This window comes from Capra hircus, chromosome 7, assembly GCF_001704415.2.
Source record: "Capra hircus breed San Clemente chromosome 7, ASM170441v1, whole genome shotgun sequence".
NCBI lineage: Eukaryota > Metazoa > Chordata > Mammalia > Artiodactyla > Bovidae > Capra > Capra hircus.
Window position 1 is genome coordinate 99,572,232 of NC_030814.1, and position 72,089 is coordinate 99,644,320.

A 72,089-nucleotide genomic window follows, 5' to 3' on the forward strand; every position below is an offset into this window, starting at 1 on the left:
AATCAACTCCAATATTCTTACCTGGGAAATCCCACCGACAGACGAGCCTGGCTGGCTATAGTCCATGACATCGCAAAGAGTCAGACACAACTGAGCAACTAAACACACACACATTCTCACTTTTGGCATTTGAGGCAGGAAAGGTACAGTGTGCTATCCTGCTGTATACTGGGGATTAATAGCATCTTTTAGGCATTGTCAAATATCCCCAGGGACAAAATCATCTCTGATTGAGAATCACTGCCCAGAGTTTGAGAACTGAAAGTATCTTGACCAATTCCAACCAAGATTCCATCCCTTACTTCGTTTATACCTTTAAGCAGAACATTAAATCCCTCAGTACCATTTCTGCAGTGTTGAATGGAGTTTTTATACATTCTAACTCATAGAACACACAGTTGTCAAGATGAAACTTGACAGTCCCTGTAATGTTCTAAACTAGTGTTACAGAACAACATCTAAATATATCTTTGATAATTTTAATGTTTTATAATGAGGGGTAAATGACAGATCTTACTATCAGTAGGAAATCCTTATTGCCTTTATAAAACTTTCTTGAAACCAAAGATTTTAATATTCAAGTTTTACATTAAAGAAGTGGAGTTAGCCCCCATTTTGAAGAGAGAAAAATTAATTCTCAGATATTTCAGGGGTTGTATTGCAACCACTAATCAAAGCAATCAAGACCCTAAGGACCTAGTCAAGACATATGCCAATATGAGAAAATTTGAACTCAGGGATGTAATGAGGTTCTGGGAGGCTTAGCCTTTTGGAAGCAGAAGAGTTAAATGAGAAGGAGTGATAAAAATTGAAATCACCTAACTTATAATGCAGTCTCTTAGGAACAGAGAATCAGCAGGAAAAAATTCCATTCTGTCCAGACCAATATCTCCCAGGAAAATCATGTATATAGAGGTTGGAGTGGCAAGAAGAAACATGCTTAATGAGCTGACACAGGAAGCTATAAATATCTCTTCTGCTGCAGTTTCTCAGCCTATGCCACTGTGGTTGGATAGTACATGGTCTTTGCTTATACGGTCCTAAATCTGGCTGAGAGACCAATGCTGTTGTCTTGTTTAGGGACAAACTTTGGTCTCCATCACCAATTATTTAGGGGGTGGGGGATTTTTATCTTCACAGGGAAAACTTCCATGCAGAGTTTCCAAGCAGGTGAGTCTGAGAGCGCCACAGATACTTCGGGAGAGGATCAGAGAGGAGGGAAGCCAGGAATGTGTACCTGAGGTCACCTGAGGACCAATCTAGCATAGCCCAGAGGTCAGAGATCATTATGGCTGTTTGCTGGCTTTGCAAGTAAACATTGTGCTTGGAAACATGAGTGTCACTTTTAACAATTAAATCATGCTAGTGGAAGCCCAATAGAAGAAGGAATGGAAGGCCTAAACTGCTACCAGTAAAAGTAGAACATGAGCCCAGGAATCTTATTGATTAACAGGACCACTCCTGTCAGACAATTAGGTAAGGACATTTCTCTTTATTGTAAGACAGGATATATTAGATTCTGTTTTCACATGGAGGAGAAAGATCTAAACTGAAGACTGTTTGCAAATATACCCTTGCAATATATGTGAATGAAACCTACATATTACAGTATCTTTTTTCACGGTGGGTATTCACATAAGAAAAAAAAAAAAACAACGTAGTTACATAGGTGAAAAGATGTATGTCAAGAGGTTTACTTTTCAATTATTTTATTACCAGTGAGGCTGAATATATGTGTGGATTTGTTAGGCATTGAGTGTTTCTCTACTGAAAAATATCTCTGTAACTTTTATTTTACATAGTGGTGTCAGGGTACTATTATTCCTTTTTAAAATTTAATTCTTTGAAAGAAAGAATAGCTTTTTAGTTTCTTTTTAAATATAAATTTATTTATTTTAATTGGATGTTAATTACTTTACAATATTATATTAGTTTTGCCATACATCAACATGAATTTTTTTAAACAAAAAACTGAACATCATTTAGTTCTTTTATATATGTATAGATATATCTGTGGGGATTGTATAAGCATTCATACATTTTTTCAGTCAAATCTGTCAGTCAAATCTGTCAAATATAGCATCCTCTTCATCACTTTTAAGAAAGAATTTGGGTAATTTGACACTGTGGCTCAGTTGGTAATGAATCTGCCTGCAATGCAGGAGACCAGAGTTCCATCCCTAGGAAGGGAAAATCCCCTGGAGAAGGATATGGCAATCCACTCAGTATTCTTGCCTGGAGAATTCCATGGACAGAGTAGCCTGGTGGGCTACTGTCTGTTCATGGGGTCTCAAAGAATCAGACACAACTGAGAGACTTTCACTTTCTTTCACTTCCTTTTTCTGACACATAATAACATATGAGTTACATGCATTCAGCATGTTGATTCAGTATTTGTTTATATCACTAAATGATCACCACAGTACATCTAGTTAACATCTGCCACCACACATAGTTCCAGTTTATTTCTTGTGATGAGAAATTATCATATCTGCTGTCTCTTAGCAACTTGCAGGTATGCTATAAATTATTATGAAAATATGTGGAGTTTGTTAATTTAAAACTGCTTCCCAGCCAAGGGTAATTATGTCCTCCAGGGGACACTTAGCAATGTGAGTAGACATTTTTTACTATCACACTGATGAATGGTAGATGATGGGCAAAGATGCTTCTAAACATCCTACAGTATACAGGGCAGAGCCCACCACAGAGAATGGTCTGCCAGAGAATGTCCAGTAGTGCAAAGGTGGAGGAACTCTGAGTTAAAGAATATTCGTGCTTCCACAATCAAGAGCTGTCACAGGTAGTTTCCAAAATGTTCTCCACATCACATTTTTGCTAGTAAAATTACAGAACTCCCCTTATGTCTGTGATATCTGTTTAGAAGTTTCAACCTCAATCTACAATAAGTGTTTTCACCAGGCTAAGGGTAGTGAATGAGACTTCCTGGTGATTTTTAAACTATCAGTCACTTTCAGTAAAGATTCATATATTTGATCAGCATGTCAATTTTTATTATCATACATCTATATATTTTATACCTATTTCTCAACAGTTAGCTGCATTTTCAATGATGCTGACAAATTATTGGTTCTGCAATTCACTTTTGGTTGGGTGTTTTAACCATAAAAATGTTAAGTTTCATAGAGTTAAATCTTTCTCCTTACTTCTGATTTTGTCACCTTAATTATGATAGTCTTCCCACCTATTGATTTTATGTGTAGTTTTTTATATGTTCATCTAAAGTAGACTATTTTGGGGATCTTTGGTCCCCCCCTCCTTTTTTTTGCAGATTAATTACTTTACAATATTGTGTTGGTTATGCCATACATCAACATGAATCTGCCATAGGAATACACGTGTTTCCCTTTTTAAAACGGTATTTGTGCACTAAATTTTTATTCTAAGAAATTAAATGGAAACTTTCATTTAAAAAATAAATGAATAAAAGATGTGCTATATAAGGAACCACTTCATTTTCTTCCAGGTAGTCAGCAATTTATGCCAAGTTTTATTCAACAATCTGGACTTTTCCAACCAAATTGAAATATAGTGCTCCTATAGGATAGTGTTCATATCTAAGGGGACCTAATTCCTAATCATTCAACAAATAGTAGCAAAGCATCTGCTATGTGCCAAAATTTCTGGGTAAATTATATGTTATATTCTCCTGAGTCAAAGTCTTTTCTTAATTATTACTTAATGTTATAATTGTCCAATGACTGTTATTATATATCATGTTTCAGTTTTGATGTTCCACTCAGTTTTATTTAATACAATTATGCAAAATCACCCTTTATTTTCACTGTTTTTTGCTATTCTTTTTATTCCATAATTTCTAACTTTCTTAAGTGCATTTTAAAATAAATGTACATATATTCACATATCTTTGGAAAAAATGAGTGAACAATGCAATTGAAGTCTCTATTAATATTGCATTATAGTGACAGAGTTGCAGTACAGTAGACTAAAATGGCTTCCCTGGTGGCTCAGACAGTAAAAAATTTACCTGCAATGCAGGAGACCTGGCTTTGATTCCTGGGTTAGGAAGATCCCTTGGAGGATGGCATGGCAACCCACTCTGGTATTCTTGTCTGAAGAGTCCCAATGGACAGAGGAGTCTGGTGAGTTACAGTCCATGGGGTTGCAAAGAGTCAGATACAACTCAGCAACTAAGCGCAGCACAGCACAGCACAACACAGCACAGACTACAATATAGTGTCCTCAGGTTTAAATTATGCAAATACATTTATCCAGAATAACAATGGATTTTCATTTATAAGGCTTTATAAGTATGGTATGGAAAGATCTTTGCATGTTGGACAAAGACCAGAACAAGAATTAAATTGTGCCCACTGGATTTATTAAAGAAAAAATTAGGCACAAGAATAATAAATAAAATATCTCCCATAAGAAAATAGACAGGTCTTTCTTCATTCAGTATCAGATCACAGAAATATAATTTGTAAAATAATATGAAAAACACTCAGGACAAACAAATCTTCTATTGGTTAATATAACACACCAGAAAATTTCCATTTTCCATGTTTCCATTTTGATTTCTTAGTTTACTCCCTTTGGTTATTTGGGGTATTAAATCTGTATGTTTTTTCACATTACATATGTATTACTGTTTCTGTCATTGGCAAAAAATATTTTTCTTTATAAATTTACCTGGGCATTAAGGATATGTAGCTGAATTTGCAATGTTCCCAAACAAAGAAAATTTTTATTAGTCACATTTTCTCAGGGACACTGGAGCTCATTAGATCTTTTCCCTTCATTTTATCCATCTGTCTCTAATACTTTTTATATTTCTTTAAGTACTGGGTGGTGGTTGTCATTGCTCAGTTAACAACTTGTCTCTGATTCTTTGTGACTCCATCATGCCAGGCGTCCTTGTCCCTCAACATCTCTTGGAGTTTGCCCCAATTCATGTCCATTGAATCAGTGATGCCATCCAACCATTTCATCCTCTTTTGCCCCCTTTTCCTTATGCTCTCAATCTTTCCGAGTATCAGGGTCTTTTCCAATGAGTTGGCTATTTGCATCAGGCCCAAACAGAAAGGAACCTCAAGTTTATTGCTTCCTTGGAAATTTATGAAGTGGAATTTCTAGGTACCTTTTAAAAATTCTTTAGAAGAAACTTAATCTGATCCGACCAGCTTGAGTTGTCACCACTGATGACCTAAGGAAGGTGGTTCTGGATGAGAAAATCATGACAGTAACACAGTCCAGGAAGCTACGGTGTGTCTGTGCCTTGCGGAGTGAGAGCAGTTCTTAAAGCAGAAGCACCCGGTCATATATTAAAGTGACATAATAAGGTGAGAGGCCAGAACTCAGTGAACAGGTGGTACTAAGAAGAAGATCTCCTTCAATTCACACGGTGCCTTTGCAACTAAATTTCTGAAGTGCTGGGAACAACATGGAAGGAGGGATTCTCAGCTGTAGCAGGGAGACCATGTATTTCCTTAGCTTCCCTGACGCCATCTCTAATCACTCTGCCTCTTGCTATTCCTTTGCCTTACTGGCTTCCTTGTTGGCATTTGAACACGTGGAACCAGCATCTTCCTCCGATCCTTTGTAGTGGCAGCTCCCTCTTCCAGGAACACACTTCTCCTGGTATCACACTAGATGCTTTGCTGTCTTTCTTGATGTCTCTTCAAACAACCCTTTGTTTGCAGACCTTGCCTGAACACTCAGTGCAAAATAACTCCTATTACTACTCTCTCCTTTATATCTGGTTTTATTTTCTTCATAACATCTGTCACCTTCTGACATATTTTTTAAAATATAAATTTCTTTATTTTAATATCATCTATCTCCATTCTTGGAATGTGGAGACTTGTTTTTCTGCATCCTTCTTTGTGCTTGGGACATGTTGGCTCTCAATACATGTTTCTCAAAGGCATGAAAGAGTTTCTCATTAAAACTGTAAAGTGAAAGTGTTAGTAGCTCAGTCGTGTCTGATTCTTTGTGATCCCATGAACTGTAGCCTGCCAGGATCCTCTGTCCATGGAATTCTCCAGGCAAGAATACTGGAGTCGGTAGGCATCCCCTTTGCCAGGGGATCTTCCTGACCCAGGGATCGAAACCCTTGTAAATTTACTGAGAATGGGACAATAAAAATTCTAGTCAGACTTGAAATGAGGTATATCGTCAAGAAAAATTCATATATATGCAACATATTAACATTAATTTCTTGCCTGCAAAATGGAAATTATAGTATTTCAGCTATTTCAGGTATGCCCATTTAAGTGAAAACTAATCATGTTGCTCTTTTTTTCTCCCAATAGTCACATTTGCCATATGGAACTGGAGAACAATACACAAATTTCAAAATTTCTTCTTCTGGAATTTTCAGAGGAATCGGAACTGCAGCCCCTCATATTTGCGATTTTCCTCTCCATGTACCTGATCACTCTGTTTGGAAATCTGCTTATCATCCTGCTTGTCAGCTCAGACTCCCACCTCCACACCCCCATGTACTTCTTCCTCTCCAACCTGTCCTTTGTAGATGTCTGTTTCACCTCCACCACCATCCCAAAGATGCTGTGGAACATCCAGACACATAGCAAAGTTATCACCTATGAAGCTTGTGTCACACAGATGTATTTTTACATATTCTTTGCAGGATTAGATGACATTCTCCTGGCTGTGATGGCCTATGATCGGTACATGGCCATTTGCCAACCCCTGCAGTACATGGTCATCATGAGCCCCCAGCTCTGTGGACTGCTGGTGCTTCTGTCCTGGATAATGAATATCATGTATTCCTTGTTACACAGTTTGATGGTGTTGCGATTGTCCTTCTGTTCAGACTTGGAAATCCACCACTTTTTCTGTGAACTCAACCAGGTGATACAACTTTCTTGTTCTGACACTTTTCTCAATAACATAGTGATCTATTTTTCAACTGCTCTCTTTGGTGGTGGTCCTTTTGCTGGCATAATCTACTCTTACTTTAAAATAGTTTCCTCCATAAATGGAATCTCATCAGCTCAGGGGAAGTATAAAGCATTTTCCACCTGTGCATCTCACCTCTCAGTTGTCTCCTTATTTTATTGTACAGTCTTAGGAGTGTACCTTAGCCCTGCTGTTACACACAGCTCACACACAAGTGCAACAGCCTCAGTGATGTACACTGTGGTCATGCCCATGCTGAATCCCTTCATCTACAGTCTGAGGAACAAAGACATAAAGAAGTCTCTGAAGAGATTCTATTTGGGGATGCCAGGTATAAAATTGTCAGTTACATGAAGGAAATGAATGTTTTCTCAATCACATGACTCAAAAACTTGGAAGCAGATATTGCAATGCTTTGATCTTTGTAGAATAAAAATTACTTCTATTTATTTCCTCAGATTTCCCTTTTATTTTGAATCAGCTTCTCTATGCAAATTTTAGTAACTGTCTTTAAGTTTTTTCATCAGCTTGATATTCAGACAGTATATACTGTTTCCTACTTCAAAATTATCCTAACTTTAGAGTAGAAATGTTTGGAAATCCCATTCTTCTGGTGGTTCATCACAGATGTATTAAGAATAATTGCTTCTCAAAATAGTGATACCCTAGGGGGGTGGGATGAAGGGGTGGGAGGGATACATATAGTTACGTCTGATTCCTGTTGTTGTAAGGCAGCACAACATTGTAAAGCAATTATCCTCCTATTAAAAAAATTAATTTTAAAAACTCATATGACAGATATTTTCATTTGTCTTCCTGAAAGAATCATGAACACTCTGCTGAATAACCAAAATATCACAGAAGAAATCAAAAAAGAAATTAAAATATGCATAGAAAAGAATGAAAATGAAAACACAATAGCCCCAAACCTGTGGGACACTGTAAAATAGTGCTAAGGGGAAGGTTCATAGCAATACAGGCATACCTCAAGAAACAAGAAAAAAGTCAAATAAATAACCTAACTCTACACCTAAAGCAACTAGAAAAGGAAGAAATGAAGAAACCCAGGGTTAGTAGAAGGAAAGAAATCTTAAAAATTAGGGCAGAAATAAATGCAAAAGAAACAAAAGAGACCATAGCAAAAATCAACAAAGCCAAAAGCTGGTTCTTTGAGAGGATAAATAAAATTAACAAACCATTAGCCAGACTCATCAAGAAACAAAGGAGGACATATCAAATCAATAAAATTAGAAATGAAAATGGGGAAATCACAACAGACAACACAGAAATACAAAGGATCATAAGAGACTACTATCAGCAATTATATGCCAACAAAATGGACAACGTGGAAGAAATGGACAAATTCTTAGAAAAGTACAACTTTCCAAAATGGAATCAGGAAGAAATAGAAAATCTTAACAGACCCATCACAAGCACGGAAATTGAAGCTGTAATCAGAAATCTTCCAGCAAACAAAAGCCCAGGTCCAGATGGCTTCACAGCTGAATTCTACCAAAAATTTAGAGAAGAGCTAACACCTATCCTCCTCAAACTCTTCCAGAAAATTGCAGAGAAAGTTAAACTTCCAAACTCATTCTATGAGACCACCATCACCCTAATACCAAAACCTGACAAAGATGCTACAAAAAAAGAAAACTACAGGCCAATATCACTGATGAACATAGATGCAAAAATCCTCAACAAAATTCTAGCAATCAGAATACAACAACACATTAAAAAGATCATACACCATGACCAAGTGGGCCTTATCCCAAGGGATGCAAGAATTCTTCAATATCCACAAATCAATCAATATAATACACCACGTTAACAAATTGAAAAATAAAAGCCATATGATTATCTCAATAGATGCAAAAAAAGCCTTTGACAAAATTCAATATACATTTATGATTAAAAACCCTCCAGAAAGCAGGAATAGAAGGAACATACCTCAACATAATAAAAGCTATATATGACAAACCCACAACAAACATTATCCTCAATGGTGAAAAATTGAAAGCATTTTCCCTAAAGTCAGGAACAAGATAAAGGTGCCCACTCTCACCACTAATAGTCAACATAGTTTTGGAAGTTTTGGCTACAGCAATCAGAGCAGAAAAAGAAATGAAAGGAATCCAAATTGGAAAAGAAGAAATAAAACTCTCACTGTTTGCAGATGACATGATCCTCTACATAGAAAACCCTAAAGACTCCACCACGTGTACACACATGGCAGATTCATGTTGATGAATGGCAAACCAATACAATATTGTAAAGTAAATAGCCTCTAATTAAAATTAAAAAAAAATAAAAAACAACAAACTTTACTACCGTTGAAAAAAAAAAGAAAAAAGATTCCACCAGAAAATTGCTAGAGCTAATCAATGAATATAGTAAAGTTGCAGGATATAAAATCAACACACAGAAATTCTTTCAGTCCTACACACTAATAATGAGAAAGTAGAAAAAGAAATTAAGGAAACAATTCCATTCACCATTGCAATGAAAAGAATAAAATACTTAGGAATATATCTACCTAAAGAAACTAAAGACCTATATACAGAAAACTATAAAACACTGGTGAGAGAAATCAAAGAGAACACAAATAGATGGAGAAATATACCATGTTCATGGATTGGAAGAATCAATATAGTGAAAATGAGTATACTACCCAAAGTAATCTATAGATTCAATGCGACCCCTATCAAGCTACCAACGGTATTTTTCACAGAGCTAGAACAAATAATTTCACCATTTGCATGGGAAAAAACCCTTGAATAGCCAAAGCAATCTGAGAAAGAAGAATGGATCTGGAGGAATTGGAGAAATCAACCTGCCTGACTTCAGGCTCTACTACAAAGCCACATTCATCAAGACAGTATGGTACCGACAAAAAGACAGAAATGTAGATCAATGGAACACAACAGAAAGCCCAGAGATAAATCCACGCACTTATGGACACCTTATCTTTGACAAAGGAGGCAAGAATATGAAATCGAGAAAAGACAATCTCTTTAACAAGTGGTGCTGGGAAATCTGGTCAACCACTTGTAAAAGAATGAAACTAGAAAACTTTCTAACACCACACACAAAAATAAACTCAAAGTGGATTAAAGATCTAAATTTAAGACCAGAAACTATTAAACTCCTAGAGGAAAACATAGGCAAAGCACTTTCCTATGTAAATCACAGCAGGATCCTCTATGACACACCTCCCAGAATATTAGAAATAAAAGCAAAAATGAATAAATGGGACCTAATTAAAATTAAAAGCTTCGGTATGAGGAGGGAGGTAGGAGGGGGGTTCAGGATGGGGAAACGTGTTCACCTGTGGCAGATTCATGTTGATGTATGGCAAAACAAATGCCTCCAATTAAAATAAATAAATTTAAATTAAAAAAATAAAAAAAATCCTAATGTAGAATTAAAAGCTTCTTCAAACAAAGGAAACTATAAGCAAGGTCAAAAGACAGCCTTCAGAATGGGAGAAAATAATAGCAAATGAAGCAACTGACAGAGAATTAATCACAAAAATATACAAACAACTTTTTCAGCTCAACTCCAGGAAAATACATGACATAATCAAAAATTAGGCCAAAGAACTAAACAGACATTTCCGCAAAGAAGACACACAGATGGCTAACAAACACATGAAAGATGTTCAACATCACATTATCAAAGAAATGCAAATCAAAACCACAATGAGGTATCCTTTCTTGCCAGTCAGAATGGCTGCTATCCAAAAGTCTACAAGCAATAAATGCTGGAGAGGGTGTGGAGAAAAGGGAACCCTCTTACACTGTTGGTGGGAATGCAAACTGGTACAGCCACTATGAAGATTCCTTAAACTGGAAATAGAACTGGCATAATACCCAGCAATCCCACTGCTGGGCATACACACTGAGGAAACCAGAACTGAAAGAGACACGTGTACCCCACTGTTCATCTCAGTACTGTTTATAATAGCCAAGACATGGAAGCAACCTAGATGTCCATCAGCAGACGAATGGATAAGAAAGCTGTGGTACATATACACAAGAGTATTACTCAGCCATTAAAAAGAATACATTTGAATCAGTTCTAATGAGGTGGATGAAACTGGAGCCTATTATTCAGAGTGAAGTAAGCCAGAAAGAAAAACACCAATACAGTAGCCTAACGCATATATATGGAAATTAGAAAGATGGTAACTGGTAACCCTATAGGTGAGACAGCAAGAGACACAGATGTATAGAACAGTCTTTAGGACTCTGTGGGAGAGGGCGAGGGTGGGATGATTTGGGAGAATGGTATTGAAACATGTATATTATCATATGTGAAATGAATCACCAGTCCAGGTTCGATGCATGATACAGGGTGCTTAGGGCTGGTGCACTGGATGACAGTGCAGGATGAGATGGGGAAGGAGGTGGGAGGGGGGTTCAGAATGGGGAACACATGTACCCCCTTGGCGGATTCATGTCAATGTATGCCAAAACCAATACAATATTGTAAAGTAAAAAAAAAAAAAAAACACTAAAAAAATTAAATAAATAAATAAATAAATAAATATATATATATATATATATATAGTTGACAACCAAGACAAATCATATTATTTTAAATAAAGGTGGTTGAATTATTGGGTATAAAGAGATGACTATAAAATTATGAGAACTTTTGACTATGCAAAGCGTCGATGCCCCTAACACTTGTGTTACTCAAGGTCTAAGATTCTATGTTAAAATGTATGCATGGATCATCATGATCAAAAAAGGACTCACTGGAGAGCTTTAATATCTGTTTGGTCACATGACACAGGGTCACAATTTGAGCAAACAAACTTGTCTTCCAATCTCCTACCCACCTGAAATGAAATCTAAATGGAGTCACTTTTTTAAAAAATACAATTATCTGACATAAAATTTAAAAGCAGAGTAACTTGTATTTAAATATTGTATAAATGTCTAGAATGATAAGGAGTAGTTTATTATTGTTCTCAGTTCTGTTCACTTTTATGTCATATCATCGGACATTGCTCATTAGAACTCATCCTAATGATAAACGTTTTAATATAACCCCTTAACTATCAAATGAAGCTGTGTAGAGTGGAGTTGTTCTGATCTCTGCTGTGCTCCTCATGAGTCTATATTCATCTGTCTTTCTCTATGTTGTAATTCTAAACGTTTTTTGCATAGTGTACTTCTTTCTTCACTGGTAAATGATAGTTTTCTCCATTATGAGTACCTATTATGTTAGAGTTTATGGAAAAATGAGTTTATCATTAGTATGTCAGCATCATGATAACATAAGGTACTCCCTTTGTCTCTCCTTTTCATTCTACTATTAGTAAAACATCTATACTTCAAAAAAGTTTCCTCTGCCCAAGACACCAGACCTCCAGAGATTCACATATATGTAGCACATGAAGGTAGGCTGATTAGAACAAGTAGGGGAAGTAGAACCACAGCAACAGTAGAATCAGCGTCCCTGGTCCAGTGCTATGGTTGAGGCAGCTGAGCCCATGGACCCAGAGCACAAGTGAGGTGGAACACTTGACCTTGGACTTCCAGATGCAGCATCATCTACAAGCACAGGAAGATGGTGGTGGGGACCTCGAACCGGGTGACCCTGGATGATAAAAAGTACCCACTGTCCTGATTCCCACAGCAGACTTGCCAACCACAGGAAAGACAGTGACAGCAACAAGGCACCAGTGGACATGGAGGCATCAGTGACCCTTGGAGGCACCAGCAGTGACTACAAGGCACCAGGCAAAACATCTGGTAGGAACACTGAAGGGCAGACACTGCAGTTTCTCAACTGTAGGCAGTTGTAGGTCATATAGAAGAAACTAAAACCTTGTTCAATAGAGCTTAACTGAAAAACAAAGAAGGGTTTCTAGTTAGCAATCTGAATTCTTCACTTCAGTTCAGTTCAGTCACTCAGTCGTGTCTGACTCTTTGCAACCCCATGAATTGCAGCACGCCAGGCCTCCCTGTCCATCACCAACTCCCAGAGTTCACTCAGACTCACGTCCATAGAGTCAGTGATGCCATCCAGCCATTTCATCCTCTGTCGTCCCCTTCTCCTCCTGGCCCCAATCCCTCCCAGCATCAGTCTTTTCCAATGAATCAACTCTTCACACGAGGTGGCCAAAGTACTGGAGTTTCAGCTCAGCATTATTCCCTCCAAAGAAATCCCAGGGCTGATCTCCTTCAGAATGGACTGGTTGGATCTCCCTGTAGTCCAAGGGACTCTCAACAGTCTTCTCTAACACCACAGCTAAAAAGAATCAATTCTTCAGCACTCAGCTTTCTTCACAGTCCAACTCTCACATACATACATGACCACTGGAAAAACCATGGCCTTGACTATATGGACCTTTGTTGTCAAAGTAATGTCTTTGCTTTTAAATATGCTGTCTAGGTTGGTCATAACTTTTCTTCCAAGGAGTAAGCGTCTTTTAATTTCATGGTTGCAGTCACCATCTGCAGTAATTTTGGAGCCCCCCCAAAATAAAGTCTGACACTGTTTCCACTGTTTCCCTATCTATTTTCCATGAAGTGATGGGACCAGATGCCATGATCTTCGTTCTGTGAATGTTGAGCTTTAAGCCAACTTTTTCACTCTCCTCTTTCACTTTCATCAAGAAGCTTTTTAGCTCCTCTTAATTTTCTGCCATGAGGGTGGTGTCATCTGCATATCTGAGGTTATTGATATTTCTCCCAGAAACCTTGATTCCAGCTTGTGCTTCTTCCAGCCCAGCGTTTCTCATGATGTACTCTGCATATAAGTTAAATAAGCAGGGTGACAAGATACAGCCTTGACATACTCCTTTTCCTATTTGGAACCAGTCTGTTGTTCCATGTCCAGTTCTAACTGTTGTTTCCTGGGCTGCATATAGGTTTCTGAATTCTTAGAATCAAAATAAACAAAATTTTCCCCATATAAAGCAGGTGTTTGCTATTTCAAATGCACTGGCAGCTGAGCAATCTAGCGAGCACCATGAAAAACCAGAGAAACATGGACTCACAAAAGGGAAATAAGAATTTTCCATGAACTAATATTAACATCATGGAAAATTGTGATTAAATAGAAAATCCAAAGCAACATCTGGAAGAAACTCAACAAGTTATAGTAAAACTGATAAAGGCACTTTAATAAGCTCAGGGATAAAAATAATAATGAACATAAAAGAAACATCCAAAAAGATGAAAACTCTTAGACATGACCAAGCAGAAATTCTGGAGCTGAACAACTCAATAAATGAGACAAAATGTGCCTTAGAAAACACTGGAAGTAAAGGATGCATTATGGATGTGAGGAACAGTGAGCTGAAAGGTAGAGTGATTTAGGAGAAGTGAAGACTGAACTAAGATTTTTAATGAGGATATTCTGTGAGAAACATCTGACTCCATCTGAAGAGGTAAGAAAAATAATGTGTTCTCCAGTAGCTCAGATGGTAAAGCCTCTGCCTACAATGTGGGATACCTGGGTTCGATCCCTGGGTCGGGAAGATCCCCTGGAGAAGGAAATGGCAACCCACTCCAGTATTCTTGTCTAGAAAATCCCATGGACGGAGTTGCCTGATAGGCTACAGTCCACAGGGTCACAAAGATTCGGACATGACTTAGCGACTTCACTTTAACTTTATCCCAGAAGAAAAAGAATAAAAAGGGAGAGAAAGGAACAGAGATTATTTATAGAGATAATAGAGTTTTCCAAGCTTGGGGAAGGAACTATATGTACAAGTCCACAAAGCTATCATAATAGGACACCTAAATGTCTCAGTGCAAAAGACCTACTCCAAGGTAGACATATTAAAGCTGTTGAAAGTCAATGACAAAGAAAGAATATTAAATATAACCTACAAAGGTACCTTCACGAGGGTATCAGCAGATTTCATGGGAGGAACTCCACAGGATGAGAGAGAATGGAATGACTTTCTCAAAATATTGAAAGATAATAAATGTCAGCCAAGAATACTCTATTCAGCAAGGTTAAACTTCAGATGTGTGTGTGTGTGTGTGTGTGTGTGTGTGTGTGTGTGATTAGCTGTTGTCTGACTCTTTACAACCCCACGGTCTGGACTGTAGCCCACCAGACTCCTCTGCCCTTGGGATGTTCCAGGCAAGAATACTGGAGTGGGTTGCCATTTCCTCCTCCAGGGTATCTTCCAGACCCAGGGATAGAACCCTTGTCTCCTGAATCTTCTGTATTGCAAGAGGATTCTTTACCCCTGAGCTTTTGGGGAAGCCTCTATCTTTCAGATAGGAAAGCGAAATAAAGGCTTCTGCAGATGAACTAAAACTGGGAGCTTAGCATCACTAGAATGCCTTATAAGAAATGTTGATTCCTCCAGTTCCATTCTTCTTTATCAAGATTGCTTTGGCTATACGAGGTAATCAACCTGCCTGACTTCAGGCTCTACTACAAAGCCACAGTCATCAAGACAGTATGGTACTGGCACAAAGACAGAAATATAGATCAATGGAACAAAATAGAAAGCCCAGAGATAAATCCACAAACCTATGGACACCTTATCTTTGACAAAGGAGGCAAGAATATACAATGGATTAAAGACAATCTCTTTCACAAGTGGTGCTGGGAAAACTGGTCAACCACTTGTAAAAGAATGAAACTAAAAAATTTCTAACACCATACACAAAAATAAACTCAAAATGGATTAAATATCTAAACGTAAGACCAGAAACTATAAAACTCCTCGAGGAGAACATAGGCAAAACACTCTCCGACATAAATCACAACAGGATCCTCTATGACCCACCTCCCAGGATATTGGAAATAAAAGCAAAAATAAACAAATGGGACCTAATTAAACTTAAAAGCTTCTGCATAACAGAGGAAACTATAAGCAAGGTGAAAAGACAGCCTTCGGAATGGGAGAAAATAATAGCAAATGAAGCAACTGACAAACAACTAATCTCAAAAATATACAAGCAACTCCTGCAGCTCAGTTCCAGAAAAAAAAAAAAAAAAACCGATCCAACCAAAAAATGGGCCAAAGAACTAAATAGACATTTCTCCAGAGAAGACATACGGATGGCTTACAAACACATGAAAAGATGCTCAACATCACTCATTATCAGAGAAATGCAAATCAAGACCACAATGAGGTACCGTTTTACACCAGTCAGAATGGCTGCGATCCAAAAGTCTACAAGCAATAAATGCTGGAGAGGGTGTGGAGAAAAGGGAACCCTCTTACACTGTTAGTGGGAATGCAAACTAGTACAGCCACTATGGAGAACAGTGTGGAGATTCCTTAAAAAACTGGAAATAGAACTGCCTTATGACCCAGCAATCCCACTGCTGGGCATACACACTGAGGAAACCAGAACTGAAAGAGACACGTGTACCCCAATGTTCATCGCAGCACTGTTTATAACAGCCAGCACATGGAAGCAACCTATGTGTATCAGCAGATGAATGGATAAGAAAGCTGTGGTACATATACACAATAGAGTATTACTCAGCCATCAAAAATAATACATTTGAATCAGGTTGAATGAGGTGGATGAAACTGGAGCCTATTATACAGAGTGAAGTAATCCAGAAAGAAAAACACCAATACAGTATACTAACACGTATATATGGAATTGAGAAAGATGGTAACAATAACCCTGCATGTTAGACAGCAAAAGAGATGCAGATGTACAGAACAGACATTTTGACTCTGTGGGAGAGGGTGAGGGCTGGATGATTTGGGAGAATGGCATTGAAACATGTATAATATCTTACAAGAAATGAATTGTCAGTCTAGTTTTGATGCAGGATACTGGATGCTTGGGGCTGGTGCACTGGGATAACCCAGAGGGATGGTATGGGGAGGGAGGTGGGAAGGGGGTTCAGGAGTGGGAACTTATGTACATCTGTGGCAGATTCATGTTGATGTATGGCAAAACCAATACAGTATTGTAAAGTGAAAAATAAATAGACTAATTTAAAAAAAAAAGAAAAAAAAAGAAATGTTGAAATGTTCTCTTTTATGACACAAATGAATGACACAAAACTATGCCTAAGGTGACAGAATCAGAAAAATTGCAACTCTATATCAAAATGAGTTGTTTAAAATTACCATGTAAATTTTAGAGGGAAAAATCATTAAAATAACTATAACTTCTTCAGTTTTGTAATTGAGTCACAATGTGGAAAGGAATATTTTCCAGTACCACTTGGTACAAAAGAATGAAATGGATCTGCACTACTATGCTAGTATACAAAAATAAACTCAATACAGATTAAAAACTTAGATTTGAGACCTTAAACATTGATAATCATAGAACAAAACATGGGCTGTACCTCTTTGACATTAAAATTATAAATACATTTGTGGATGCATCTCTTCAGTCAATGAAAAGGTAAAAGCAAGCAAAGGGAATTACATCAGACTAAAAAGCTTTGAAAAAGTGAAGGACACCACCAACAAAATTAAAAGGCAACCTTCTCAAGGGTAAATGTATTCGCAAATTATATTCCCAAAGAAGATTTTTTTAATTCAAAAAATACAAAGAATTCAATCAACTCAATACAAAAAAGCAACCATATTAAAACAGTTAGCAGGGGATCCTCAATGGACTGTTTTCCAAGGAAGGCATCAGATTTGTCAACAGGCAAGGTAAAAGAGGCCCAAAATCATTAATCACCAAAGGAATGGACACCAAAGCCACTATTTAAACAAGAGATACACTTCCCATGGTTAGAATGCTGTGCTGTGCTTAGTTGCTCATTCGTGTCCAATTCTTTGCAACCCTTGGGGAGTGTGTAGCTCACCAGGCTTCTCTTTCCATGGGATTTTCCGGGCAAGAATACTGGAAACTGCCATTTCTTCCTCCAGGGATGGATAGAATGGCTACTATCAAAGAGAAAAAAAATAAACACATGTTGGTGAGGACCACATTGGACCAGGAAAGGACACCCAAGTTACACAATTTTTTCTCAAACCCGTGTATCTCCTCTCTGTATCTCTTATAAATACATTTGTCATTGGATTTGGGGTCCACCTGTATAATCTAAGTTGATCTCACTAAAAGTCCTCAATTATATCTGTAAGAGGGTTTTTTTTTTTTTTTCCCCACCAAATAAGGTCACATTCACAGGTATGAGGCGTTAGGATGTAGACATATCTTGGTGAGGGCCCACCATTCAATCCACTATGCTGTGTTAAGTAAAAACTTTTTCCTGAAACAGGCTGTGACTACAATTTGTTCTGTGATAAAGTGAAGAGGAACTAAAAAGCCTCTTGATGAAAGTGAAAGAGGAGAGTGAAAAAGTTGGCTTAAAGCTCAACATTCTGAAAACGAAGATCATGGCATCCGGTCCCATCACTTCATGGGAAATGGAGGGGTAAACAGTGGAAACAGTGTCAGACTTTATTTGTTTGGGCTCCAAAATCACTGCAGATGGTGACTGCAACCATGAAATTAAAAGACGCTTACTCCTTGGAAGAAAAGTTATGACCAACCTAGATAGCATATTCAAAAGCACAGACATTACTCTGCCGACTAAGGTCCGTCTAGTCAAGGCTATGGTTTTTCCTGTGGTCATGGATGTGAGAGTTAGACTGTGAAGAAGGCTGAGTGCTGAAGAATTGATGCTTTTGAACTGTGGTGTTGGAGAAGACTCTTGAGAGTTCTTTGGACTGCAAGGAGATCCAACCAGTCCATTCTGAAGGAGATCAGCCCTGGGATTTCTTTGGAAGGAATGATGCTAAAGCTGAAACTCCGGTACTTTGGCCACCTCATGCGAAGAGTTGACTCATTGGAAAAGACTCTGATGCTGGGAGGGACTGGGGGCAGCAGGAGAAGGGGACGACAGAGGATGAGATGGCTGGATGGCATCACCGACTCGATGGACGTGAATCTGAGTGAACTCTGGGAGATGGTGATGAACAGGGAGGCCTGACGTGCTGTGACTCATGGGGTCGCAAAGAGTTGGACACGACTGAGCGACTGAACTGAACTGAATTGAACAGTGTTCTGAATCCTGATTTTGAGTGGAGATCCAGACAAAGGGAGTAAGTAAACCAGAGACAAAACTGCAAAATAGAAAGAATATAAAAATATAGCTCCTATACTGTTAATGGGTTTCACTTGTGTGTGTGTGTGTGTGTGTGTGTGTGTGTGTGTGTGCTCAGTTGTGTTCAGCTGTTTGTGACCTCATGAACTGTAGCCCAGCAGTCTCTCTCCTCTGTCCATGGAATTTTCCAGGAAAGAATATTAGAATGGGTTGTATTGACTAAAAAATACAGTCACAACCTGAAAGTAGAGAGTTACTTTATTTGTGGGACTGTCCCCAGCCTTGGAGACAGCATCTCAGTAGCTCTGAGAAAACTACTCCAAGGGGAAAGGAGGGCGAGTCAGGCTATACACCTTTGCAACAAAGGGAGCAGGCAGGCTGAACATCAAAGTCAGATATCAAATTAAGGACTTGAGCCTTCTCTGTATGGGAAGATGTAAGCCTCTGGACTCACTGAATTCATTCCTTTCATATGCACCTTGGCTATCTTGGGCCAAATCCTGTTTCCTTGTTCTTCTTAAGGAGGGGAAAATGTGGCAAATGCCTGCTTCTTGCATTCCCCCACTGCGGGTGTGGTAGCTCCTGCTGGATTGTAGTCTTAGGAGTCCACCCCCGGCCATTCCACATTTGGAGGCCAGAGATAGCTGATGGCTGTGACATTTCTTGTTTATTGATATGGCAGGAGATGTTTTCATTTTACAGTTGCTATTCGCTACTCCCAGGAGTCTTTCTGACTCAGTGATGGAACTCAAGTCTCTTGCATCTCCTGCACTGGCAGGTGGGTTCTTTACCACTGAGCCATCTGTTCCCAAACAGCTGCTCACTGTGTCAGTGTGTGACAGCAGGCAGGTGGCTAAGGATGAACAGAGAAATTGGGGCAGGGCCAGATGGCAGGAAATCCCATGTCACATAAACAGTGAGGACTATAGGCAGACAAGGGAAAGTAAGAACCTTCAGATGGACAGAAAGCCACATGTTTTGGGTGATAACATTTCTGTAACAACCTAGAGGGGTGGTGTGGGGTGGGAGATGGGAAGGAGTTTCAAGAGGAGGGGTTAGGGTTAGGGTTAGGGTTAGGGTTTGTGGCTGATTCATGTTGATGTTTGGCAGAAAACAACAAAATTCTGTAAAGCAATTATCTTTCAATTAAAAAGCAAATGTTTGGAAAAATGATATATTCCAAACTATGGTGCTGGAGAAGATTCTTGAGAGTCCCTTAGATAGTAAGGAGATAAAACCAATCAATCCTAAAGGAAATCAACCCTGAATATACATTGGAAGGACTGATGCTGGAGCTGAAAATCCAATACTTTAGCCAGCTGAAGAGAAGAACTGACTCACTGGAAAAGACCCTGATGCTGGGAAAGATTGAGGACAGGAGGAGAAGGGGGCAGCAGAGGATGAGATGGTTAGATAGCATCACTGACTTGATAGACATGAATTTGAGCAATTTCCAGTGATAATGAAGGACAGAGGATCTTGGCGGGCTGCAGCCCATGGGATCACAAAGATTTGGACACAATTTAGTGGCTGAACAACAACAATTCTGTGGGTGATTTAAATACATATCTAAATATGTCATGTAACAAATCTTTTTCAAGAGGAGTAAATAACTGCTCTAAATTATAGTTAAATCTCCTGATTTGTCAAACATCACATGAAGCCAAAGATTGCATATGGTTTTGTAGCAGACAATACAACTCTTTTGTTGAAGAGGGATTACCAATATTTTGGGTATATCAGGAGCTATTGATCCTTGTGCTAGGTAGTTATTCTACCTATAGGAGTCCAGAATGGTGGTGGCTAAAAGACAAGGAAGGGAAAAGCCTGCGAAAAAAGAACACAGGAAGGTCCGAGGACCAGAGTGAGGACCTCAGGTAGAACAAATAGTGCTCCTGGCTAGCCCAATTTACATAAGAGAGGCCCAGGTGGAGAAAAAAGACATATAAAAAGAGGAGCCAAAGGGCCCGGGGTCTCTCTCCCACATGCTGCGGAACTCTTCTCTTTGTGTCTTTGGGTCGACATGCCCTCATGCCTTGAGGATGGATTTTCCTGCTATTTTCTAAATTAAATAGAGCTGTAACATGGAGCTGTAACACTGATTTGTCTAAGAGCTATAACATGGTCTGTTTGAAACCTGAGAGCTATAGCATGGTCTGTCCAAGACCTGAGAGCTGTGACACGCCAAGGGCTTTAATGTCCGTCCCTCCAAATCTTTGTAGTGACGAGACAGAACCGAGGAGCCTGATACTTGGAACAAGACAATAATTTAGAAGTCCATGGAAACTAGTCAAAATAGGTTCCTCCTTTTCAGACTAGAAAATGCTAACTGAAGGTTAGGATAAAGTGCAAGGAAGTTAGACCTCTGGGAGGCTGGAGAATTCATAAGAAGTAATACAAACTAGACAGAGGATGAGACAGCTGGATGGCATCACTGACTCGATGGACGTGAGTCTGAGTGAACTCCGGGAGTTGGTGATGGATGGGGAGGCCTGGCGTGCTGCGATTCATGGCATCGCAAAGAGTCGTACACGACTGAGCGACTGATCTGAATACAAACTAAATTCAACTGATAGCCAACCTTGTCTCCTGGGAACAGATTTTCAGCAGGAAAAATTTATTCTGTTTCTAGTGTCCCACAGGGAAGTGATGTGTTCTGAGATCAGAGTAACAAAGGAAACAGTGCCTAATGAGCAGACATAAGGAGCTGTAAATATCTCCTTTGTTACAGTCCCTGTAGATGTAGAACCTTGAGCTGCACAGGACATGGTTGATGCTTTTGGAGTAAAAATTCAGGCTGAGGTACCTTCCTGGCAACAGAGCTTCAGTTTTCACTATCAACCATCCAGGGAGGAATTTGCATATCCACACAGATTTTCTTCTCATAGACCCCATCTAGGTAAGTCTATAGTTTAATAGGTAGTTCAGGAAAGATTCAAAGAGAATGGAGGTGGACAAGTTTTATTTTATTTTTTAATTTTTTAACTTTAAATTTATTTATTTTAATTGGAGGCTAATTACTTTACAATATTGTATTGGTTTTGCCATACATCAACATGAGTCCACAATGGGTATACACATGTTCCCCATCCTGAACCCCCCTCCCACCTCCCTCCCCGTATCATCCCTCTGGGTCATCCCAGTGCACCAGCCCTAAGCATCCTAGATCCTGCATCGAACCTGGACTGGCAATTCATTTCTTATATGATATTTGAAATCACTTGAGAGCCCAAGTCTAGTACAGACTCGAGATATTTGCCATGCTTGTTTGGTAGGTTGGCTAATTAATTTATAGTTCATTTTTAAATATGTTACAAAGAGAAATGTCTGATGGACTCAGAAACATGCATCCTTGTTGATGATTAAGTGATGGAAATGGAAGTCCAGTTGGATGAGAGTGAGGAAGGAAGTGGGAGCATAAAGTGGTTCCAGTAAAATTAGAGGATATTAAAGGTGTTTCCTAGATAACGGGAGTAAGAAAAGTAGATTTAGAGGCATGTGCAGCGAACTAAAGACATTTTTTTAAAGATGTGATGCATTAAAGCACGTTCTGCATTAGTTAGAAAGGTATATTCCCGTGGAGGTAGATACTATCTTGCAACAGAGACATACATTTCACAGCACATTCTCCCATGTTGGATATTCACATGAAAACATATGGATTTAATATGAAAACAGGTATGCTACTGAGCTTTAATTTGTAAGACTTCTTTAGGAATAAGTGGGAAAGCAATGAAGAAATTTGTGAGACAGAAGAAAAAAATCAGTTAAACCTCATCACCAATGATAATCATTCACTTAATAACATGAAAGGACTATGCTAAGCTTTTTACATACATTTGCCTACTGATGTAGAAGGATGGACACCGCTTTTCCCACTGAGTAAGGATATTAATGTTTAGAATGGATCTATAGTTTTTCTTAAGTTTATACAGCTAACATGTGTTAGACCTGCAGTTCAGATGCTGGTTTTCTGATTCAGTTTTTTTGTATTGAAGATCACGTAGAAAAGTCTTTTCTGGAGGAGGGAATGGCAACCTTCTCCAGTATTCTTGTCTGGAGAATTCCATGGGCAGAGAAGCTGGGTGGGCTACAGTCCTTTTACCAATTATGTTTTAAAACTTAATTTATAGTTGAACTTTGCATATTTTCTATTGCTAATATTTCTAACATAACAATGGTTTCTAATAATTTTTAATCATTTTCAAACAATAATCAATTGTTGTTAGTTTTCTGGTGTAATGTTCAACCAGTAGGATGTTTCTTTTTCCTCCTTTGACTGCCACTTTAACAGAAAAATAATAAAAGCTTTTACATTATAAAGCACTATAAAACATGTTTTGACAGCATAAAGATAACGACTCATTTTTCTTTTGATAAATTGCTGTAGGCTGCTTCATTAGGTATTCTGGGCATCAAGGGGATAAACTGGGGGTGGAATGCTGCCGCTACTAAGGAAGCTTTGTCATCACAGTCTCTCAGGGACCAACTGAGCTGATTAGATCTTGATTTGTAGATGAAGGGATTCAGCATGGGGGTGACCGTGGTATATATAACTGAGGTCATTAGACTTGGCCTAGAAGATGAAATGCCTGCAAAACTGAGGTATACATAATCCAAGACGTGTGCTCTAAAATAAGGCAACCAGGAAAAGATATGACCCATGGGTGATCCTTGTTTTCCTCCCCATGTCCTTTTCTTCTTTGTCATATTTTGAACTGCTTTTTAGATTTATCTTTTAATACAGAGCACAAAATGCTCGCATTAAAATGAAGCCCCACAGGAGGCTCACCAACAACAACTTAGGTACTGTTTCTACATTCTTTAGGGTAAAGATGTTTTGATGTTGACAACTTGCTTTGTATTATTCATTTCCTAATCATTGTGGCTGGAGTTGAGAACTAGGGAGTGATGGGGCTTCCCTGGTGGCTCAATGGTAAGGAATCTGCTTGCAGTGCAGGAGCCTCAGGTTCAATCTCTGAATTAGGAGGATCCCTTGGAGAAGGAAATAGCAACCCACTCCAGTATTCTTGCCTGGGAAATCCCACGGACAGAGGAGCCTTGGGCTACAGTCCATAGAGTCACAAAGAGTTAGACAGGACTGAAGCAACTTAGCATGGACACACAGGGAGTAATAAGCCCAGTAAGTAATCAAGTGCTCTATTTGTGTGAGAGTCTGTTGTGGGGAATGAACAGTTCTCTGGACAGTGGTACTTAATTTTATCTACTCCAAATGTGACCTGTAAAAGACAGACACAACAGTGTTACACAGAAGATGAAAATAAGGATCAGTTTCTATCCAAAGGAATCATTTTAAATTTTAAAACAAAAGTATGAAAGGAAGAACATGTGCATGAGGGACTCTTTGTGCCTTTCAGTTTTGGCAGCAGCAGGGAGGTCATCAGCATCATTTGACGTCATTTCCCTTACTCCCCTTGCTCATTCCCCTGAACACTTTGGCTTCCTTTGAGCCTTGACTATTTGAAACAAGTCCCACCCTCAGTGACTTCGCACTGACTCTTTCCCCAACAGGGCATTCTCCTCTCCCAGATAACATAATATCTTGCTTTGTCTTCCATCAGATCTCTGTTCAAATTTCTCCTTGTTTGAGGTCTCCCTGACCTCCCAGTAAATCATAACACCTCCACTCTATCTTATAAGTCAAAGTAGCTAAGTAGTGTCTGACTCTTGTGACCCCATGGTCTTGCGACCCCAGAGGACCCTCCAGGCTCCTCTGTCCATGGGATTCTCCAGGTAAGAATACTGGAGTGGGTTGCCATTTCCTTCTCCAGGGGATCTTCCTGACCCAAGAATCAAACCCATGTCTCCTGTATTGCAGGCCGAATCTTTACCAATTGAGCTACGAGGGAAGCCCCTGTCTTATACCTGCTCTGTTTTTCCATTTACTCTATTTTATAGAGTGAATATTTTCCACAGCATCTTTCACTATAAGACATGGCAATGTGTTTTTGTATTTGTTAATTTATATTTTTATCACTATTGGACTGTAGCGAGTTTTGTTCTTAGCATCCTACACATTCACCCCAGGAGATAGTAAGTATTCAACACAAATTCCTCAAATGTGCGGAAGAATTTTGCATTTAAACAGGGTAATACATGAGCTTTTGCTCAAAAGCCTGAGTGTGAAGCAGAAATTTCTAATCACAGATGCCATAGACGATACCTTGAATACTACAGAAATGTGTAATTTTCAGTTTTTCACTATGTGAATGCCCACACGTGAGAAAATTAATCATGTTCTTTGTTTCCTAATAGTGACCACCAAAGTATGGTACCAGGCAACAAAACACAAATTTCAGAATTTATTCTCCTGGGATTTTCAGAGGAATCAGCACTGCAGTCTATCATATTTGGGTTTTTCCTCTCCATGTATCTGATCACTGTGTTTGGAAACCTGCTCATCATCCAGGCTGTCAACTCAAATCCCCACCTCCACACCCCCATGTACTTCTTCCTCTCCAACCTGTCCTTTGTAGACATCTGTTTCATCTCTACCACCATCCCAAAAATGCTGGTGAATATACAAACACAAAACAAAGTCATTTCCTATGAAGACTGCTTCACTCAGATATATTTTTTCCTACTATTTGTACAATTGGATGACTTTCTCCTGACCGTCATGTCCTATGACCGGTATGTTGCTATCTGTCACCCCCTGCACTACACAGTCATCATGAATGCCCGGCTGTGTGCACTGCTGATTCTGGTGTCCTGGATGATAGGTGCCCTGAATTCCTTGTTACAAACTTTGCTGGCCCTGCGCCTATCTTTTTGTACAGTCTTGGAAATCCCCCACTTCTTCTGTGAATTCAAAGAGGTGATCCAACTTGCCTGTTCTGACACCTTTCTAAATAAAACCATGATGTACTTCGCAGTTGGGCTGTTGGGTGGTGGTCCATTCGCTGGGATATGTTACTCATACTCTAGGATAGTTTCCTCCATACATAGAATCTCATCAGCTCAAGGGAAGTATAAAGCATTTTCCACCTGTGCATCTCACCTCTCAGTTGTCTCCTTATTTTATTGTACAGTCTTAGGAGTGTACTTTACCCCTGCTGTTACCCAGAATTCACATTCAAGTGTAACAGCCTCGGTGATGTACACTGTGGTCACACCCATGCTGAACCCCTTCATCTATAGTCTGAGGAATAAAGACATAAAGAGAGCTCTGAGAAAATTCTTTAGGATGGCAACTATATTAGAACCAATTGTCTTGAGGCAGAAGAAGTGTTGATTTTTGCAAGATGCAATGCCTTAGAGGCCAAAATTGTGATTTTCTGATCAGATTGTGAAAAGAGCACTTGCTCCTTCAATTTACTGCCTGATATGTCCATTTATTTCATTTCAACTTCTTTATACAAGTTAACTAGCTTTCTTGACTAACCGTTATGCTATTTGCTATCTTTTTTTTCTTTGTCATTTTTCTACTTCCACGAATTGATTTGCAAACTTAAGTGTAATATATGGAAATTCCCATTTACCTCATGACTCTTCATGCATTCCTTGGGAATAATTTCTTCTGAAGTGAAATGTTTTATTATTTTACTTATTTATTTAAAAAATTTTTATTTTTACTTTATTTTACGTTACAGTACTGTATTGGTTTTGCCATACATTGACATGATTTATATATTGAACAATTTATTTTTCAGTTTACTAAAAGAAAAATCATGAGTTGTACTATTTCTCTGGGAAAAAGTACCAAGTTGGCAACCGAAGCCATTTCCACAATTTCTGTAGACAGTCAAATATGAAACAAAAGTTTATTACTTTTTTTCTTCATCATTTAGTTGTTCATCACAACCACACCCATGCTGAACCCCTTTATCTGCTTTCTGAGCAACACAGACATAAAGAGAACTCTGAAGAGATTCAATGGGATGGCAGTCACAAAGCAGTCAGTTGCCCTGGGGTGATGAACTGCCCTTGATTTCACAGAAAATAGTCCTGCAACCAGAAGTTGTGATTCTTTGTCCATTGTGTAATAAAATTCACTCCTCTTTGTTTCTTGGAATTTCCATCCTAATTTAGTTCAAGCTCTCTATACAAATCCAGTGACTCACTTTATTAAGATTTCTCCTCAGTCAAAAGTTTTGTTTTCTTCTATTTCAAAATTCTTCAAACTTTGTATATGAAATTTTTGGACATGCTCATTTTTTTTTTATGGAGTAACATGAGGAAGAATTTCTTCTTAAATGACATATATCATCCCAAGTAATTTTTGCCTTGTTTTCCTGAAAGAATAGTCATGAGATGAATTACTGGTATTAAAAAAGTACAAGTGAAATCTAATTCAATTTACATAATTTTATAAGAGGGTTGATTGAATCATGGAGTATGGAACTGTGGATAAGGAGCATTGATTGCAATGTTATAGGCAGATTTTCAATTGCATAGGGTGTCATTGCCCCAAGCCCTGCATTACTCGAGTCAACTCTTTATATATGTATATGTATGTGTATCTCACGATCAAATGTGACTCACTAGAGAACTTGACCACCTATTCAGCCATGTGATTCAGGTCACAATTTATGCAACCAAACACATCTTCCAATCTACTGCTTAACAGAGAGGAAACTGCAATGGAGTACTTTTTAACACCATTTTCTGTAATAAAATTCTAAGGCAGGAATGTTGAATGCTATCTTTAAATATCAGAATGAATGCATAGAATGAGAACATTATTATAATCACCCTCAATTCTGTACAATTTTATATTTTACTCAGTTATTGCTGAATAACCACTCACCCTAATAGTAAAAGTTTGAATGTAATGCCTTTATTATCAAGTGAGATTTAATATTGAATTGTTCTGATCTCTTCTGGGCTCCTCATAAGTCTACATCCTCATAAGTCTACTTGTAATTTTATATGTTACAGCTCTACAAAAGCTCATCCAGGAGGTTGTATGCAGCCATGTGGCGATTCTTTCTTCACTAATATATGATAGTCTACTCCACTTATGTATGTATTTTAATCTTGCAACTTGTGGGAAAAATAGTTAATCATTGGTGATGTCAGCATCATGGTGGCAGAAGACGCCCCCTGTGTCTCACCTCTTCAATCTACAACTAGTAAAACATCCATAACTAAACAAAGTTTTTCTACCTAACATGTCAGGGCACCAGAGATACACACTGTTGTACCATCTGAAGGTGAATGGATTTTTCACCTAGAGGAGATGGAACTGGAAGAACAACAGGCAGTGATCCTGGTCTCAGCCGCAGAGCTGAGGCAGCTGAGCCCATTGACCCAGAGGGAACCGGTAGCATCAGTGGAGGTGGTGCACAGGACCCTGGCCTCCTGGATGCAGCAACATCAAAAGCCGCAGAGAGCCAGGTAGAACAGATGGTGTAGCCCTGAACCTTTGTCACCCTGGATGCAGCAAAAGAGCCACCATTTTCAGGATTCCCCCAGCAAAGATGATGGCAAAGAAGAATGTTATAGGCAGCCAGAAAAAAGCAACCTACAAAGGTATCATTAGGCTACGAGCAAATTTCTCATCAGGTCAATGAAATATCATACTTATAATATTGTTATACAAAAACTGTCAACCAAAATACTCTATCCAGAAAAGTTATTCTTCAGATATGAAAGAAAGTAAGATTATCTCACAGATAAAGAAAAACTGTGGGAGTTCAACACCCAGAACTATGTTTTAAGCAGTATTGAAATGCTCTCTTCTATATAAAATGAAAAACGAAAGTACTGGAAGACTGAATAAGGTGATAGATAGAATCAAGAAATTGAAACTATATATCAGACAAGGTTGTTAACAATTACAGTACAATGCTTAAAGGAAAAAGCATTAAAATCACTGTAGCTACTATTGGTAACAATCACAAAATGAAGAAGAATGTTTTTTGAACCCGACAACTTCAGGGAAAAGAATGCAATTGAATGACTCTATCACATTACATACAAAGATAAACTTGACCTAGGTTAAAGACTTAAATGTGAGGTCTAAAACATTAAAAATCATAGAATAAAACATAGGCAGTAACACCTTAACTTCAGTTTTAGAAATATTTGGGGGGGGGGAGTATATTTCCCCAGGCAAGAAAAATAAAAGTAAAAATAAACAGAACTATGTCAAACAAAAAAAGCTCTGCTGTGAAGGAAACCAGCCACAAAACTAAAAGGAAACCTACTCATGGGAAAAGGTATTTGCACATTATACACCCAATAAGGGACTACTATTCAAAAAAATAATTCAGCTAACTTAATTAAAAACATAAACAACCAAATTAAAGATCAGGTAAAGGACCTTCAGTAGACTTTTTCCCTCCCAAGGAATACATACAGAGGTCAACAGGCTAATGAAAAGAGGTTTGACATCTTCAGAGAACTGGAAATCAAAACCACAGTGAAATACATTTCTCACTGGTCAGAATGGCTATTGTTAAAGAGACAAAAATCAACAAACACTGGTAAGGACCACATGGGACCAGGAAATGATACCCAAATTCACAATTTCTTCCTCTCGAATAGCAGAGGAATCAAAACTGCAGTCCCTCATTTTGAGAGTTTCCTGTCCATGTACCTGATCACTGTGTTTGAAAACCTGCTTATCTTGAGACTTCCCTGATGGTTCAGGGGCCAAGACTCCACACTCCCAATGCAGGGGCTCAAGGTTCGATTTCTGATTGGGAAACTAGATCCCACAGGTCACAACTAAAAATCTCACATGTTGCAGTGAAGATCTCATACACCACGACTGTGACCCTGTGCAGCCAAATAAATTAAAAGACAAAAACTGCTCATCATCCTGGCCACTGTCTCTGACTCTTACTGCTGCACACCCATGTAATCATTCTTGTCCAATCTGTTCTTTTAGATATGTTTCACCTTAACCACCATCCCAAAGAAGGCAAAGTCATGACCTATAACTATACATTCACCCACTGTATGTAGATTTGGACAACATTTTCCTGACCACAAAGGCCTATGAGCACTCCATGGCCATCCGTCAACCCTGGCACTCTTCTATAACCCTGAGCCTTCTGCTCTGTGGATTGCTGGTTCTGGTTTTTAATTCATGAATGTCCTGTATTCCTGGCTACAAAGATGAATAGGATCACAACTGTCCTTCTGTACAACTTTGGAAATCCTCCACTTTTCTTGTGAAATCAAACAGGATGTCCAATCTGCCAATTGTGATACCTTTCTTAGTGACATGGTGATATATTTTGAAACTGTAATATTCCTGAGTGGTGATCTCTTGCCTGAGATCCTTTATCCATATTCTAAGAAAGTTTCCTCTATACGTGTGATGCCATCAACTTGGGAGAAGTATGAGGTGCTTTTCACCTGTCCCTCTTACCTCTCAGTTGTATACTTGCTTTATTGTATGAGCTTTGCTTGTATCTCAGCCTTGCTGCTCCACAAACCCTTCTGCTCAGAGTTAAGTGAATTTGCCTCAACGATGTTCACTGTGTCCACACCCATGTTGAACCCCTTCAGATCTGCAGTCTAAGGTACAAAGACATAAAGAAGGCTTTGAAAATATTCTTTGGAATGGCAGGTATAAAAGGACCAACAGCCATAGAATTAAAGAAGTTCCCACTTTTGCATTTGAGCCAAAATTTGATACTTTTTGATCAGAGGGTAGAAGTAAAAATTTCTCACTCCCTCTATTCCCTGAAATTTTCATTTTTTTGATTATTCAAATTCTTCATAGCAGTTAAGTAACTCACATTTATAAGTTCTTTCTCTGTCTGATTTATAAACAATTTTCCCCTTTGTCCATTTTTTAAAAATATAAATTTATTTATTTTAATTGGAGGTTAATTACTTTACAATATTGTATTGGTTTTGCCATCTCAAAAATTTTCCCAAACTTGATTCACAATATTTACAATTCCCATTTTTTCATGGGATAACATGGATTTCTTAAGAATTATTTCTTCTCAAATGATACATATCATCCCAAATATTTTTTCTCTTGCATTATTGAAAGAATTGTTATAAGTAATAGTACCACAGTGGGGAAAAAAGCTAAACTTACTAGCCAAGGTATTTTATGTAATTTTATATCAGAGGAAAACTGACTAAGGTTTTCATTTTGCATATACCATTCCTTAATTATTGCCTTATTTGCTTATGTAAATTATTTCCTTAATTACTCTTCTTGACAATGGAGACTTTAACCTATAGTTTGCTTTAGAGGTGGTTATTCAGATTTATTCTTCTCTTTAGGATCCTGTTCTCTTATTTACTGGTGTCCACAGTACCTACCCTAATTACTGGCAAGTGTTAGCCAACTACAGATTTCCAAGTGGAGTTTACACAGAAGAATACATCTGAATACATTCACTTAATATGACCTTTGAGTCAGGGGAAAAAAGTCAATAGGTAGTAAATTTAAACTACACTTTGTATTACTAAGCAAAATATTTCCCTTTCATGCCCTGTATCTATTCACTAAAGTGTGGATTTTTGTGTTCTTGGGAAGACATCCTATTCTCATTAGGGTAAAGGATTTGTTGCTGTGTTTAAAATGATACATTCTGTGCAATCACCTATAAAGCATGTGAAAAACTTTTTCAAAATTTATATATATAAAAGATTTTTGGTGAAGAAGATTAAACTGATTAATGAAAGTGACAGTGTTAGTGACTCAGTCATGTCTGATTCTTTGTGACCCCATGAACTGTAGCCCACCTGTCTCATTGAAATTCTCCAGGCAAGAATACTGGAGTGGGTTGCCATGTCCTCCTGCAGGGGCTCTTCCTGACCCAGGGATCAAACACAAGTCTCCAGCACTGGAGGTAGATTATTTACTGTCTGAGCCACCAGGGAAGCCCAAAACTGTGTATACCTGACTCCAACACAGAACCACTTTCTTGCTACCAAAGCATGATTCACAGACCTGGACCTGCAGCATCAACAACACCTGGGAGCTTGTCAGAAATAGGATCCCTGGGTTGACAAGATACATGGTGAATCAGAGTTTGCATTGAACTAGAAACCTTGGTGATTTGTATGTACAGTGGATTTAGAAACATTTTGATCTAGGATAGGGATTCTCACCATCTTACTATTGATTTGTAACACGATAATTGTTTATATTGGGTGCTGTTCAGTTCAGTTCTGTCGCTCAGTCATGTCCGACTCTTTGTGACCCATGGACTGCAGCACACCAGGCTTCCCTGTCCCTTACCATCTCCTGGAGCTTGCTCAAACTCATGTCCGTCGAGTCAGTGACACCATCCAGCCATCTCATCCTCTGTTGTTCCCTTCTCCTCCTGTCTTCAATCTTTCTATCATCAGCATCTTTTCCAATGAGTCAGTTCTTCGCATAAAGTGGACAAAGTATTGGAGTTTCAGCTTCAGCATCAGTCCTCCCAATGAATATTCAGGACTGACTTCCTTTAGGATGGACTGGTTGGACCTTCTTGGAGTCCAAGGGACTCTCAAGAGTCTTCTCCAACTAATGCTGCTAATGTTCCATGGTTTATAGAACATTAGCAGCATCCTTTCAGATACTGTAAAATAATTCCAAGGACTGTTCTCAAATTTAATCACTGCCCCAGAGTTCCAGAACTGAGGGATTCCAGTCAGACTCCATCCCTTACGTGGTTCATACTTTTGAGTAAAACATGAAATCCCACTGAGTCCTATTTCGACAATGAAAAATGATGCTCATAAAAGCACTATTTCATAGAATACACTGGTTTTAAAATTAAATTTGACAATCTTTATAATATGCAAGGGCTTTTGTGGCTCAGATGGGAAAAAAATCTGCCTGTAAGCAGGAGATCTGGGTTCAATCCCTGGGTCAGGATGACCCCCTGTAAAGGGAATGGCAGCTCAAATATTCTTACCTGGGAAATCCCATGGACAGGGGAGCCTGGTGAGCTACAGTCCATGGGGTCACAAAGAGTCAGACATGATTGAGCGACTAAGACACACATACATATAATCTGATAATCTAGTTTATGGGGCATAATAATAGCTCAGTATATCTTTTATAATTGCAAATGTTTTGTACTGAGTACTAAAAGACAGCTCTGAACTTGTGATGTAAGTAGAAAACTCTCAATTAGCTTGGAAAAACCATCATGAATCCAGGGAATATAATACCCAAGATTTTATACTAAAGGAGAAAAGTTATCCCCCTTTTTGAAGAGAAGGATAGTTATTTCCAGAAACTTTGGTGATTGTGTCCCCACCACAAAACAAAGATTTGAAGACACATGTGACCTATTTAAGAAAAATCTTCAATATTATACTTTTGAGAAAATTTGAACTCAAGAATGTGATGAGGTCCTAGGAGGCTTAGAGCTTTGGAATCAGGAGAATTACTGGAGAGGAGTAGTAAAAACTGAATTTACCTAACTTATAAAGCAGTCTCCTAGGAACAGAGAATCAGCAGGAAAAAGAAAAAAATCCATTCTGCCCACACCAGTGTCTCCAAGGGAAGTCCTGTACTTAAATAGATTGGAGTCACAGTAGGAAAACATGTTTAATGAGCTGACATAGGAAGATGTAAATAGCCACTCTCTTGCAGTCTCTCAGCCTGTGCCATAGCTGTTTGACTAGGATGTGATCCTTGCTTTTGGAGCTCTATATCTGGTTAGAAGACTTCTTCCCGTTGTCTTGTTTGTGGACAAAACTTTGTTCTGCATCATCAGTCATTTTCCTTCTATGCAGAAAGCTTGCTCTCAGATTCTGCAGGCAGGTGAGTCCAAGAGCTGAACAGACACTTTAGGAGAGAGTGAAAGAGTGCGGAAGCCAGGAACCTGTACCTGAGGTCACCTGAAGACCACTGTAGCATAGCCGAGAGGTCACTGTGGTTGTTTGCTGGCTTTCCTTACCTTAGTGTATATTTATTTATTATCTAAAAAATAAACTAAACATTGCAGTCGGAAATGCAAGTGTTGATGCTGACGATTAAATGGTGTTAATGGAAGTTCAATTAGAAAAAAGAAATGATAGACATAAAATGTTTTCAGTAAAATTAGGCAGTAAGTCTACGAATTGTATTTATTAACGTGCTTAGTCGTTCAGTCATGTGAAGCTCTTTGCAACCCTTTGGACTACAGTCCACCAGGCTCCTCTGTCCAAGGAACTTTTCAGGCAAGAATATTGGAGTGGGTTTCCATTTCCTCCTCCAGGGGATGTTCATGACTCAAAGACTGAACCTGCATCTCCTGTGTCTCCTACACTGCAGGCAGGTTCTTTACCTGCTGAGCCATTAGGGAAGCCCATATTTACCAGCAGGACTAGACAAATAAGGATAAGCCTCAAGGAAAAAAGAAATCTGCTGCTTCATATAAAACATTTCCAACTTTTGTTGTGTCTTGTGTTTCCTGTTTTGAATTGTTACTTTATTCCTTTTTCTTATTTTTCTTTTAGGATATTCAATCTGCAAGTTCTTTCAAATCATAAAGATATCACTGTTTCTGCCCTTGGAAAAGAAAAATTTTGCTTTATTATTTTTCCTGGGCATCAAGGAGATGTCACTGGATTTGGAATGATGCCAAACCAAGGAGGCCTTTCTTCATTGTATTGTCTCAGGGTACATTTGGGCTATTGGATATTTTCTCCCCTAATATTCTTATGTGCATTTAACTTTCCTCTCTATTTTTTTTCTCTTCTCTCTTTCTCATACTCTTAAATGTTTTTTTTTTTTTTAATATAGAGAAGAAAGTGACCATGTAGAAAAAGAACCCGAAATTTATTGGTCCATTAGAAGTTCATGAACTGGAATTTCTAGGTACCATTTATACATTCTATACAAGAAAGATAATCTGATTTGACCAGCTTGAGAACTCATGGCCCAAGGATGCTGATTATAGGTGAGAAATGCATGGAGTTACACAGCCCAGGAGTTCTTGTTAGTTCCTGTTAATTCACACCTTGTGGATTGAGAACAATTCTCCAAGCAGAGGCATTTGGGCTTATATATAAGGGGACTTATAGTACAGAGGCCAGAATTCAGTCAAATATGGGATAGTACGAAGGATGTCATCTACTTTATTTTTCTTAACATTTAAAGCATTTTATCATTATAGAAATAGTTAAAAGTGGCCTTTTGATACTTTGCATCATGTAAAGGAATTTTCAAATTATTTTTTTAATTTAAATTTATTTATTTTAATTGGAGGCTAGTTACTTTACAATATTGTATTGGTTTTGCCATAATTAATTCACATGAAATTTTTGCAAGAAAATAAAGAATATGTAAGGAGGGATTCTCTGTGGACTGAAGGTTCAGCTGTAGCAGGGAGGCCACCTTGCTCCTCAGCATGCCTGACCCCATCTCTAATCACTCCCCCTCTTTGTTATTCTCTGACCCGCTGGCTTCCTTTTTGGATTTGAACGTGTGGAACCCGCGTCTTCCTCTGACCCTTTGCAGTGGCCGTTCCCTCTGCAGGCACACCCTTCTCCTGATATAGCACTAGATTCTTCCCTCTCTTTCTTGAAGGCTAATGTTCAAATATCTTCTTGTTTGCTTACCTTACCTGAACACTCAGTACAAAATAACACCTCTTACAACTCTCTCCTTCATAACTGGTTTTCTTTTTTCATAGCATCTGTCTCCACCTAACATATTATATAATACTTTATTTGTTCATTATCTCTCAACATCCTTGAATTGTGGGGGATTTGTTTTTGTCATCTCTACTTATTGCTTGGAACATGTTGGCACTCAATATGTATTTCTCAAGTGCATGAAAGCTGTGTAGAATATATGACCTTTCTGTAAATATGTTGAGAATAGAACAAAAATCCCCAGTCACAGATAAATTGGGGGTATAGTAGGTGGTGCTGGTGGTAAAGAACCTGCAGGAGACTTAAGAGACTGGGGTTTAAAGATCCCTGGGTCAGCAATAAAAAAATGGGCCAAAGAACTAAATAGACATTTCTCCAAAGAAGACATAGGGATGGCTGACAAACACATGAAAAGATGCTCAACATCACTCATTATCAGAGAAATGCAAATCAAAACCACAATGAGGTACTATTTCCTGCCAGTCAGAATGGCTGCGATCCGAAAGTCTACAAGCAATAAATGCTGGAGAGGGTGTGGAGAAAAGGGAACCCTCTTACACTGTTGGTGGGAATGCAAACTAGTACAGCCACTATGGCGAACAGTATGTAGATTCCTTAAAAAACTGGAAATAGAACTGCCTTATGACCCAGCAATCCCACTGCTGGGCATGCACACCGTGGAAACCAGAATTGGAAGAGACACGTGTACCCCAATGTTCATCGCAGCACTGTTTATAATAGCCAGGACATGGAAGCAACCTAGATGTCCATCAGCAGATGAATGGATAAGAAAGCTGTGGTACATATACACAATGAAATATTACTCAGCCATTAAAGAGAATACATCTGAATCAGTTCTAATGAGATGGATGAAACTGGAGCCAACTATACAGAGTGAAGTAAGCCAGAAAGAAAAACACCAATACAGTATACTAATGCATATATATGGAATTGAGAATGATGTTAATGATAACCCTGTATGCAAGACAGCAAAAGAGACAGAGATGTATAGAACAGGCTTTTGGACTCTGTGGGAGAGGGAGAAGGTGGGATGATTTGGGAGAATGGCATTGAAACATCTATAATATCATATATGAAACAAATCGCCAGTCCAAGTTTGATGCATGATACTGGATGCTTGGAGCTAGTGCACTGGGATGACCCAGAGGGATGGTACGAGGAGGCAGAAGGGACGGGGGTTCAGGATGGGGAACACGTGTATACCTGTGGCGGATTCATGTTGATGTATGGCAAAACCAATACAATATTGTAAAGTAATTAACCTCCAATTAAAATAAATAAATTTATTTAAATTTATATTAAAAAAGTAAAATAAAGATCCCTGGGTAGGGAAGATCCCCTGGAGGAGGATATGGCAACCCACTCCAGTATTTTTGCCTGGAGAATACCATGGACAGAGGAGCCTCGTAGGCTGCATTCCACGGGGTCTTCACACAAAGTCGGACACAGCTGAAGTGGTTAAGTACACATACCCCCAAAGAGAACTTATCTATACACAAAATAGTAAAATCAGTTTCTTGATGGCACAGTAGATATTGTGGTAGTTCAGATATGTGACTTATGTCCATATGTGTGAAAAGTAATTATGTTATTTTCCTTTCTCCTGGTAGTCAACTCCAGAACATGGAACCAAGGAACAACACACAACATTTTAAATTTCTTCTTCTCAGATTCTCAGAGGCACCAGAACTGCAGCCCCTCATATTTGGGATTTTCCTCTCCATGTACCTGATAACTGTGTTTGGAAACCTGGTAGTCATCCTGGCTGTGTGCTCAGACCCTCAATTCCACACCCCCATGTACTTCTTCGTCTCCAACCTGTCTTTTGTAGACATCTGTCTCACCTCCACCACGATCCCAAAGATGCTGATGAATATTCAGACTGAGAGCAAAGCCATAACCTATGAAGGCTGCATTGCCCAGATGTATTTTTTTTAATATAAATATATTTATTTATTTTGCCTTTATTTTACTTTACTTTATTTTTTAACATAAATTTATTTATTTTAATTGGAGGTTAATTACTTCACAATATACTTTTTGCAACATTACATGACTTCCTGCTGACTGTGATGGCCTATGACCGGTTTGTGGCCATCTGCCACTCCATGCATTACATGGTCATCATGAGCCCTCGGCTCTGTGTACTGCTGTATCTGGAACCCTGGGTAGTGAGTGCCATGTATTTCTTGTTACACAACTTAATGGTGTTGCGATTGTCCTTCTGTCCAGATTTGGAAATTCCCCACTTTTTCTGCAAACTCTATCAGGTGATTCAACTTGCTAGTTCTGATACTTTTCTTAATAACATGATGATCTGTCTTGCAACTTTCCTACTGGGTAGTGGTCCTTTGGCTGGAATCCTTTACTCTTACTCTAAAATAGTTTCTTGCATACGTAGAATCTCATCTGCTCAGGGGAAGTATAAAGCATTTTCCACCTGTGCATCTCACCTCTCAGTTGTCTCCTTGTTTATTGCACGAGCCTAGGATTGAACCTTAGCTCTGCTGCTATCCATAACTCATATTCAAGTGCAATAGCCTCCGTGATGCACACTGTGGTCACACCTATGTTGAACCCCTTCATCTATAGTTTGAGGAACAACAATATAAAGCGGGCTGTGAAGCGTTTCTACTTAAGGCTATGTTAAAAGGGCTAAATTTCTTGGGGGGTGATGGCATGCTACTGTTTCATGGCTTAAAGTCTCTGATTAGGCTATTGCGATTCTCTCATCCTTGTGGATTAAAATTTGCTCCTTCTGTAGCCCTGTAACCTGGAAGGGTTAATTTTGACAACTCTGGATCTGTTTCTCTGGCTTTAACTCCTGTTTTGCTGTTTTTGTTATTACAAGCATACAAAATGGCCTGCCTCAGTGAACCCTGCCCCACTCTTGATGTTTAGGGTCTAAGTTGTGACACATGCTTTGCAACCCCATGGTCTGCAGCATGCCAGGCTTCCCTGTTATGTTCTGTTATGGTGCATGCTGCTGCTGCTGAGTCGCTTCAGTCGTGTCCGACTCTGTGCGATCCCATAGACGGCAGCCCACCAGGCTCCCCCGTCCCTGGGATTCTCCAGGCAAGAACACTGGAGTGGGTTGCCATTTCCTTCTCTAATGCATGAAAGTGAAAAGCAAAAGTGAAGTCGCTCAGTCGTGTCCGACTCTTAGCGACCCCGTGGACTGCAGCCCACCAGGCTCCTCCATCCATGGGATTTTCCAGGCAAGAGTACTGGAGTGGGGTGCCATTGCCTTCTCTGGTTATGGTGCATAACAACATATAAATATCTGTTTTATAATTACAAGCATTTTATAATGAGGGACTAAATGATAGCTCATAACTTCTGATAAAACTGGGAAATATCTTACTGGCTTGGAAAGCTATCACGAATCCAGATAGTATAATGCCCAATTTTTATATTTAAAAAATACACAAAGTTACCTTGTCTTTGATGAAGTGAATAGCAATTTTTAGAGGTTTCAAGGGTTATGCCCCCACCACCAATCAAAGCTTTGAAGACCCATGTGACTCAGTCAAGACAGATTCTCAATATTATACTTTTGAGACAATTTGAACTCAAGGATGTGATGAGGTCCTGGGAGGCTTAGAGCTTTGGAAGCAGGAAAGTTAAAGGAGGAGTGATAAAAACTGAATTCACCTAACTTATAATGCAGTCTCCTAGGAACAGAGAATCAGCCGGATAAAGAGTCCATTCTGTCCAGCCTCATGTCCTTAAGGGAAATCACATACTTAGAGGATGGAGTAACAGAGGATAAACATGCCTAATGAGCTGACACAGGAAGCTGTCAATATATCCTCTGCTGCAGTCCCTCAGCCTGTGCCGCTTTGGTTGGACAGGATGTAGTTGTTGTTTTGCAGACCTAAATATCACTGAGAAACCCATACTTTATCTCTTCTTGTTGTCTTGTAATTAGACACAAGTTGGGGCTGCATCATCAGCTATTTAGGGTAGAATTTGGACTTCCACACCGAAGTCTTCTCTCAAAGTTTCCGAGCAGGTGAGTCTGAGAGCCCCACAGATAATGCAGGAGAGGATTAGTGAGGAGAGAAGCCAAGAACATGTACCTGAGGTCACCTGTAAGGCAATCTAACATACACAGGTAACAGAAATCACTACAGTCTTTTGTTCGCTTTCCTAATAATTTAATGTATCTATTTATAATGGTCAAAAATAAACTTGAACATTGCATTCCAAAATGCAATTGCCTATGTTGACAATTAAATAGTAATAGTGGGAGTTCAATTAAAAGAATAAATGGGAAACATAAAATACTTTTATGAAAAGTAGATCATAAATCCCCAGAGATCAATAATTAACAGGAGTAGACAAATAGGGTAGGTTATATGGAGAAGTAAGGCCATTTTTTAAATTGTAAGATGGTATACACTAGACTATATTTCCACGTGAAGAAGGTAGATCTAGACCAATGAATGCTTGCAAATATTTCCCTGAAATAGCAGAGTATGAAATGTACATGCCCGGATGTCTTTGCTTAACTCTGGGCATTTACATTGAAAAATCTTTATTTCATTGGTGAGAAGAGGTATGCTAATGAGCTTCACTTTGCAATTGCTTTTTAATTTTATTTTCTATTTTTTTTAACACCAAAAGCATTTTGTATTGGGGTATGCCCAGTTAACAATATCGTGATAGTTTCAGACGAATAGTGAAGGGACTCACCTATACATATACATTTATCCATTCCCCTTCAAAACCCCCTCCCATCCAGGCTGACACATAATATTGAGCAGAGTTCCATGTGCTATACAATAGGTTTTCAGTGGTTATCCATTTTAAATATAGCAATGTGTACATGACCTTCCCAAAGTCCTTAACTATCCCTTCCTCCTGGCAACGGTGAGTTTGTTTCTTAAGTCTGTGAGTCTTTTTCTGTTTTGTGAGGCTGAATATAATGTGGGCTTGTTAGCCATTCAGAGTTTATTAAAAAAAAAAGTCCATAGCAATCTGTTGTTTTATATAGCGGTGCCAGTGTCCTGTTATTCCTTTTATATTGTTCTTTGAAACAAAGAATTGTTTCTTTATGCAAAACAGACTGTTTGCCATTTAGTTCTTTTTTTTTTTAATTGCTTTTCTGTTCCCCCCATGATCGCTAAGGTGTAATTTATTTATTTATTTGTTATCTTTTTTTTAAATTTTACTTTATTTTATTTTAGTTCTTTTATATGTGTGTGTACTCAGTCATTTCAGTCATGTCTGACTCTTTGCAACCCCATGCACTGTAGCCCACCAGGCTCCTCTGTTCATGAAATTTCCCAGGCAAGAACACTGGAGTGTGTTGCAATTCTCTCCTCCAGGGGATCTTCCCCATCCTGGAATCTGTCTCCTGTATTGCAGGCCGACTCTTTACCCAGTGATCTACCTGGGAATCCCCCAGTTCTTTAGTTACGTGTGATATATTTGTGGGGATTGTATAGGAGTTTATTATTAATTTTTTGGTCAAATCTATCATTCATAGTGTTCTCTTCATTGGTTTTAAAAAAGAATCTAAGTTGTAGTTGACATATAAAATGTATTTGTTGGTGCTGTACAGCACAATGAATCAATCTTTGTTCATATTGCTAAATGACCACCAGAATAAATCTAGTTAGCATTTGTCAGCATGTGTAGTGCAATTGCAATTTTTTTTGTGATGAGAGCTTTTGGGATCTACTGTTTCTTAGCAACTTTCAAATATGCAATAGAGTATTATTAACTATTAGTCACAGTACTGTACATTATATCCCTTCCATTGCTTTTTATTGTTATTACTACATTAATTTAGCTGCCACTTTAATATTCTCCATGTGTCATTATTTGCTGTAAACAAAACCAAAAATCCTTAGAGGTAACAAATAATCTTTTATATTAATATACGTTCCCAGTGAGTTTTCACATCTCTGCTATTCCTTAATGCTCCATGTGGCCTTGTGACTAAATCCTTTTCTAAAAGTTCATCACCTTTCACCATAATTTGGAAAATATTTATCTTGACCTTCGGACTAAATGTCACCATTATATTAGAAGAGCATATTTGAATTCATCTATCTCTATATGAGATTAAATTATAATTTATATACTGTTTCATTCCCATATTTTAAAAGCACTTTGGTTATAATATTATTTCATTTTTAAGTCTTTGGCAATTTTAATGTTGAATTAATGACCCATGTTGGTATCTCTGAATTAATAATTTTTAATCTTTGTATAAGTTAGCCAGAGATTTTAATTCAATTTTGTTGCATACTCTTTTTTATAAAACATGCTCAGTTCAGTTCAGTTCAGTTGCTCAATCATGTCCGACTAATCTAATTTCATTCTTACTGACATTTTTGTCTATAAGTTCTTAGTTTCCTTTAAATCTTCATGTTCTAAATTATGCACTTAACACATATTCACACATGTTTGCACAAATGTTTGAACATGATCCTGTGTACCTCATAAATGTTCTTTGTGTTTTAGTGAGGTCTTTTTTTCTGCTGTTTATTCCTCTCGTTTAAAAACTCAATAATACTTTAGGAACTTGCTTCCAATTATAAGTCTGCTTCATTATTTTAGTGTCTGTATAACACTTCATGGTGTGGCTATGATACTCACATACATGGGGGTCTGTCACATTATTTTTCAACAAATTACTATTATAGCACAGATTTACAAATATTTGATATTATTTACCTAAAACTGTGCTTCTCAACCAAGGATGATTAATTTCCCCAGGGGACAAATTGAACTTCACCCATAGACTTTTTTCACTATCACACTGGGATGAGGTAGCCGATGGGCAAGGAATATCCTAGAATATTCAGGAAAGATACCACTACAGAGAATGACCTGGCTCAGAATATCCAGTAGTGCAGAGACTGAGGAACCCTGAATTAGAGAATATCTGTTTCTAAATGTTTACAGTTCTTTTCAAGTTGTTTCCCCAATGTACCACACTTCACATTTTTTCTAGGAAAATTAGAGAATACTCTTCTTTTTTGTGTTTATATATATATATATATATATATATATAGATAGATATATATATATGTCAGTCTCAATCTCCCAATTCATCTTATCCCACTTTCCCTTAGTTTCCATATGTTTGTTCTCTCGATGTCTGTCTCTGTTTCTGCCTTGCAAGCAGGTTCATTTGTATATTTTTCTAGATTCATTTTTCCTAAGTATTTTTGATCAAAAATTTTCTGTTTCATAGAGTTTAATGTATCATTCTTTAAAAAAAATATGTATGTATATGAGACTTGAGTTTGATCACTGGGTTGGGAATATCCCCTGGAGAAGTGAATGGCAACCCACTCCAGTAACCTTGCCTGAAAAATTCCATGAACAGAGGAACCTGGTGGGCTATAGTCCATAGGTTCACAGAGTCTCAGTCACTGGACCACCAGAAAAGCCCTCTATATTCTTTTTTTTTTTCTGAATTTATAGCTTTAATTATTTTAGTTTTCTAAGTGCAGATTTTACATGAATTTGTTGTATGTTCATCTGAAATGGACAGTTTACCCTGATTTTTTAAAGCTGTGTTAGATTAAAAACAAAAAAGCTATTTATTTCCTTCCAGAAAAACAGTCATTTATTCCAGCTTTTATTCAACAATTCAGTTTTTCCCAGCTCAATTGAAATGCAACTTTCTTATGTATTAAATGTTCATATCTTATATGATCTAATTCTTAATCATTCAACAAATAATAATGGAGCAACTGCTATGTGCCAAAAAGTTCTAGATACATTATATGTTATAATCACTTAAGTGAAAGTCTTGGCTAAAATAATTATTAATGCATACTGCTCTTGTTCAGTTACTGCTATTGTATATCATGTTTCCATCAGTTTTTGATGTTCCATTTAGTTTTGCTTAATACAATTGTATGAAATCTCCCTATTTAACTGGTTTTATGTTGATTGTCGTCATTGCTTTTAATTGAAATATAATTGATTTAGCAAATTATATTAACTTCAGGTGTACAGCATAGTGATTCAATATTTTTATAGATTATTCCCCATTTACATTGCAAAATATTGGCTACGTTAAAGACATACTGCATATTAAATAATATATACTAGTATATTTCTGTAGTTTTGCCACTAATTTTCATTTAATGACTTTCCATTTTCTTAAATGTGTATGCAGGCATGCTTAGTCTCTTCATTATGTGTGACTCTCTGTGACCCCATGGACTGTAGCCCACCAGGCTCCTCTGTCCATGGGATTCTCCAGAATACTAGAGTGGGTTGCCCATCTTCCCCACCCAGGGACTGAACATGCATCTACTGTGTCTCCTGCATTGCTGGCTAATTCTTTACTGCTGACTCACTGGGGAAGCCCCTGTGCTTGTAAATAAGTACACAAATATTCACATACATTGGGGAAAAACAAAGTGAGGTATGCAGGTGCATCCCCCGCTCATTTGATGGTGGTATATACAGTTGAAGCCTGAGTACAGTATGCAGATGACCACATTTATGGCAGAAAGTGAAGAACTAAAGAGCCTCTTGATGAAAATGAAAGAAGAGAGTGAAAAAGTTGGCTTAAAACTAAGCCTAAGAGAACTAAGATCATGGCATCTGGTCTCATCATTTCATGGCAAATAGATGGGGAAACAATGCAAACAGTAACAGACTTTATTCTTTTGGTCTCCAAAACCACTGCAGATGGTGACTGTTGCCATGAAATTAAAAGACACTCGCTCCTTGGAAGAAAAGTTATGACCAAACTAGACAGCATATTAAAAAGCAGGGACATTATTTTGACAACAAAGGTCCATCTAGTCAAAGCTATCGTTTTTCTAGTCATCATGTATGAATGTGAGAGTTGGACTGCCAAGAAAGCTGAGCATCAAAGAATTGATGCTTTTGAACTGTAGTGTAGGAGAAGACCCTTGAGAGTCCCTTGGACTGCAAGGAGATCCAACCAGTCCATCCTAAAGAAAATCAATCCTTAATATTTATTGGAAGGATTGATGCTGAAGCTGAAACTCCAATACTTTGGCCACCTGATATGAAGAACTGACTCATTTGAAAAGACCCTGATGCTGGGAAAGATTGAAGGCAGGAGGAGAAGGGGACAGCAGAGGATGAAATGGTTGGATGGCATCACCGATTCAATGGACATGAGTTTGAGTATATTCTGGGAGTTGGTGATGGACAGGGAGGCCTGGCATGCTGCAGTCCATGGGGTCACAAAGAGTCGCACATGACTGAGCGACTGAACTGAAATTTTATAGTAAAATAAATATATGCGTGACAAATGAGAAAATCATATGAAAAAAGTTATTCAGTGTAGGAGGATGAATAATCAAAGCATATACATGATTTATAGAGTATGGTCTAGGGAGGGTTTTGAATGCTGGTAAAAGAACAGAACCAGAAGTAGTGTGCCCACTGAACCTATAAAGGAGCGATCAAAGCTCAAAGAACATGAATAACAAAGAAAAGATGCCATATAAGAAAAATGAGGAAGGACTTTGCCTCACCCCCTATTGATACCTATTGAAGTTAATGTCTTGACTGAAATGTAAGTAAGAGCATTTATGTTAGGTTGACACTAATGGTAAACAACTTGCCTGCCAGTGAAGGAGATGTAAAAGATACGGGTTAGATCCCTGCATGGGGAAGATCCCTTGGAGAAGGAAATGACAATCCACTCCAATATTCTTGCCAGGAGAATTCCATGGACAGAGGAGCCTTGCAGGCCACAGTCCATGGAATTGCAAAGAGTCGGACATGACGGAAGTGACTGAACATGCATGCATGCTAGGTTGCTAGTGCTTGCTTGTCTAAAAGGTAATCAGTTACTATTCTATATCTTGGTAGTTACCTACAAGGCATGGAACCACAAAATATTTCAGAAGTTTCAGAATTTCTTCTCATGGAATTTTCAGAGGGACCTGAGCTGCAGCCCCTCGTATTTGGACTTTTTCTGTCCATGTACCTGATCACTGTGTTTGGAAACTTGCTTATCATCCTGGCCACCATCTCAGACTCCCACCTCCACACCCCCATGTACTTCTTCCTCTCCAACCTGTCCTTTGTAGACATTAGCTTCACTTCCACCACTGTCCCAAAGATGCTGTGGAATATCCAGACACAGAACAAATTGATCACCTTTGAAGGCTGCATCATCCAGATGTACTTTTACATACTCTTCGCAAGTTTAGATGACTTTCTCCTGGCTGTGATGGCCTATGACCGGTTTGTGGCCATCTGTCACCCACTGCACTATATGGTCATCATGAGCCCCCGACTCTGCAGTCTCCTGGTTCTGATATCTTGGATCATGGGTGTCATGTACTCCTTGTTACAGAAGTTAATGGTGTTGCGATTGTCCTTCTGTGCAGACTTCAAAATACCCCACTTTTTCTGTGAACTCAATCAAGTCTTACAACTTGCCTGTTCTGACACCTTTCTTAATGACATGGTATTGTATTTTGCAGCTACCTTGCTGGGTGGTGGTCCTTTTGCTGGGATACTTTACTCTTACTCTAAAATAGTTTCTTGCATATGTGGAATCTCATCAGCTGAGGGAAAGTATAAAGCATTTTCCACCTGTGCATCTCACCTCTCTGTTGTCTTTTTGTTTTATTGTTCTGTCCTAGGAGTGCACCTTAACCCTGCTGCTCCCCACAGTTCAAGATCAGGTGCAGCAGCTTCAGTGATGTACACAGTGGTCACACCCATGCTGAACCCCTTTATCTACAGTCTAAGGAATAAAGACATAAAGGGGGCTTTGAAGAGATTCTATGAAATACTAGGTAGAAAAGGCCAACTCTGCTGGGGGAAATGAAGTAACCTTGATGGCATGACTCAAAGCCTCAGAATCAGAAATTGTGATTCTTTGATCATTGCAGAATCAAATTTGCTTCTTTTCATTGTTCCCTGGAATTTTCATTAAAATAATTCCATGTATTGATTTATTAAGCTTACTCTTCAACCTGATACATAGGCTTTTTATTTGTACTTTACTTCAAAATTTTCCTACATTTGGATAAGCAATATTTGGAAATACTCATGTACTTCATGAGAAGACTGAGTTTCTTAAGAAAAATTTATTCTCAAATGACATGTCATTACAAGTAATTTTTCTCTTATTTTTCTAAACAATAGTTATTAGTTTCATTACTCATTTTTGTTTAAAGTAAAGTTGACAACTAAGGTATTTTAAATAACTTTTAATTGGTTACATTGAACATTCAGATATGGAGCTGTGGATACAGAGAGCTGACTATAAAATTATATTTAGATTTTTTACTGCACAGAAGGTCAGTGCCCTTCACTACTATGTTGTTCAGAGTGAACTTTGTATATCAAAATATATACATGACCAAAGGATGGCTCACTGGAGGACTGAAATGCCTATTCAGTCATGTGATTCAAGGTGACATGTTTAGCGCAAACAAGCACACTTTTCATCTTTTCCTGCTTATCTGGAGAGGAAACTTAATGTACCAATTTTTAATATAGTTACCTGAAATAAAATTTAAAGACAGAGTAATCATGAATGCTACCTTTAAATATCAGAATAATTGCATAGTTGAGAAGAAGCCAATTAATATAATTGTCTTCAGTTCTGTTCACTTTTATTTTTGATCAGTTAGCTATTGCTGCATAATAACTCATCTTTGTAGTAGATGCTTTAATATAATGCTTATTAACAAATGAGTTTGTATAGTGTGTGGTTATCCTGATCTTTGTTTGGCTCCTCATGAATCTATACTCACTTGTCATTTTCTACATTGTAATTCTAAAGTCTCAACCATGATGTTGTATACTGTTATACTGGATGTCTTTCTTCACCAATATATGATAGTTAATTCCCTATGTATATATATGTCAATCTCACAGTTTGCAAAAAAATAAATCTATCTTTGATGACAGCAGCATCATGGTAGCACAAGACACTCCCTTTGTCTCTCCCCTTCTATCTCCGATTAATCAGACTTCCATAACTCAGCAAATATTCACCTATCCAATAACCAGGAGTCCAGAGAATCATACAATTTTACATGGTAAATTGGGTTGATTAGAACACACAGAAGAGGTGCATCTAGGGGGAAACAGCAAGAGGCAGTGTCCCTGGTCCCAGCTCAATGGTGGAGGCAGCTGAGTCCATAGACCCACAGCACCTGGAAGCACCAGCGGAGGTGGCGCAGTGAACCTGGCCTTCCAGATGCAGCATTATCTACAATCAAAGGGAATCAGGCAGCAGTGCTGGTGGGACCCTGAACCAGGTGACCCTGGATGATGCAAAATTGCCCACTATCATGGTTCCCTGAGCAGAGTTGCCAGCCACATCAGGGACATTAGCAGCACCAAGGTGCCAGTGACCCCGGAGGTACCAGCAGTGATGACAATGCACCAAGCAATGCCTTTGCTAGGGGCAGTGAAGGACAAAAAAAAAAAAAAGTTTCTTAAAAAATAGCCAGATGAGTGAGTGTATGAGTGCTCACTCAGTCATGTCCAACTCTTTGCCTCCTCCTGGACTGCAGCCCTCCAGGCTCTTCTGTCCATGGAATTTTCCAGGCAAGAATACCGGAGTGGGTTGCATTTCCTACTTTAATAAATGCAACTCAGGTAAAAGAAACAAAAGACTTGTGTTACTGTGTCACCTAACTGAAAAATACAGAAAGGACTCTTGTTACTTGTTGGTTGAATTGTTAGAATCAGAAATGAACAGACCTTTACTTAAATGAAAAAGGTGTTTGTTATTTCAAATGCACTGCCAGAGGAGCTACTCATTGGGCACCATGAAAAACCGCAGTAACACAGAATCACACAAAGAAAATGACAATTTTCCAGAAACCAATCTTAACACCATAGAAGATTGTGATCAAGCCAGTGGAAAACTAAAATAGTGTCATGGAGAAACTCAGGAAGCTATAGGAACACTCACAAAAACACTTAAAGTCATAAATTTAAAAAATGAAAATAAGAAACAATTTTCAAAGAGAAGAAAACTCTTAAACATAACCAAACAGACATACTGGAGTTGAAGAAATCTATAAATGAGCTGAAAGATGTATTAGAAAGCACTAAAAGTTGAGCAGATCATATGGTGAAGAGAAATAGTGACCTCAAAGTTAGAATGACTTAGGAATAAGAGAACTGCTTTTCTTTTTTTAATGAAGAGACTCTACAAGAATTATAGGACTCCATTAGAAGAGGTAAGAAGTATATTGAGTATCTTAAAAGGAAAAGAGAGTGTGAGAGAAAGAAAAGATGCTATTTAAAGAAATAATAGCTGAGATCTTTCCCAGAATAGGGAATAAATAACAGGTGGAATATAATAGATGGTCCAACTTATCAATTATAATGACATTAATAATATGTCATTATTTCTTAATGACATAAGGATATATTTTGAAGCTGTATTCATGGGTGGTGATCCCTTATGATCCTTTATTCATACCCTAAGATTTCCCCAGGTGGAGCTAGTGGTAAGGAACCTGCCTGCCAATGCTGGAGACTTAAGAGATACAGGTTTGATCCCTCAGTCAGGAAGATCCCTTGGAGAAGGAAATGGCAACCTACTCCAGTATTCTTGTCTAGAGAATCCCATGAACAGAGAAGCCTGGTAGGCTACAGTCCATAGGGTTGCAAAGAACCAGACATGACTGAAGTGACTTATTGCACAAGTATGCACCCATCTGTGTGTCTCACCTCTCAATTTTCTCCTTATTTACTCTAACAGTCTAGAACTGTACCTTTGCTCTGCTGGTATCCATAGCTCACAGTCAAGTGCAACAGCCTCAGTGATGTTCACTGTGGTTACACCTGTGCTGAACCATTTCCTCTTAGTCTAAGGTATGAAGATATAAAGAAAGCCTTGAAAAGATTCTTCGGGATGGCAGTAATAGAAGGATTAATTGTCATAGGGTTAAAGAAGTCCTCATTTTTAGCAAACTGCAAAGCATTTGAGCCAGAATTTCATATTCTTTGATCAGCGTGTGAACATAGAATTGTTCTGTATCTTTATTTCCTGAATTTTCATTTCTTTGATTCAACTTCTTTATACCATTGAAGTAATTCACATTGCTGTTTCCTTCTCTGTCTGATTTATAAACAATTTTCCCCTTCTTTCATTTTCTACTTTCTCAAAGCTTTCCAAACTTGATTTAAAATATCTCATGGAACAACAAACTAGTTCCAAATAGGAAAAGGAGTATGTCAAGGCTGCATATTGTCACCCTGCTTATTTAACTTCTATGCAGAGTACATAATGAGAAACGCTGGGCTGGAAGAAGCACAATCTGGAATCAAGATTGCCGGGAGAAATATCCATAACCTCAGATATGCAGATGACACCACCCTTATGGCAGAAAGTGAAGAGGAACTAAAAAGCCTCTTGATGAAAGTGGAGAGTGACAAAGCTGGCTTAAATCTCAACATTCAGAATACGAAGATCATGACATCCAGTCCCATCACTTCATGGCAAATAGATGGGGAAACAGTGGAAACAGTATCAGACTTTATTTTTTGGGGCTCCAAAATCACTACAGATGGTGACTGCAGCCAGGAAATTAAAAGATGCTTACCCCTTGGAAGAAAAGATATGACCAACCTAGATAGCATATTCAAAAGCAGAGACATTACTTTGCCAACTAAGGTCCGTCTAGTCAGGCTATGGTTTTTCCAGTGGTCATGTATGGATGTGAGAGTTGGACTGTGAAGAAAGATGAGTGCGGAAGAATTGATGCTTTTGAACTGTGGTGTTGGAGAAGACTCTTGAGAGTCCCTTGGACTTCAAGGAGATCCAACCAGTCCATTCTGAAAGAGATCAGCCCTGGAATTTCTTTGGAAGGAATGATGCTAAAGCTGAAACTTCAGTACTTTGGCCACCTCATGTGAAGAGTTGACTCATTGGAAAAGACTCTGATGCTGGGAGGGATTGGCGGCAGGAGGAGAAGGGGATGACAGAGGATGAGATGGCTAGATGGCATCACTGACTCGATGGGCGTGAGTCTGAGTGAACTCGGGGAGTTGGTGATGGACAGGGAGGCCTGGCGTGCTGCGATTCATGGGGTCACAAAGAGTCGGACACGACTGAGTGACTGAACTGAAATGAACTGAACTGAATGCTTATTTATTTCATAAGGTAGCATGGATTTCTTAAGAATAATTTCTGCTCAGATGACATATATCATCCCAAATATTTTTGCTTTTGTGCTACCGAAAGATTGTAGTAAACAATAGGACTACTGTGGGAAAACTATTTTTATTATTAGCCAAGGTATTTCATATGAGCTTATAAGAGAGGATATCTGAGACTACAGCTTTTCATTTTGTGTACCACATTCTTTTGAAAATCATTGTCATAACTGTCCTTGAAAATGGAGACTTGAACCTGCAATGTGTTTTATAGGTGATTATCCAGTCTTATTCTTCTTTTGGATCCTGTTCTCTTATTCAGCATTGTCCACAGTGCCTACCTTACTGACAAATGATAATCCACTACAGGTTTCCAAGTGAAGTCTACACAACAGCACATGTTTGAGTACATTCACTTCATATGCCCTTTGAGTCAGAGGAAAAATGTCAAAAGGATGAAAAGTTAAACTACATTTTTTATTACTAAGCAAAATATTTTATTTTCATGCTCTATACCTTTTCAATGAAGTATCAGTTTTGGTGTCCATGTGAAAGTCTTGTTTTCATTAAGGTCAAGCAGTTGTTGGTGTGTTTATGATGACAAATTATGTGTAATCACCTATAAGTGACTCCCACTCTGGTGGCTTAGTGGTAAAGAATCTGCCTGCAATGCAGAAGACCTGGGTTCAATCCCTGGGTTGGGAAGATCCCCTGGAGAAGAAAATGGCTACCCACTCCATTTTTGTTGCCTGGGAAATCCTATGGATGGAGGAGCCTGGCAGGCTACAGGACATGACTGGACATGACTGAACAACTAACACTTTTTCTCCTATGAGTGAGTGAAGAACTTGTTTTCAAACTTATATACATAAAAGATTCTTGGTGAGAAGACTAACCCTGTGTATACCTGACTCTAACACAGGACCATAGCCTTGCTATTGAATGTGATCCCCAGACTAGGCACTGTAGCATCAACTACTCCTGGGAGCTCATTAGAAATGCAGTCCTTGGACTCACTAGAGACCTGATGAGTCAGAATTTGTACTTGAACCACAAATCTTGGTGATTTGTATGCCAAATGAATCTATAGATGTTCTGGTCTGAATAGGATTTCTCACATTCTTACTCTTGCCTTGCACAGGCTAATTATTTGTATTGCACGTTGTTCCATGGTCTATGGGAGATTACTAGAATCCCTTCAGATATTGTCAAGTATTCCCAGGGGCAAAATCTCCCTTGGTTGAGAATCACTATCCAGAGTTCTAGAACTAAGAGATTCCAATCCAGACTCCAGCCCTTACTTGGTTTATACCGTTAAGTAGAACATTAAATCCTTCATAGTCTCATTTTGATAATGGAGAATGGAGTTCGTTAAAGTACTTCTTCATGCAATTCACTGTTTTTAAAATTACGTTTGACAATTTCTATAATATGCTGGGGCTTCCCAGGTGGCACTAGTGGTAAAGAACCTGCCTGTCAATGCAGGAGACTTAAGAGACATAAGCTCGATCCTTGGGTCAAGGATAATTTGCCAAGTGAGCTTATTGGACACAACAATGTCTAAATATCCCTCTTACAATTAAATACAAGTGTTTTATAATGCTGTAAAACATGTCAGTTCTCAATTTCTAATATAGGTTCAGTTCAGTTCAGTCACTCAGTTGTGTCCGACTCCTTGCAACCCCATGAATTGCAGCACGCCAGGCCTCCCTGTCCATCACCAACTCCCGGAGTTCACTCAGACTCATGTCCATCGAGTCAGTGATACCATCCAGCCATCTCATCCTCTGTCATCCCCTTCTCCTCCTGCCCCTAATCCCTCCCAGCATCAGAGTCTTTTCCAGTGAGTCAACTCTACTATAGGTAGTACATTCTTAATTGTCTTGGGAAAGTATCATGAACCTAGGGATTATAATACCTATGGTTTTACACTAAAAAAAGCAACTTATATCTCTTTTTGAAGAGGGGAAGAGTCATTTTTAGAGATTTCAGTAATTGTGTCCTTGCCATAATTCAAAGCTTTGAAGACGCATATGACCTAGTCAAGACAAACTCTTAATATCATATGTTTGAGAAATTTTGAATGCAGAGATGTGATGAGATTCTGTGAGAATTAAAGCTTTAGAAGAAGAAGAGTTAAAAGAGAAGCAATAATAAAAATTTAATTTATCTTATAAAGCAGTCTCTTAGGAACAGAGAATTAGCAGGAAAAAAATTCATTCTGCCCAGACCAGTGTCTCCAAGGGAAATCATGTACATAGAGGTTAGAGTAACGAGAGGAAAACATGTCTAATGAGCTAACATGGAAGCTCTAAATATCTTTTCTGTTGCAGTCCCTCAGCCTGTGCCACTTTGGTTGGAAAGGATGTGGTCCTTGCTTTTGCAATCATACATCTGGCTGAGAGGTCAGTGCTTGATCTGTTCCTGTTGTCCTGTTTGGGAACAAAAATTTGGTCTGCCTCATCAATCTTTTAGGGAGGAGTTTTGACTTCCATTGGGAAAGCCTTCTCTCTGAATCTGCTTCCAGGTGAGTCTCTGAGCTCCACATACACTGCAGGGAGAGAAGCAGAGAGGAGGGAAGCCAGGAACATGTGCCTGACAGAGGCCAGAGATCAGCTGTCTGCTGGCTTCCTTAATATTAATGTATTTGTTTACGATCTAAAAATAAAGTGAACATTGTGCTGGGAAATGCACGTCTCAGTGTTGACAATTGAATGGTAATAATGGAAGCCCAATTAAAAGGAATGGAAGTCATAAAATGCTTCCAGTAGATGTAGACAGTAAGTCTAAAGATTATATTTATTAACAGGAATGGACAAATAGGGAAAAGCCTCAGGAAAAAGAAGTCTTCAGCTTTTGTTGTGTTCTATGTATTTCCGGTTTTGAAATGATAGCTTATCCCATTTGCATGTTTTCCTCTTGTGATATTCAAACTGTAAAGTGTTTCACATCATAAAGATATCACTGTTTGTGTCCTTAGCAAAAATATGCTTTTCTTTATTGTTTTCTTCTGGACATCAGGGAGATGTCTTTGGACTTGGAATGTTGACAAACCAAGAGGAGATTTTATTCATTGCATCACATCAAGAGCTGTTTGAATTTACTGGATATTTTCTCCTGATATTCATATGTCCATTCTGTTCCTCTCTCTCACACTTTGTATATTTCTTTAAATAAAAAGCAGAAATTAGCCATACCAAAATGGAACTCCAAGTTTATTTCCAGGTTTATTTCCATGGAAAACTTATAACTGGAATTTCTAGGTACCATTTAACAAATCCTTCATGAGAAAGATAATCTGATCTGACTAGCTTGAGTTGTAACTAATCGTGGCCTAAGGAGGTTGGATCTGTGTGAGGAATGCATGGCAGTAACACAACCTAGGAGGACAACGTTGCGTGTGTGTGTGTGTGTGTGTGTGTGTGTGTGTGTGTGTATGTGTGCCTGAGCCTTGGGAAGTGAAAGCAGTTCTTTGAGGCACCTGGACTCACACATTAAGATGACTTACAACACAGAAGCCAGAATTCAATCAACAGATGGTATGAAGAAGTGGATCTGATAAAATCATGGGAAGCTTTTATGATTAAATTCATAAAGTGCTGGGAACAACACAGGAGGAGTGATTCTCTGTGGACTGAAGGTTCACCTATAGTGGGGAGGCCACCTTGTTCCTCAGTATCCCTGACACCATCTCTAATCACTCCTTGTCTAGCTTATTCCTCTGCCCGACTGGCTTCCTTGTTTGGATCTGAACATGTGTAATGAGCATCTTCCTCAGTTACTTTGCAGTGGCCAGGCACACACTTCTGATGTCAAACTAGATCCTTCTCTCTTTCTTAGCTATCTGTTCAATTATCACCTTGCTTTCTGACCCTGCCTGAACCCTCGGTACAAAATAACACCTCCTACAACTCTCTTCTTTATATCTGGTTTTGTTTTCTTCATAACATTTGACACCAGCTGACATATAATATTTTATTTGCACATCATCTCTCATCATCCTTGGATGGTGGGAGATTTGTTTTCCATCACTCTCTACTTATTGCCTGCATGTACTTGAAACATAGTTGGCACACAATATATATTTCTCAAAAATATGAAACAATTTCTCATTAAATCTCTAGAATATATGACTTCTGGAAATATTTTGAGAATGGAACAAATATTCCTAGTCAGAAATGAAATGGAGTATACCCTCAAAGAGAACTTACCTGTAAATAAAATATTAACTTTGATTTCTAAAGAGCTAAATAGTTTTAGCTATGTGAATTATGTCAGTTGTTATAAAAATTAGTCATGTTATTTTTTATTTTTCCTGTTAGTCACCTCCACCACATGGAATCAGTGAATAATACACAAATTTCAAAATTCCTTCTTCTGGAGCTTTCAGAGGAACCAAAACTACAGCTGCTCACATTTGAACTTTTCCTCTCCATCCATGTTCCTGATGACTGCATTTGGAAACTTGTTCATTATCTTGGCCATCAGCTCAGACACCCACCTCCACACTCCCACGTACTTCTTCCTCTCCAACCTGTCCTTTGCAGACATCTGTTTCGCTTCCACCACCATCCCAAAGATGCTGGTAAATATTCACAGACAGAGGAAAGTTATTACCTATGAAGGCGGCATCACCTAGATGTATTTTTACATTCTCTTTGGAGAACTGGATGATGTCCTCCTAACTGTGATGGAGGACCTCCTATGACCACTTTGTGGCCATTTGCCACCCTTTGAATACAAGGTCCATGAGCCTCCATCTCTGTGGATTGCTGGTTCTGACATCCTGCGTAGTGGTTGCCATGTATTCCTTGCTACATAGCTTAACGGTGTTGCAATTGTCCTTTTGTCCACTTGTGAAAATTCCTCACTGTTTCTATGAACTCAATCAGTTGGTACAACTTTCCTGTCCTGACAACATTCTTAATAACATAGTGATGTATGTTGCAGTTGCCCTGCTAAGTGGGTCTTTTTGATGGTATCCTTTACTCTTTTTCTAAAATAGTTTCATGTATATGGCATTCTAGGAATCTGCAAACTAAAATGGACTGGAATGGGTGAATTTAACTCAGATGACCATTATATCTACTACTGTGGGCAGGAATCCCTTAGAAGAAATGGAGTAGAATCATGGTCAATGAAAGAGTCCGAAATGCAGTACTTGGATGCAATCTCAAAAACAACACAATGATCTCTGTTCATTTCCAAAGCAAACCATTTGATATCACGGTGATCCAAGCCTATGCCCCAACCAGTAATGTTGAAAAGCTGAAGTTGAATGGTTCTATGAAGACTTACGAGACTGTTTAGAACTAACACCCAAAAAAGATGTCCTTTTCATTATAGGGGACTGGAATGCAAAAGTAGGAAGTCAAGAAACACCTGGAGTAACAGGCAAACTTGGTCTTGGAGTACGGAATGAAGCAGGGCAAAGGCTAATAGAGTTTTGCCAAGATATCACACTGGTCATAGCAAACACCCTCTTCCAACAACACAAGAGAAGATTCTACACATGGACATCACCAGATGGTCAACACTGAAATCAGATTGATTATATTCTTTGCAGCCAAAGATGGAGAAGCTCTATACAGTCAGCAAAAACAAGACCAGGACCTGAGTGTGTCTCAGATCATGAAGTCCTTATTACCAAATTCAGACTTAAATTGAAGAAAGTAGGGAAAACCACTAGACCATTCAGGTATGACCTAAATCAAATCCCTTATGATCATACAGTGGAAGTGAGAAATAGATTTAAGGGACTAGATCTGACAGACAGAGTGCCTGATGAACTATTGATGGAGGTTCATGACATTGTACAGGAGACAGGGATCAAGACCATCCCCATGGAAAAGAAATGCAAAAAAGCAAAATGGCTGTCTGAGCAGGTCTTACAAATATCTGTGAAAATAAGAGAAGCAAAAAGCAAAGAAGAAAAGGAAAGATATAAACATCTGAATGCAGAGTTCCAAAGAATAGCAAGGAGAGATAAGAAGGCCTTCTTCAGTGATCAATGCAAAGAAATAGAGGAAAAGAACAGAATGGGAAAGGCTAGAGATCTCTTCAAGAAAATTAGAGATACCAAGGGAACATTTCATGCAAAGATGGGCTTGATAAAGGACAGAAATGGTATGGACCTAACAGAAGTAGAAGATATTAAGAAGAGGTGGCAGGAATACAAAGAAGAACTGTACAAAAAAGATGTTCATGACCCAGATAATCACGATTGTGTGATCACTCACCTAGAGCCAGACATCCTGGAATGTGAACTCAAGTGGGCCTTAGAAAGCATCACTACAAACAAAGCTAGTGGAGATGATGGAATTCCAGGTGAGCTGTTTCAAATCCTGAAAGATGATGCTGTGAAAGGGCTGCACTCAATATGCCAGCAAATATGGGAAACTCAGCAGTGGCCACAAGACTGGAAAATGTCAATTTTCATTCCAATCCCAAAGAAAGGCAATGCCAAAGAATGCTCAAACTACCACACAATTGCACTCATCTCACATGCTAGTAAAGTAATGCTCAAAATTCTATAAGCCAGGCTTCAGAAATATGTGAACTGTGAACTTCCAGATGTTCAAGCTGGTTTTAGAAAAGGCAGAGGAACCAGAGATCAAATCGCCAACATCCGCTGGATCATCAAAACAGCAAGAGAGTTCCAGATAAACATCTATTTCTGCTTTATTGACTATGCTAAGCCCTTTGACTGTGTGGATCACAATAAACTGTGGAAAATTCTGAAAGAGATGGGAATACCAGACCACATAACCGCCTCTTGAGAAACCTATATGCAGGTCAGGAAGCAACAGTTAGAACTGGACATGGAACAACAGGTTGGTTCCAAATAGGAAAAGGAGTACATCAAGGCTATATATTGTCACCCTGCTTATTTAACTTCTATGCAGGGTACATCATGAGAAACACTGGGCTTGAAGAAGCACAAGTTGGAATCAAGGTTGCCGGGAGAAATATCAGTAACCTCAAATATGCAGAAAGTGAAGGCGAACTAAAAAGCCTTTTTGACTTATGTGAAAAAAGAGAGTGAAAAAGTTGACTTAAAGCTCAGCATTCAGAAACTAAGATCATGGCATCTGGTTCCATTACTTCATGGCAAATAGATGGGGAAACAGTGGAAACAGTGGCTGACTTTATTTTGGAGGGCTCCAAAGTCACTGCAGATGGTGATTGCAGCCATGAAATTAAGACACTTACTCCTTGGAAGGAAAGTTATTACCAACCTAGATAGCATATTCAAAAGCAGAGAAATTACTTTGCCAACAAAGCTCCGTCTAGTCAAGGCTATGGTTTTCCAGTGGTCATGTGTGGATATGAGAGTGGGACTGTGAAGAAAGCTGAGCACCGAAGAATTGATGCTTTTGAACTGTGGTGTTGGAGAAGACTCTTGAGAGTCCCTTGGACTGCAAGGAGATCCAACCAGTGCATCCTAAAGGAGAACAGTCTGGGTGTTCATTGGAAGGACTGATGCTGAAGCTGAAACTCCAATACTTTGGCCTCCTCATGCGAAGAGTTGACTCATTGGAAAAGACCCTGATGCTGGGAGGGATTGGGGGCAGGTGGAGAAGGGGACGACATAGGATGAGATGGCTGGATGCATCACTGACTCGATGCACATGAGTTTGGGTGAACTCTGGGAGTTGGTGATGGACAGGGAGGCCTAGCCTGCTGTGATTCGTGGTGTCGCAAAGAGCCGGGCATGAATGAGTGACTGAACTGAACTGAACTGATATGTAAAATCTCATCAACCCAGGGGAAGTATAAAGCATTTTCTACCTGTGTGTCCCACCTCTAACTTGTATCTTTATTTTATTTTACTACCTTAGGAGTGTACCTTAGGTCTGCTGCTACCCATCTGTCACACTCAAATGCAATAGCCTCCGTGTTGTACACTGTGGTCACATCTATGCTGAACCCCTTCATCGACAGCCTGAGAAATAAAGACATAAAGAGAGCTCTGAATCTCTTCCATTCCAATCCACTATAAAATGGCCAATTATATTAGGGCTGATGAAGTGCCCTTGATTGGATAACTCAAAGCCTCAGAACCAGAAATTGTGGTTCTTGATCACTGTGAAATAAAATTTACTCCATCATCTGATTTCCTTGGATTTCCATTTTATAATTCAGTTTCTTTGTGTAATTTTAGGGTTTGCCTGGTAGCTGAGATGGTAAAGAGTCTGCCTGCAAAGCAAAAAACCCTGGTTCAAGCCTTGAGTGAGAAGATCCCCTGGAGAAGTGCATAGCAACCCGCTCCAGTATTCTTGCCTGGAGAATCCCATGTACAGAGGAGCCTGGTGAGCTAGAGTCTATGGGGTTGCTAAGAGTTGGGCATGACTGAGTGAGTTTCACTCTCACTGTGTACTTTTAGTAGCTCTCTTTATTAAACGTTAGCCTCAGTTATAATCATAGGCAGTTTTTATTTTTTTCTACTTCAAAATTTTCCTACCTTGGGATCAAAAATACCTGGCAATTCCATTTCTTTGATGGGGTGTCATAGGTTTATTAAGAATAATTACTTCTCAAATTAAATATGTCATCCTAAGTAATTTCTTCTCTTTCCCTGAAGTGATGAGTTGCATTATTCATTTAAAACACACATTTAAGAACCAAAATATTTATATTATTTTTTTAATTTAAATTTATTTATTTTAATTGGAGGTTAATTACAATATTGTATTGGTTTTATATTTTAAAGTTGGTTGAATCAGTGATACAGAAATATGACTTTAAAATTATAGGAGGATTTTAACTATGCAGTAGGTTGGAACTCAACCCTCTTTTTGTTCAAAGGTCAACTTGTGTGTCTATATACACTGCTTTGGCCAAAAAGTTGATTTTTTTTTTTTTCCCATACCATACCATCTTGGGCTTTCCTGGTGACTCAGAAGGTAAGAAACTGCCTGCAATACAGGAGACCCAGGTTTGATCCCTGGGTAAGGAAAATCCCCTGGTGAAGGAAATGACTACCCTCTCCACTTTCTTGCCTGGAGAATTCCATGGAGAGGGGAGCCTGGTGGGCTACAGTCCACGGGGTCCCAAGGAATCGAACACGACTGGAAGCAATTAGCATGCACATATATTGGATAGCATATTTTAATATTTTCATTGAATTATTTCATTGGTTCCTTTTGAAAACTTCCAATGATTCCTACAAATATGACTCTTCCGATTGCTTTAAATAAAATAACTCAAATTTTTCTAAATTTCATTATAAACACTAAGGGGGAAGCAGATAAACTATAACTCTTATATATCCCCTATATATTCAATACAAAGGCATTTCTTCAACTTCATTATCATAAATTACTCATAAGACAACTTGAATCTACCTGTTCATGGGATTCAAGGTCAGCATCAGCATACTGACCTTGGTGCAGCAATGTTTCTGCACCAACATGCATGTCCTGCTAAGCTCTCCTGGGTAGCTGGAAAGGATATCTGTGCAGTCATCGTTTAATACTATTACCTGACAAAAAGATAAATAATGTTACAATCAGAAGGGTTATCTTCAAGTATAAGAATAAATGCTGAAATTAAGATCAATATAGTCATAGCTGTGGTTTTTCCAGTAGCCATGTATGGATGTGAGATTTGGACCATAAAGAAGGTTGAGCACTAAAGAATTGATGCTTTTGAACTGTGGGGCTGGAGAAGACTCTTGAGAGTCCCTTGGACAGCAGGAGGTCAAACCAGTCAATCCTCAAGGAAATCAACCCTGAATATTCATTGGAAGGACTGGTGCTGAAGCTGAAGCTCCAATACTTTGGCCATCTGATGTGAAGAGCCATCTCATTGGAAAAGTCTCTGATGTTTGGAAAGATTAAGGGCAAAAGGAGAAGGGGGCAACAGAGGATGAGATGGTTGGATTGCATCATTGATTCATTCAATGCACACACTGTTGCTGTTTTTCAGTCGCCCAGGAGTGTCTGACTCTTTGCGACCCCATGCACTGTAGCAGTCGAGGCCTCTCTGTCCTTCATCATCTCCCAAAATTTGCCCAAGTTCATGTCCATTGCATTGGTGATGTCATCCAGCCATCTCATCCTCTGACATCCTCTTTTCCTTCTGTTCTCAATCTTTCCCGGCATCAGGGACTTTTTTAGTGAGTCAGCTGTTCACATCAGATGAACAAAACACTTCAGTTTCAACTTCAGCATCAGTCCTTCCAATGAGTATTCAGGGTTGATTTCCCTTAAGATTGACTGATCTGATCTCCTTGCTGTCCAAGGGTCTCTCAGGAGCCTTCTCCAGCACCACAACTTGAAGGCATCAATTCTTCAACACTCCAGCCTTTTTATAGTCCAACTCTCACAACTGTACATGACCACTGGGAAGAACATAGCCTTGACTATCAATGGGCATTTGTTGGCAGAGTAATTAATATCTCTGCTTTTTAAGCACACTGTCTAGATTTGTCATAGTTTTCTTGCCAAGAAGCAAACTTTTTCTGATTTCATGGCTTCCACCACCCGAGTGATTTTTAGAGCCTAAGAAGAGGAAATCTTTCACCACTTCTACTCCTCCCCGCCACCATTTGTCATGAAGTAATGGGGCCAGATGCCATGATCTTAGTTTGTTTTTTTGTTTTTGTTTTAGTATTTAGTTTTAAGCCAGCTCTTTCACCCTCATCAAGAGGCTCTTTAGTTCCTCTTCACTTTCTGCCATTAGAGTGGTGTCATCCACATATCTGAGGTTGTTGATGTTTCTCCCACCTATCTTGATTTCAGTTTGTAACTCATCCAGCCCAACTTTTCTCATGATGTACTCAGTGTATAGATTAAACAAACAAGGTGACATCAGACAGTTCTGTTGCACTCCTTTCTCAATCTTGAACCAACCAGTTGTTCTATTCAGGGTTTTAACTATTACTTCTTGACCCACACACACATTTTTCAGGAGACAGGTAAGATGGCCGGGTATTCCCATCTCTCTGAGAGCTTTCCACACTTTATTATGATCTACATGGTCAAAGGCATAATCAATGAAACATAGGTAGATTTTTTTTGAATCCCTATTTTTCTCTATGATCTAGTGAATGTTGGCAATTTGATCTCTAGTTTCTCTTCCTTTTCTAAACCCAGCTTGGCCATCTGGAAGTTCTTGGTTCACATAATGTTGAAGCCTAGTATGCAAGATTTTAAGCATGACCTTACTAGCATGGGAGATGAGTGAAGTTGTTTGATGGTTAGTATATTATTTAGTATTATCTTTCTTGAGAACTGGAATGAGGATTGACATCTTAAAGGATGATGCCATCAAGGTGTTGCATTCAATATGTCAGCAAATCTGGAAGACAAAGCAGTGGCCATAGGACTGGAAAAGGTCAATCCTCAATGGACATGAGTCTGAGCAAACTCATGGAGATAGTGAAGGATAGGGAAGCTGGGCATGCTGCAGTTCATAAGGTAGCAAAAAAGTCAGACATGACTTAGTGACTGAAAAACATCAAAAACAAAGAGAAGCAGAGTATTTTCACTGACCTCAATTCTATTTGTTCTGGTTATTCAATCAACAATTTCCTCAGTTATTGTAGCATAATAAGCCAATATAAAAAAAATGATTTATCATAATGCCTTTACTATTGAATGGGGCAGTCAGGTGGGAAGTGGTACTGAGCCCTGCCTGGCACCTGATGAATCTATATTCAGCTGTGAGTCTCTACATTGTGTTTCTAAGGCTCATCCATGAATCTGCATGTGACTTTTGTGCCCTTTTCTCTCAAACATATTTATACTCATCTTACTCCCTGTTTATAACTAAGTTACCCATTTGCAGAAAGTAAATGAGCTTTTCAAATGTGAATATTCTTAATTTAAGGTCACTGTTCCTATATCCATATATGTTGTTGTTTAATGGCTGTCATGTCTCTAACTCTTTGTGACCCCAGGGACTGTAGCCCACAAGACTCCTCTTTCTATGGAATTTCCCAGGCAAAAACGCTGGAGTTGGCTGCCATTTCCTTCTCCAGGGGATCTTCTCAACCCAGGAATCAAACTCAAGTCTCCTGCATTGGCAGACAGATTCTTATAAACACATGCACAAAAACAGATAAATAAATAACCCCCCCCCCCACACACACACATAAAAGGAATCTTTAGAAAGAAAAATAGAATTGTAGGAATCAGACTTCCTGACTTCAAACTATACCACAAAGCTAAAGTATCAAAACAGTATGGTATTGGCACAAAAATATAAGCGTTGATCAGTGCAACAGGATAGAAAGCTCTCAGAATTAAGCCCATTTACCTAAAATCAACCAATCTTTGACAAAGGAGGCAAAACTAAACCATAAGCATAGTCTCTTCAATAAGTGGTGCTGGGAAAACTGAACAGCTTCATGAACAAGAATGAAATTAGAACATTCTCTCTAACAGCATAGAGAAAATAAACTCAGAGTGTATTAAAAACCTAAATATAAGATCAGATACTACAAGCTCTTAGAAGAAAGCATAGGCAGGACTTTCACTTAATCACAGCAGTATCTTTTAGGATCTCTATCCTAGAGTAATAGGAATAAAATAAAAATAAAGAAATGGTATTTGATTAAGCTTAAATGCTTTTGCACAGTGAAGGAAACCATAAACAATGCAAACAAAAAAATACTTTTCCTAAAGATGTGACCAGTAAGAGTTAATCTCCTGAAAATACAAACATTTCATGCAGCTCAATTAAAAAAAAAATCCAATTAAAAAAAGAGCAGAAGATCTAAACATATTTCTCCAAAGACACAGATGTCTGAAAGGCATATGAAAAGATACTCAAAATCACTATTGTGTGCTGTTCTGTCACTTCAGTCATGTCTGACTCTCTGCGACCCTTTGGACTTTAGTCCACCAAGCTCCTCTCCAGGCAAGAATACTGGAGTGGGTTGCCATTTTCTTCTCCAGGGGGTCTTCTCAACCCAGGGATCAAACCCACATCTCTGGGTTCTGTAATAACCTATAAGGGAAGAGAATATTAAGGAAAACAAATATATATATATATATAGACATGTGTGAGTGTGTGTGTATGAATTACTGTGCTGAATACCTAAAACGAACATGGTGGTATAATTCAAATATACTTCAAAAAATAAATTAATAATTGTTAAAGATTTTTTAAAAATTTACAAAGATGTTTACCATTTTATCTTTTATAAATATCATACTATTGTATATGGTATTCACTGTTGCAAATTGTGGGTTTATTCCCTTAGCTCATTAAATCTGAGATACCATTCCTTTCTTTTTTGAATACATTGACTTTTTCCCCTTTAATTGTAATTCTGGGCATTATGGGGATTTAGTAGTTGGACTGCTGCCAGAATTGATTAATCTTTTCCCTTTTCAGGTCTCTCAGGGTCTACTTGAGCTCACTACATACTTTTTTTTTTTGCCTCTTACACCCATTTTTCTCTATCACTGTTTCTTTAACCAATTTTTAAAGTTTCTTTAATTACAAAATACAAAACTGTCATATTAAAAGGGAGACATATTTACATATGGATGAAATGATATTTGTGCATGTGTGCCATTATTATGCTCAGTTCTCAGTCATGTCCAACTCTTTGTGACCTCAAGGACTGTAGCCCACCAGGCTCCTCTTTCCAAGTAAATTTCCTGGCAAGAATACTGGAGGGGGTTGCCATTTCCTTTTCCAGGGGATCTTCTGGACCCAGGGATCAAACCTGCGTCTCTTGTGTCTCCTGCACTGGCAGACAGATTTTTTTTTTTTTTTCACCACTGTGCCATCTGGGAAAACTCAGGAAATGATAAGGGATGGAATTTGGGTACTATTTCTATATATTATATAGATATAATAATCTGATGCTGACAGCTTCAGAGTGATAGATACAGGATATAGATAATCTGATGCTGACAGCTTCTCCGATATCATCCATTTAGTAATTACTGGGCTTCTAATTACTAGTAATTAGAAGAAATTGGTAGTAACGTAGCCCAGGAGGTCACAGTGCACTCTGTCTATGCATGTGTGTGTGTATGTGTGTGTTGTGGGGAATGATCAGTTTTTTTATGACAATTTGACCTCTTGTACTCCAAAATAGGACCCTTAAGACACAAACCACCAGAATGTCAACCACAACATGAAAATGAGGAGGGGATACATTTCTATTCACAGGACTCATTGGATATCAAAAAAATAAAAATAAAAAGGTACAGATGAACTTATTTGTAAGTAGAAATAGATGCACAGATTTAGGGAAGAGACATTGGATACCAAAGCCGGGAGAGGCCCAGATGAATTGTGAGACTGGAATTGACCAGCTTACTATGTATAAATAGACAACCAATGAGAACCTATTGTATATAGCATAGTACACTGCTTAATGCTCTGTGGTGACCTAAATTGGAAGACATTTTATTTTATTTTTACTTTACAATATTGTATTGGTTTTGCCATACATCAACATGAATCTGCCAAGGGTGTACACGTATTCACCATCCTGAACACCCCTCCCACCTCCCTCCCCGTACCATCCCTCTGGGTCATTCCAGTGCACCAGCCCCAAGCATCCTGTATCCTGCACTAAACCTGGACTGACGATTTGTTTCTTATATGATATTAAATTTTAAAAGAGGGGATATATCTATACATATGGCTGACTCAATTTGCTGTGCAGCAGAAACTAAGACAACATTATTATGAAACTGCACTCCAATAAAAATTAATTTTAAAAAGCCAATTAACATAAAGCTGAAGAAATATTCATTTTTACAGGGCTCAAACCGTTGGAGCCTGAACTTCATTGTTCTTCCATCAGAGTGCTCCTTCTCTTTATTTCCTGAAATTTTTATTTCTTTGATTTCAACTTCTCTGTACTGTTGGAATAATTCACATTATTATGTTTCCTTCTCTGTCTGATTTATAGGCAGATTTCCCCTTTGCCATTTCCTACTTTCTCATTTTATTTTTTCTCAGGCTGGATGCACAATATTTAAAAATCCCATTTATTTTAAGGGCTAACATATATTTCTAAAGAATAATTTCTTCTCAAGTGACAGACATTATTCCAAGTAATTTTTATTTTGTGTTACTGAGAGAATAGTCACAAGTTACATTATTCATATGGAAAAAACACTACACTTACTAGCTGGGGCAAGACATAAAATTTTGTGATAGAGGAAAGCTGATACCATTGTTTTCACTTCTGTGTACATCGTCCCTATGTTAATCACTGTCTTAACTGCCTTTCTTAAAAATGGAGTATTTAAGTTTTTTTTTTAATATAAGTGGTTATTCAGTTTTATTCTTCACTTTAGTATGTTCTCTCATTCAGTTGTATTCACAGTGCCTACCCCAGTCACTGGGACAATGATTATCAACTATGTGACTCCAAGTGCAGTCTGCATAGAAACACAAATTCAAATTAATTCACTTAGTATCACCTTTGAGTCAGGGAAAATGTTAAATATGATAAAGAAAATTTTAATTTACCTTTTATATTTCTGAGCAAAATATATCATTTTCATTTTCTATGTCTGTTCATTAAAGTACGTATTTTGGTATCTATGGGAACAAATCCTATTTCATTAGGTTGAAGGATTGGCTAGTTTACACTTTACAAATACTGTTTACACTTTTTAAACTGAAGTATCTACTTGTATCTGTTTGCAAACTTCCAGTGCTGCATAGAAATGACTCTTTCTATTGCTTTAAACAAAATATATCCTCTTTTCAAATTTTCAATAACCATGAATAGGAAGTGGCCTTCCCTGGTGGCTCAGACAGTAAAGAATATGCCTGTAATGTGGGAGACATGGGTTGATCCCTAGTTTGGGAAGATCACCTGGAGGAGTAAATGGAAAGCCACTCTTGTATTCTTGCCTGGAGAATTTGGTGAACAGAGGAGCCTGGTGGGCTACAGTCCATGGGATCACGAAGAGTCAGACACGACTGAGTACTTAGATATGCATATGTAATATCCATATTTATCCTCATGATCAAAGAATGACTCATTAGAGAGCTTCAATTTCTGTCCATACAGGTGATTCAGGTCAGCATTTTGTACAAAAAGGCACATGTTCTTTTGACTCCTTATGATTTCCTGGAGGGAACTTCCACAGAGTCTCTCATAAATACAATTATCTGTATTTAACCATGAATGCTATCTTCAAATAACAATAAAAATACTTATGACGATAACTCTGTATGTGAAACAGCAAAAAAGACACAGATGTATAGAACAGTCTCTTGGACTCTGAGGGAGAGGGAGAGGGTGGGATTATTTGGGCAAATGGCATTGAAACAAGTATAATATCATATATGAAACGAACTGCCAGTCCAGGTTCGATGAATGATACTGGATGCTTGGGGCTGGTGCACTGGGATGACCCAGAGGGGTGGCACGGGGAAGGAAGTGGGAGGGGGTTTCAGGATGGGGAACACGGGTACACCTGTGGCAGATTCATGTTGATGTATGGTAAAACCAATACAATATTGTAAAGTAAAAAAATAAAAAAAAATTTAAATATAAATTTGTTTATTTTAATTGGAGGTTAATTACTTTACAATATTGTATTGGTTTTGCCATACATCAACATGAATCCGCCACAGGTATACACGTGTTCCCCATCCTGAAACCCCCTCCCACCTCCCTCCATGTGCCACCCCTCTGGGTCATCCCAGTGCACCAGCCCCAAGCATCCAGTATCATGCATCGAACCTAGACTGGCAATTAGTTTCATATATGATATTATACTTGTTTCAATGCCATTTGCCCAAATCATCCCACCCTCTCCCTCTCCCACAGAGTCCAAGAGACTGTTCTATACATCTGTGTCTCTTGCTATCTTACATACAGGGTTATCATTACCATCTTTCTAAATTCCATATATATGCATTAATATACTGTATTTGTGTTTTTCTTTCTTGCTTACTTCATTCTGTATAATCGGCTCCAGTTTCATCCACCTCATTAGAACTGATTCAAATGTATTCTTTTTAACGGCTGAGTAATACTCCATTGTGTATATGTACCACAGCTTTCTTATCCATTTGACTGCTGATGGACATCTAGGTTGCTTCCATGTCCTGGCTATTATAAACAGTGCTGAGATGAATATTGCGGTACACGTGTCTCTTTCAATTCTGGTTTCCTCGGTGTGCATGCCCAGCAGTGGGATTGCTGGGTCATAAGGCGGTTCTATTTCCAGTTTTTTAAGGAATCTCCACACTGTTCTCTATAGTGGCTGTACTAGTTTGCATTCCAGCCAACAGAGTCAGAGGGTTCCCTTTTCTCCACACCCTCTCCAGTATTTATTGCTTGTAGACTTTTGGATCGCAGCCATTCTGACTGGTATGAAATGGTATCTTGTGGTTTTGATTTGGATTTCTCTGATAATGAGTGATGTTGAGCATCTTTTCATGTGTTTGTTAGCCATCTGTATGTCTTCTTTGGAGAAATGTCTATTTAGTTCTTTGGCCCATTTTTTGATTGGGTCATTAATTTTTCTGAAATTGAGCTGCAGGAGTTGCTTGTATATTTTTGAGATTAGTTCTTTGTCAGTTGCTTCATTTTCTATTATTTTCTCCCATTCTGAAGGCTGTCATTTCACCTTGCTTAGAGTTTCTTTTGTTGTGCAGAAGCTTTTAATTTTAATTAGGTCCCATTTGTTTATTTTTGATTTTATTTCCAATATTCTGGGAGGTGGGTCATAGAGGATCCTGCTGTGATTTATGTCAGAGAGTGTTTTGCCTAAGTTCTCCTCTAAGAGTTTTATAGTTTCTGGTTTTACATTTAGATCTTTAATCCATTTTGAGTTTATTTTTGTGTATGGTGTTAGAAAGTGTTCTAGTTTCATTCTTTTACAAGTAGTTGACCAGTTTTCCCAGGACCACTTGTTAAAGAGATTGCCTTTTCCCTATTGTATATTCTTGCCTCCTTTGTCAAAGATAAGGTGTCCATAGGTGTGTGGGTTTATCTCTGTGCTTTCTATTTTGTTCCATTGATCTATATTTCTGTCTTTTTGCCAGTACCATACTGTCTTGATGACTGTGGTTTTGTAGTAGAGCCTGAAGTCAGGCAGGTTGGTTCCTCCAGTTTCATTCTTCTTTCTCAAGATTGCTTTGGCTATTCGAGGTTTTTTGTATTTCCATACAAATTGTGAAATTATTTGTTCTAGCTCTGTGAAAAATACTGTTGGTAGCTTGATAGGGATTGCATTGAATATATAGATTGCTTTGGGTAGTGTAGTCATTTTCACTATATTGATTCTTCTGATAAAAAAAAAAAATGCTTCAGTTCAGTTCAGTCACTCAGTCATGTCCGACTCTTTGCGACCCTATGAATCGCAGCACGCCAGGCCTCCCTGTCCATCACCAACTGCCGGACTTCACTCAGACTCATATCCATCGAGTCCGTGATGCCATCCAGCCATCTCATCCTCTGTCGTCCCCTTCTCCTCCTGCCCCCAATCCCTCCCAGCATCAGAGTCTTTTCCAATGAGTCAACTCTTCTCATGAGGTGGCCAAAGTACTGGAGTTTTGGCTTTAGCATCATTCCCTCCAAAGAAATCCCAGGGCTGATCTCCTTCAGAATGGACTGGTTGGATCTCCTTGCAGTCCAGGGGACTCTCAAGAGTCTTCTCCAACACCACAGTTCAAAAGCATCAATTCTTCAGCGTTCAGCCTTCTTCACAGTCCAACTCTCACATCCATACATGACCACGGGAAAAACCATAGCCTTGACTAAGATGGACCTTAGTTGGCAAAGCAATGTCTCTGCTTTTGAATATGCTATCTAGGTTGGACATAACTTTTCTTCCAAGAAGTAAGCGTCTTTTAATTTTATGGCTGCAGTCACCATCTGCAGTGATTTTGGAGCCCCCCAAAATAAAGTCTGACACTGTTTCCACTGTTTCCTCATCTATTTGCCATGAAGTGATGGGACTGGATGCCATGATCTTCATTTTCTGAATGTTGAGCTTTAAGCCAACTTTTTCACTCTACTTAGAATGATATAAAACAAATTATTATAATTTCCCTGTTTTGCCAGATGTTTTCACTTTCTTCTCAGGTTAAAAGGATTTGTTAACAATATAAGCCATTCATTATATCCAAGTAAATATTACCAATATTTATTAGAGGATTATCTAGCTTATTTTTAATATACTAACTTTCAAAGAAAAATAGAAACAGCAGTGTATGCATCAAGACTCAAACAGCACTGAGAAGTCCCGTGACACAGCTCATCTGGAGTCCCTGTTGGGAAAGGGTTCCAGGCAGTGTTTCCAATCCATAGGTGAGACTTCAAAGATTGCAGTTCGGGGTTCCCAGATATAATCCCAGGACTCAAACTGATATCATCATTAGTCTGTGAGTAAATTGCACCTCTGATTTCATGTTAACGCTGTTGGGTTTGCCATGTGAAACTTGGAAAGTCATTAAGCCTGGGGTCTATTGGCCAGACCATCTCCAGGGGCTCAACAATCTCAAGATTCCTCCATCTCATCTGAGGTGCCACAAGTCTTGCACTCACAGCAAGCAGTCATTCACAGTCACTCACACTCAGGTCAGTGTCCAGGCAGGTTAGAAGCAAGGTCAGAGGCCTGCTCTGTTTTGTCCCTGAAGCCTAAACAAATCTATTTAATTTCTCTAACATTTCCTCAGTTCTGTTAGCTTTTATGTTCTATTGGTTGGCTCTTACTGCATAAGAAGCTAACTTAAAAGCACTTATTTTATTATAGTTCCATTACCAATCCAGTGATTGTTTGGTGAGATTCTTCCAACCTCTTCTGGACTGCCCATAGATCTAATTCAGCTGTGATTTGTTTCCGAAGCTTATCCATGATGTTACATCTGCACTATTCTCCTTTCTTCAACAAATATATGATGTTTACTCCATTTACATATGTATGCTAACCCTTTACTTTATGAGAGAAATAGTTTACAATTTTAAATTGGCTTAATTTCACTATTTCTCTATCAATATATAACACCTTTCTTTCTTCCCAGTTATGTTAGGGGAAGCACACTGACTGAAACTGCCCGCCCTGGCCAGGCACCACAATAACCATTGGCATGAGTTGTTTTAGGACATGAGGTCGTGGTAAGGAACATGGAACTAGTAAGCCACCACCAACTGGAAGAGTTTGGGAAAGGTAAAAGGAGATACCACGTGTCTGACCACTTCCCAGAATCCTTCTTATTAGCATTCATCTTGGCTGAATAAGGCATGCACCACTAGGAAGGACTCTGAGTGAGAATGATTGGCTAAAGACAACCCAGAAACTAATCCCATCACCATAAAACCAGAGAGCCAGTGGCAGAGCAGTTTTCTTTGGTTCCCTTACCCTAGTACTCTCTGTCTGGCCACCCTTTCCCAATAAAATTTCCTCGGACAATTCATTTCTGAGTGTTAGACAAGAGCCCAGTTTCAGGGGCCTTGGAAGGGGTCCCCCTTCCTGCAACAGTTATAAGGTAAATCTTCTAGCAGTGTCTGGAGTGAATCAGCTATATTTCAATCTGACCTGACTCATGAACACTAAAATTTGAATTTCAATTAATTTACAAGAGTACAATTATATTCAGTAATCTTCACATCTTTAAAATGTACAATCTGCCAAAATAAAGGATTCTTACAAAACTGAGAATACATGATATATGGATTCATTTGTATGCAACTGAAGAAGATACTGAATAAATTTGAACTGTTTTCTCAAATAATTGTTAAAATATAATCCACCTGGGAATAAGACCCTTATTTCTGAAGGCAGTGTGGGATAATACAACCTAATTCAGATGAAAGTTATGAAATAAATGAAATGTTGGATATATTTTGAGTCCAAAGAAAACCTTCAAAAGTAAGGAGTGTGTGTATATATACATGTGTGTACATTTGTGAACATCTTTCTTTCAACTAAACAGACTCACACATATACTGTTGTTACAGGAAGCAGGGGTACCCCTCCAGCGCCCCAAGAGCAGGCTCTTGTCTAACACTTGGAAAAGAATTGTCTGAGGATACACGTGCTGACAAAGTAAGAGACTTTACTGGAAGAAGGTACCCGGGCAGAGAGCAGCAGGCTAAGGGAACCTAGGAGAACTGCTCTACCACGTGGCTCACAGTCTCAGGTTTTATAGTGCTGGGATTAATTTCTGGGTTATCTTTGGCCAATCATTCTTACTCAGAGTCCTTCCTGGTGGTGCATGCATCATTTAGCCAAGATGGATGCTAGTGAGAGGGATTCTGGGAGGTGGATGGACATGTGGCGTCTCTTTTTGACCTTTCCTGAACTCTTCCAGTTGGTGGTGGCTTATTAGTTCCATATTCCTTTCCAGGACCTCCTGTTGTAAAACAACTCATGTGAATGGTTACTAGAGAGCCTGGCCACAGTGGGCAGTTTCAGTCAGTATGCTTCCCCTGACACTGTCTTGAAATGAGTCTCAGTGGGTTTAAATCAAGACATCTAGAGGGCTTGGATCTTTCAGGATGTTCCAGGTGAGGATTAATTCCCTCTCGTATTCCAATTTCCAGGGGCCGCCAGCATTCCTTATATCAT

The 72,089-nt window shown here is 38.6% G+C and overlaps 3 protein-coding genes and 1 pseudogene across 3 annotated transcripts; all 4 read left to right on the plus strand.

Moving 5' to 3' along the window:
- On the plus strand, positions 6,310–7,260 carry LOC102184987 (olfactory receptor-like protein OLF4). Its single transcript, XM_005701323.2, has one exon. It carries the CDS (start codon positions 6,310–6,312, stop codon positions 7,258–7,260), a length of 951 nt encoding a protein of 316 aa, XP_005701380.2.
- LOC102185260 (olfactory receptor 7A17-like) lies at positions 25,217–26,182 on the plus strand. Its single transcript, XM_013976814.1, has one exon. It carries the CDS (start codon positions 25,217–25,219, stop codon positions 26,180–26,182), a length of 966 nt encoding a protein of 321 aa, XP_013832268.1.
- Positions 28,108–38,119, plus strand: LOC102185552 (annotated as a pseudogene).
- LOC102185824 (olfactory receptor-like protein OLF4) lies at positions 45,314–46,270 on the plus strand. The gene has a single exon (XM_005701325.2). It carries the CDS (start codon positions 45,314–45,316, stop codon positions 46,268–46,270), a length of 957 nt encoding a protein of 318 aa, XP_005701382.1.

Coding starts and splice junctions, on each gene's coding strand:
- LOC102185260 (XM_013976814.1), top strand. CDS start 25,217: ATGGTACCAGGCAACAAAACACAAATTTCAGAATTTATTCTCCTGGGA.
- LOC102184987 (XM_005701323.2), top strand. CDS start 6,310: ATGGAACTGGAGAACAATACACAAATTTCAAAATTTCTTCTTCTGGAA.
- LOC102185824 (XM_005701325.2), top strand. CDS start 45,314: ATGGAACCACAAAATATTTCAGAAGTTTCAGAATTTCTTCTCATGGAA.